Source organism: Dreissena polymorpha, chromosome 4, assembly GCF_020536995.1.
Source record: "Dreissena polymorpha isolate Duluth1 chromosome 4, UMN_Dpol_1.0, whole genome shotgun sequence".
NCBI classification, from domain to species: domain Eukaryota; kingdom Metazoa; phylum Mollusca; class Bivalvia; order Myida; family Dreissenidae; genus Dreissena; species Dreissena polymorpha.
In genome coordinates, this window is record NC_068358.1 from 10,779,960 (window position 1) to 10,852,048 (window position 72,089).

The 72,089-nt window shown below is 34.8% G+C and overlaps 3 protein-coding genes across 6 annotated transcripts; 2 read left to right on the top strand and 1 right to left on the bottom strand.

The window, feature by feature from the left end:
• The first annotated feature begins 2,959 nt into the window (after positions 1–2,959).
• LOC127878132 (A-kinase anchor protein 17A-like) lies at positions 2,960–10,131 on the top strand. Its single transcript, XM_052424565.1, has 5 exons — positions 2,960–3,080; positions 4,473–5,270; positions 7,741–7,889; positions 8,810–9,050; positions 9,632–10,131. Exons 2-5 carry the CDS (start codon positions 4,494–4,496, stop codon positions 9,920–9,922), a joined length of 1,458 nt encoding a protein of 485 aa, XP_052280525.1. The 5' UTR covers positions 2,960–3,080; positions 4,473–4,493; the 3' UTR covers positions 9,923–10,131.
• A 5,396-nt stretch (positions 10,132–15,527) lies between these two features.
• Positions 15,528–25,277, bottom strand: LOC127878137 (F-box only protein 8-like). 3 transcript variants are annotated; one of them, XR_008048746.1, is made up of 7 exons: positions 25,131–25,277; positions 24,587–24,853; positions 23,521–23,650; positions 22,962–23,080; positions 21,589–21,773; positions 16,727–18,686; positions 15,528–16,564 (listed from the first exon to the last, which is right to left on the bottom strand). XR_008048746.1 is itself a non-coding variant. In XM_052424574.1 (6 exons), exons 2-6 carry the CDS (start codon positions 24,808–24,810, stop codon positions 18,493–18,495), a joined length of 852 nt encoding a protein of 283 aa, XP_052280534.1. In that variant the 5' UTR covers positions 24,811–24,853; positions 25,131–25,277; the 3' UTR covers positions 15,528–18,492. The 3 variants fall into 3 exon arrangements, 2 of the variants coding, with proteins under 2 accessions (XP_052280534.1, XP_052280535.1); XM_052424574.1 differs by having other exon boundaries at positions 15,528–18,686; XM_052424575.1 differs by having other exon boundaries at positions 15,528–18,686; positions 25,137–25,233.
• Positions 25,271–52,795, top strand: LOC127878129 (uncharacterized). Of its 2 annotated transcripts, XM_052424551.1 has the most exons (7): positions 25,278–25,352; positions 28,244–28,305; positions 32,951–34,584; positions 34,830–34,956; positions 42,688–42,794; positions 43,930–45,442; positions 46,798–52,795. In XM_052424551.1, exons 2-6 carry the CDS (start codon positions 28,269–28,271, stop codon positions 44,878–44,880), a joined length of 2,856 nt encoding a protein of 951 aa, XP_052280511.1. In that variant the 5' UTR covers positions 25,278–25,352; positions 28,244–28,268; the 3' UTR covers positions 44,881–45,442; positions 46,798–52,795. The 2 variants fall into 2 exon arrangements, with proteins under 2 accessions (XP_052280512.1, XP_052280511.1); XM_052424552.1 differs by lacking the exon at positions 28,244–28,305 and having other exon boundaries at positions 25,271–25,352.
• The last annotated feature ends 19,294 nt before the right edge of the window (positions 52,796–72,089 follow it).

Sequence of the window (72,089 nt, forward strand, 5' to 3'; positions counted from 1 at the left end):
TATTATTTTCTCGGTAATTTCTTTGATGAATTTAATTGGTATTAGCTCTTTAGAGTGGTAATCCTTTTGAGTAACAAGTTATTGCCAGTGCAATTCAACTGCACACTTAATGAATGGCAATAATTTTTTTTGTTTTGATTTGGGTTTTTTTTACAAATCGGGCTAACTACTTTGATGTTCATCCATAGTTTTTAAAATTAAAAGACTCAAAAATGAAGAATTACTTTGCTATATGAAACTAAATCATTTTTTTAAAGCGTGACAACATCGAGGCAGCAACACCCGAATTAAACTACACAAGAAACCTAACGACTCCCTTTGTTGACACTTTTGTGAACGAAATGGACATCCAATTCAATGATTTGCAGACTAAGGCAGCCATGGGATTGAAGTTTATACCTGAACAATGTGCTCCTCTCCTGTCAGTGCTAGTGAACTTAAATGGTTCAATGATGATCTCCCTTCCCCTCAGTCCCTCCCCGCCGAGTTGCACTTTATATGGCAGGCTATGTGGAAAGGTGTACCCAACCCACCTACTTCCCTTCAGGGCTCTCTTGCACATTGTGATTCCCAGCTGAACCCCACCATTTACACTGTTTTGTCCATATCATGTGTGTTCCCTGTCACATCATGCGAGTGTGAAAGGAGTATCAGTGACCAAGGACTTGTTAAGACAAAACTAAGATCATCAATGGGTCAGGACAGGTTGTCCGCTGTGTGCCTGCTTTCCATTCATAGGGACATGGACATAAACATTTTAATGTTGTACCTAAGTTGACCTAGTAGGATATCCAACAAGGTTAAATAGGAGGTCAACCCATCTAACTCCGTTAAAAAAGTTATGGATAAAGATAATGTCTCCCACCACTTTAGTGGTTTGAGAGACATTTGATTTACCCCTGTGTGTCTGTCTGTCCGTGTGTCTGTCACACTTGATGTGTGAACTCAAGTTCTTTTTTGTTTCACATGCACTTTTATCATGCAAAATGCTGATTAGATAGTAGGAAATCGGATCATTTCAAGGTGCCATTTCAAAAAAAAATCGACGACGGAAGGGGACACCCCTCCCGCACCATCCCCTGTTGAGCCCCCCCTCTGAAAATTTTCTGGATACGCCTCTGATTTGTTTTTCTTTGCAATAGAAAATGATACACCATCTATAAACTCGACCATGCGCCTTGCCTAAAAAACCACAGGTGGAAGTAACGTATCCAGGATAGTATTTTTCATATATATATTTTTAGGAGCCCAATATATTCAAATAAATATATAAAATCATGTTTAATGAGAAAAAAATTGACAAAGAGCCATGAAAAAAAAATCCCCACCCTCTGATATTGGAATCATAACAAGGTCATTAACTAGACTTTATTATAGAACTGTCTTCGCGGGCCGCAATAATGTCAAAAGTAGCTTTAATCCAAAGCATCCCTTGATCCATCTATGGGCAATTGGGCAACCTTTCAAAAAAAAGTTCACTTTAAAAAAATCTGTCCAGCCGTTAACTCACAGTCGGTCGAAAACCGAGCAATATTTCGAGTCCGTTTGTCAACCCGAATAAATCTTCTACATACTTTCAAACAATATTTTTGAGTTTTTTACCCCTTAATCGATAGCTAGCGTCCTATTCCTTTGAAACAACGAAGCGTGTCAAATAATGCATGCATATGCAACCACTTACCCATAAAAACTAATTCCAAAAGTTTATATTTTCTTTGCAACAACTGTTTTAAGTCTAAATTTGATTTACTTGAAAACGAAAGTAGCCATCGCTCTTGAACCCGGCTTAGCAGTGAATTACACTGACAGAGCCAGGCACATAAATATCCAATCAACAACAACAACGATGTTTTAATAAATGTAAATAAATGAAAAATACTTATCATTCTGATTGTATTGGAATAAGTTTTGAGGGGTAAGTGGTTGCATATGCATGCATTATTTGACACGCCTCGTTGTTTTAAAGGAATAGGACGCGAGCTATCGATTAAGGGGCAAAAACTCAAAAATATTGTTTGAAAGTCTGTAGAAGATTTATTCGGGTTGACAACGGACTCGAAATATTGCTCGGTTTTCGACCGACTGTGAGTTAACGGCTGGACAGATTTTTTTAAAGTGAACTTTTTTTGAAAGGTTGTCCAATAGCCCATAGGAGGATCAATGGATGCTTTTGATTAAAGCTACTTTTGACATTTTTGCGGCCCGCGAAGACAGGTCTATGATAAATTCTAGTTAATGACCTTGTTATGATTCCAATATCAGAGGGTGGGGATTTTTTTCATGGCTCTTTGTCAATTTTTTTTTCTCATTAAACATGATTTTATATATTTATTTGAATATATTGGGCTCCTAAAAAAATTAATAAAAAACAATACTATCCAGGGTACGTTACTTCCACCTGTGTAAAAAACTAATCTTTATGATTTAACTTAAAAAAAATCTGATGAACTTACCTCTCGCGCGTGGCATTTGTTGTTATCTGGTATCGAAGTGCCATCTGTTATCAAAGCATCCGCATACCCAGCGCGATGACATAACTTTAAAAACACTGATGAACTTAGCTCTCGCGCGTGGCTTTTGTTGTTATCTGGTATCGAAGTGCCATCTGTTATCAAAGTATCCGCATACCCAGCGTGCAAAAGCGGCCGGTCAACTCACTCAGAATCAATAGCAGTTGTCTCAATAGCGAGATGTCCATGGTCTGAGTCCCTGGCTGGCACTGTTTACCATCAAGCGACATGTTTATATCGCTGATCCCGTTGAATAAAAGCCAATCTTTGTCACTTCAAAGCATTCATTCAGAATCAGTAAGTGATCATGATTCAAGGGTAATAAGTTCAAGTTCGCCAGAAGTACAGTTTGTACAGTTTTCACCCCTAATAGGCGCCGGCACAAAATATTCTATTTAGAAAGAGTTCTGTTCCAAAAGGAGAAGAAGGTTTCACATTTCAAACCGCGCCTTTGTGTGCGCCGCATTATACACCTCACATTTCGGATGAAAATCGTCTTCCGAAATTTAAGAAAGCGATTCTTAAGTTAAGCAATAATTCTTCGTTTTTCCGACGTCATGGAGTGAATAGGTAAGAAACAATATTTTCATTTACACGAACTTTAAAGTCCTACGATATAAACGTGCATACACTAAGTCACAATTCGAAGTCTTTATAGATATATATATTTCGGATGAATTACCTCGGATAACATTGGTTTTACATACTGTTGAAGTATAGGGTTTCTTTTCACTCACATCTGCATAACTATAAGCGATATGTGATAACTGTTATTATTTCTTTATACTATTAATTATATAAGCTGATTCTAAGGTACCCACCTAGGTTTTAATTGACCTGAATTTACTGTGATATGTTATCACCCATTTCCACTAATTTGACTAAATAGTCTAGCCTCTACACCTATAAGTTCGTGCACCTTAAACTTCAAAGGCATATATTTCATGAAAAATCATTAGATAGTAACTAAACTTGATATATACTTTATGATGTATCTTTAGTTTAACAAATAACAAGTGAAATTTGTTGGTTTTCAGATAATAATAATGGAGTTACGTACCTTTAAACATTCATGCACATCGTAGTCTGCGTCACACAGAATTACCCTATAAAATCGTGCACCGATTTTGATGACTTCATAGCGAGACCTGGGATGTGTTTATAATAATCAATATATGTTTTTGTGAATATGTGTTTAATTGTATTAAATATGTGTTGTTTTAATTGAATTTCGTGAATAAACTGTATTGAACAGAATGGTTTAAACAAAACTGGTCTTCATAAAAACGAAATATGACCTGTGATAACTGTATTCAGAGGTCTAGATAAAGTGTATTTACTAACGGAAAATAGCTAAATAAAATTCTATTCACAATGGGGGCTTAAAAAGCTGTCACCCCTTCTAATGGCATTTTTTGTGTGACAAAATCCCAAATGGACGCAGTGAGAACATTTATCGCAAAAGGCCCAGGTCACGATCGAAACGCATGGTCTCGTGTCATCGTTTTGGGGGGGGGTAAAATTTTCCATATACACAGCATGCTTTAATTGTATTGTAATGCTAAGTACTCATAACAGAGAGCACAATACAAAATCGAGACGGGCCACCAAGGGAAACTACCCTTACAATAAAGTTTAGGCTATTTTTATGGGAACGAGGTCAGAAAAACGGACAATTTATATCTTTTTTTTTTTCCACATGATTGTTGTCTTATTGGCTGTGGAAATTCTCACGTTACAAAAGTGAAGTGTTCGGGCAAGTGCGTTTGAATGTTGCTTAGAAGTTTACGTCATAAAAAAATACACGATCTTATAGGGCTGCGCGAAGTTATAGGAATAAATGATACTTAAACATTTACCTTATTTATACTAAGAAGTGGATTGGCGGGCACCATACAATTCAACTATCCTTGTGTGCAAAACTGTACAAAAATTACTAGTTTGTCCTCTTATAAATTGTAGCTGTGAATATCCCTGTCAGCCATGGCTACTGCTGGAGCTAGCATCTGCACAGACCATAGCGACTCTGTAGAGCTGTACAAGGCTGGAGGTCTGTACCTGAAACCCATCGCCCGGGTGAATGTATGTGTGCAGTTACCTCCCCTGAAAGAGGCCGGAAAGTCCATCTCAAACTGGGAGGTCATGGAAAGGATTAAAACAATGATAAAGCCACATTCATTTATATCATTAAGAATTATCAAAAGTACTATGGAATTCATACGCTTTGAAGGTGAAACAGAAAACAAAGACTCCATTGGAACAATCATGCAAAGACTGGAAGGGAAATCCATAAAACTAAGTGGCTTTCATGAACAGTTGAAGGTGAAAGCTGGCGAAGCAAAGATAGTGTTTCCAACGCGCCATGACTGGGATTCATATTTCAGGGATGCAAAAAGTATGAACGAAATGAAGCCTGGTGAGCGACCAGACACCATTCATATTCGGGACATTCCTACCAGATGGTTTGCATCTAGTAAAGACAAGAGCAAACCAAGTGAGGAATACTTAAAGAAAGTGTTCACTCAGTTTGGGGAAATTCGTTGTGTCGACATTCCAATGCTTGACCCGTATAGGAAGGAGATGACTGGTTTAGTCAAAGTTGGTTCGATAAATACATTTACTTTTGGACAGGATCTAGTCTTTGATGCCTACATTCAGTTTAAAGAGTACATTGGGTTTGTTAAAGCCATGGATAGTCTCAGAGGGATGAAGCTACTCTACATGGATGAGGAAGAGAAATGTGCTGTGGCAGCTATCAGGGTAAAGTGAAATATTTTGTACAAGAAAATGAACAATACAATTTGGTTTAATTTCATTATTAACAATGAAAGTATGCCAATATTACATGAATAAATTCTTTCACATTTGCTAAGCTACAAAGAAAAACATGTTTTCTAAAAGTTAACACATTTTTAGCTCTGCCTCACCTGATTGCTCAGGTGAGCTTTTATGACCGGTGTTTGTCCGTCGTATGTCCGTCCGTCCGTTAACATTTGCTCGTAAACACTCTAGAGGCCACATTTCTTGTCCCATCTTAATAAAACTTGGTCAGAAGCTTTGTCCTAATGAAATCTCGGTTCAGTTCGAAACTGGGTTGATCCGGGTCAAAAACTAGGTCACTAGGTCAAAATAAAAGAAAAACCTTGTAAACACTGTAGAAGTTACATTTCATGCCCAATCTTCATGTAACTGTGTCAAAATGTTTGTCTTAATGATATCTTTGTTGAGTTCAAAACTGGTTACGATCCGTTGAAAAACATGGCCCCCAGTGGGCGGGGCAGTTTTCCTTATTTGGCTATTGAGAACAATTGTAAACACTCTAGAAGTCACAATTTTTGCCCAATCATCATGAAAGTTGGTCAAAACATTGTTTCAATTGATGTCTCGGACAAGTTCGAAAATGGTCGAGATCGGTGAAAAAACATGGCCGCCAGTGGGCGGGACATTTTTCTCTATATGTATAAAGTGGCAGTTTTCCCTATTTGGCTATAGAGAAACCTTGTTAACACTCTAGAAGTCACAATTTGTGCTCAATCATCATGAAAGTTGGTCAAAACATTGATTTTATTGATATCTCGGACAAGTTTGAAAATGGTCGGGATCGGTGAAAAAACATGGTCGCCAGTGGGCGGGGCATTTTTCTCTATATGTATAAAGTGAAAACATGTGAACACAGTAGAAGTCACATTTTTAGCCCAATTTTCATGAAATTTGCTCAGAACATTTGTTTCCTTGATACGAGAGTTGAGTTCAAAAATGGTTCCGGTCAGTTGAATAACATGGCTGCTGGGAGGGGTGCAGTCTTCTCATTATGCCTCCCCCTTCGAAGAAGAGGAGGTATATTGTTTTGCTCATGTCGGTCCATCCGTCCACCAGATGGTTTCCGGATGATAACTCAAGAGCGCTTATGCCAAGGATCATGAAACTTCATATGCACATTGATCATGACTCGCATAATGACCCCTATTGATTTTCAGGTCACTAGGTCAAAGGTCAAGGTCACGATGACCCGAAATAGTAAAATGGTTTCCGGTTGATAACTCAAGAACGCTTATTCCTAGGATCATGAAACTTTATAGATACATTGATCATGACTAGCAGATGACCCCTATCGATTTTCAGGTCACTAGGTCAAAGGTCAAGGTAAGGATGACCCGAAATAGTAAAATAGTCAAATGGTTTCTGGATGATAACTCAAGAACGCTTAGGCCTAGGATCATGAAACCTCATAGGTAGATTTATCATGACTCGCAGATGACCCCTATTGATTTTCAGGTCAAAATGTCAAAGGTCAAGGTCACGGTAACCCGAAATAGTAAAATGGTTTCCAGATGATAACTCAAGAACGCTTATGCTTAGGATCATGAAACTTCATAGGTACATTGATTGACCCCTATTGATTTTCAGTTCACTAGGTCAAAGGTCAAGGTCACGGTGACCTGAAATAGTAAAATGGTTTCTGGATGATAACTCAAGAATGCTTATGCCTAGGTTTATGAAACTTCATAGGTATATTGATCATGACTCGCAGATGACTCCTATTGATTATCAGGTCACTAGGTCAAAGATTAAGGTCACAGTGCCAAGAAACGTATTCACACAATGGCTGTCAAGGTCACGGTGACTCAACTTAGAAAAATGGTTTCCAGACGATATCTCAAGAATGCTTACGCCTAGGATCATGAAACTTCATAGGTACATTGATCATGACTCGCAGATGAAATAATGATGAAACTTGACCAGGACGTTTGGTAAAGATTGAATGAACCGACGACTTGTTAGTGATATATTGAGGTTTATTGTTATGAATGCTAGTATTATTCATTTAACAGCGCTCCAGCTAGTATTTGAAAAGGGCAGGGTGCTCTTTTGTCAATGGGGCCTTTTAGCACTCCTGGTTTTATTTTCCTTTGGCATATAATATGATATTATAAAAAATATATAACATGTGATATATATTTCATTTACGTCATGTATTTTCATTTTAAATATTTTTTTTATGAATAAAAAAAGTTGCACAACTTACACTTTGTAAATAAAGATAAGATTTATTGGAATTACACTTTAAATTTTCTGTACAATAATGTGATCAGCTACAAAAAGGGCATAACATAATTAAAGGGGGTCAGAATTGGACCTTGGGGCAACAGGGTGCTGCGCCATTCCATGTAGGCCTAGCTGGAGCACTGTTTACAATTTTCGAAATTCAATCATATCTATTATTCCACAGGTGGACTTTGATAAGACCAAGCATCTCACAGACAAATCAATCCGCCGCCGCCGGTTGGATCGAGAACGACTGGAGGAATTGGAGCATGAACGTGAAGAAAGGGTCAGAAAGGAAAGAGAGGAACAGGAGCGGAAGTTAGCAGAAGAGGCGTACGTTGAACTAGCTGCTTTGTGCTGCCACTAGGCCTTTTGCTCAAAATGTTTATTAAGCTTACAGTTTGTTTATAATTTTAATTTTAAGAAAAGCAACAAATAGCTTGCTTGACATAAAGTTTGATTTACATTAGTGTACAAAATTTAACAGTTGTTAGCTTAATCAGCTGTTTTCAGTGTATGGACCTGTTGCTTTTTTTTCCTTTTGGATAGTGCATTTACGAACAGTTTGCATATCAGGGAAATAAAAAACTCCGGTCTAAGGTCATTTTTAAGGGAAAATACATGATTTTCAATAATGTATCTTTTGGTTTGATGTCTAACAAATGATGATACTACCGGTATATTAAAGAAAAATCTCGAGTCATAGGTCTAAAGTAGTAGTTGACCCCGTCCCCCCATGGGGAATTTTTGTATAACTTTGAATTATTCTTCTCCATGTCCAAATGTACAATGTCTATGCTCTTAGTATAAGGTCAAGGTAACAATTCAAAGTCAAAGGTCATTAATGCCTTGGAGAATTTAAATTAATTGTATTATAATTTCCAATTACCAGATGATGTATTGTGTACAACTCTTATGCTCTACAGCAAAAGATTAATAGAAGTCATGTACTATTATTTTCGCTCAGAAACCTTTTAAATGCCTATACAAACCTTGACAAATATAGGCAGAAATAATCAAGTATTACTGCATTAGTGAAATCTTTCTCAATTTGTTATAATGTAATTTATATCATTTATTTAACTGTAACTGCTATAATTCAATTTCTATAATTTATTTAACCAGATTTTCTTGCCTGATTTCAGTATGAGAAAAACTATAAAAATAACTGATATTGTATAGGAAATGGGTCATTTAAATGAATTATTTTATGTAATGAAAAACAATCACAAATCCATGGTATTTTCATTCAGGAGGTTAAAGACCGAAGAAGAGGAGGAGAGAGACAGGAAACGGCAGGAAAAGCTGCAGAGACGTGAAGAAAGACAAAAAGAGAGAGAGGAGAAAAGGAAGCAGAAGCAACAGGAGAAGAAAAGACTGGAGGAAGAGGAAAGAATTCAGCACAAAATTGCCCTAGAGGAAAGGAAGTTTCTGCTGGCTCAGAGGAGGCTCGAGTCTTTGAGACTTATGAAAGAACTTTTTGAAAGAGTCAAGGTAGGTTGATTTTCTTTTATTGTAAGTTTTTTGTACAGCAACCGGAAATGCTGCATACATTTTACTGGTACATTTGGTAATTAAATTGAAACTCTGTAGTCTTAAGAGTTTACCGTATTAAATACAATGATTGAGCTTAGGAAGAGTTCCAAAAATGCATTGTTATACCTCACAGGAAGCAGGTATATGGGGTCAGGTAAGCTTGTTTGCACAAGCTTTTGGAGCAAAAGTATCCCACATTTCTTAACAGATTAAATTGAAACTAAAAATATGTCTTTAACTTGTTTTGATTTGTGAAACATTTTTCATCCTTAGTCTACACATTCCTAAGTTATTTGCCTTTGAAAATAGCTGTCAAAGCTGCAGGGAATCATTAGTTTGTAACAAAGTTTTAGTTTGCATTTTCTTTCAAATATGCATGATCTACATTACAGGTTTTAAGGGCAAGAAATGTGTTCATGTTTTTGTTGTAAAAATTACCCGTTAAAGTGATAGTGGTCTACAGAGGCAGTCAATTTAAACTGTATAATTTAAATTGTTTAACGGTTTTCCAACCAAAAGATGCACTATTCATCCAACAGGTTATTAAAATGAGGGAAGATGTTGAACGGCGAGAAAAGGAATTGGAAGAGCAAAGACAGAGGGAGGTGGAGGAGGAAAGGAAGCGGCAAGAGGAGGCAGAGAGGCAGAGAAGAGAGCAGCTGAAAAGGAAGAAGGAAATACTTGTGAGACAGGAGCATGAACTACGAGAGAAAATACTCAAGAATTTTAAATCAATGGAGGAACACAAACAGGAGGAAATGCGTGAAACGTTGAGAAAGAAATTGTCTGGAAGGACAAAGCTGAAGTCAGCAGTGGTGATGAAGAGATGACTACAGGAAGTTGTGGCAGAACGGCCGGCTGAACCTGACATAACCAGTGAGCTTCCGTATGTGATAGACACCAAGTTGGTGAGGAAACTCTCAGAATGTGAACGCCTTGAAGAGGATTCCAATTGACTGGAGGTCATATTTCAGTGAGAGGTTTCACTCATGTGTCTTAGCAATGGCTCGGATAGACAGGGACTTGTTCTCAGAAGTTTTATTTTTTTTTTGCAAAATCTTTGGTGCAAATTTTTATGTCCCCCACTATAGTAGTGGGGGATACATTGTTTTTGCCCTGTCTGTTGGTCTGTTGGTTGGTCTGTTGGTTTGCGCCAACTTTAACATTTGCAATAACTTTTGCAATATTGAAGATAGCAACTTGATATTTGGCATGCATATGTATCTCATGGAGCTGCACATTTTGAGTGGTGAAAGGTCAAGGTCATCCTTCAAGGTCAATGGTCAAATATATGGGTCAAAATCGCTCATTTAATGTACACTTTTGCAATATTTCAATATTCAAGATAGCAACTTGATATTTGGCATGCATGTGTATCTTATGGAGCTGCACATTTTGAGTGGTGAAAGGTCAAGGTCATCCTTCAAGGTCAGAGGTCAAATATATGTGGCCAAAATTGCTCATTTGATGAGTACTTTTGCAATATTGAAGATAGCAACTTGATATTTGGCATGCATGTGTATCTCATGGAGCTGCACATTTTGAGTGGTGAAAGGTCAAGGTCATCCTTCAAGGTCAAATATATGGGTCAAAATTACTAATGTAATGTCACTTCTGCAATATTGAAGCTAGCAATTTTATGTTTGACATGCATGTGTATCTCATAGAGCTGCACATTTTGAGTGGTGAAGGGTCAAGGTCATCCTTCAAGGTCAAACGTCATATACGGGGACATAGTGTTTCACAAACACATCTTGTTTACTTAGTAACAATTTTAAACAAATATTGTATACAGAAAAATTAGACAAATGCCTTCGTAAGCCTTATTCGAACCTTTGTGATAAAAAAATCGTATGCGTTAAACACTTTTAACTACTCAGCAAAATTGTATGCATCAGATTTAAAAATAGAACAAAAACTTTATAACTAAATTTATTTTGATGGATGATTATCCATTTTTATTTTTCTAAATGTGATTGTTGTCCCCTACTGGTTTCACCGGAGGTGAATTATGGTTTTCGCTCTGTGTGTCTGTCTGTGTAACTGTCTGTCTGTCTGTGAGTCTGTCACACTTTTTTGGATCCTGCGATAACTTTGAAAGTTCTTCATATTTTTTCATGAAACTTGAAACATGGATAGATGGCAATATGGAAATTATGCATGTCATTTCATTTTGTTTTTACGTCAAAAATTCTGGTTGCCATGGCAACAAACAAAAAATTCTGACAGTGGTGGAATTTCTGACAATGGTGGAGTCGGTAGGGGACATATATTGCTTGGCAATAGTCTTGTTATTGAAGGTTTTTTGATCAGTTTTTAATCATGTATTTTATACATTTATTTTGGAATTTGTGACTTCCATTTTGAAAATTGACCAATTTATGAACAAGTGTTGTTAAAAGTATTAATTGGCTATTTGCGCAGACTAGTCAGGAGCTACCCTATCCGCTAATAAGATCAGGAAACCTTTTGTGACTTATTGGGAACTGTAGCTTCTGACCAGACTACACAGTTGAACAGTTTGAACTGGAGCCACGCTCCGCTAATGAGGTCAGGAAACCTTTTTTGACTTAGTGGGAACTGTAGCTTCTGACCAGACTGCACGGTTGAACTGTTTGAACTTGAGCCACACTGGCTGCATATTGCAGAAGACCCAGTTGTTCATCATGCGGGCTGATATGATAAACTTGCTTAACATGTAGTTCTGCCATCCCCATGTTATGACACACTAACATATGAACCTCCTATAGGTATTTAAAAGGCATTTTGGTGTAATGTATATTGTTGAAAAACAATTTTAATTCAAAGCACAATCATTTTTACAAGTTTGTGCTTTTCTTCAAGCACACAAATTCCCTAAGTCAGAACCGATACTTAACATTCTCAACTTTCAAAACATCAATGCTTAATTATAAAAGCATTTTCTTCTAAAGTATTTTCCGTATTTAAATACTTGTATGACCAAGGTTATACCTTGTATTACCATAGTCATGGATATATATTATACAGCATTGAATTGATCATTTTAAAAGGCACAATGTTCAGTGTAAATGTTGCAGTTATATTTCTACCACTGTTGATTTGATAAGTAAAAAGTCAATTAAGTTTCATTAAATGTGTGAACAGTAAGATTTCATTGGGAAAATTTTTTGCTTTTGTTTGTCATATTTTATGATCATTGATAACCTGATCTCAATTTTATAATGCCAGGATGATTGTTTTATTTTTAAATGAAGCATTTAAATAAAATGTGAGCACTCAATGTATTCCAGGTATGTTTTCCTAAGTCAGGTCAAGGTCATTGTTTCCTTAATATAGGAGAATAGTTAATGTTTAGATTGAGATAATGCACAGAAATTTTGTTGGTATGTATCTTACGTTAAAGCCTAGTTTTAGATCGTTTTATGGGTCATTTGGGTCGTGGGTCAAGTAAGTGCAAATAGAAGTAAAGACATCAAACTAGTGATTTCAGGTATAAAATAGCGTACGTTTTCATTGACCAGTCTTGATGAAACTTGGATATTTTATGCTTGTGCCGAGACCTAGAATGTGGTTGTATTTTGGATTTGTGGTGGACATGTCAATGTCAAAGGTACTAAAAAATAGAAGAAAAAAAACTAAGTTAACCCTCATTAACTTAAGTTTGAATATACCTGGTAAGTATTTCACTGAAACTAAGTGAAGATAGCATACATGTAGACCTAGCTATTAATGGCATTTTGGATCAGTGAGGTCAAGGTCACAATAAGCACAAATGGATAATTAATTTCTGGTGTATAGGTCGAGTTTTATAGGTATGAACCTGATTTTTTTTCTGTGTAGGTTCATATACATTTGCTTGCAGACCTAGCATTTATAATAACTTTTAGTCTGATTGAGATGTCTTGCTGAAATTTTGTATGTTGGTGGATTAAATGCAATTCTTGCTTGGGATGGCACTCTTAAAATAAAGAAATATAGTATTGAAAAACCTGGTTTCATGGTTTTGCCATGTTTCTTGTTTAAAAAGTATTATTTCAATACTTAAGATGCATATCTAACAGGAGTGCCAAATTGTTACAAAATACACCTAATTACATTGGTCATTATAAGATTATAACTATTTGAGATCAAGAGGGGACAACAATTATTTGTTAGATTTCAGATTATTCAAGGGCCATGATTCAGAAGTGATTTGGCAATATGGTCGCAGTGCTTTCCACAGGCCATTTAGCGGTCCCTTACTGGGACGCTTAAATTTCAAAATCAGAGTCAGCAAGGCGCTTGAAATTTACTGATTAGTGTAATTTACTGATTAGTGTATTATCCTGCACCCCTTCTTAAGATCAAAGCGATATCGACTTCGCCGAATATTTTAAGAGTTTCCCAACTAAAGCCCACCTAAAGGCGAAGCATCCATGTATAGGAAAATTGATATTGGCCAATGAGAGTGAACCCTTTGCATGAGCTACAGCACTCGTAGGCAGTCAATACCAACAGATTGGGGGGGCGTCTGAAAAAGATCCTGTTGAAAGCACAGGGCTGGTTGTTGTTCTTGGAAGAGATTTTATGCCCATAAACTTTTTGACCAAGTTTGATGATGAAACTATTTAACATAGTTGAGTAAAAGGTAGGATAAGGTAAATATGGCGAACTTTTGAAAGTCCATAACTCCGATGCACGTCATATTGCTTGTTATTGAACTTGAATGTTATCAATTATGCCCACATTGATAATCACAAGCAATGCCATATTAAACTTGTCTGATAATCTAATGGAAAGTGTGAATTGGAGAGAAGACAAGTTTACTATGGCTTTTTTTATTCAAAGACCATAATTCTGTGGTGTTAACGAGCAGAAATCAGCAGCATGCATACAAAAAGCAATCATTATTATAATGCTAATGAAACTAGTGCTTTCAAATTCAGCAATGAATATTTCCAGAAATTGCTCTGACAATGACCTACCACCTTGACAATCAATGCTGCCTGTAGAGATGTGGTGCTCTGCATCAAAAACAGCGCAGTCTTGTAAACTAAAGATTTATGCAATATTATTATAATATCATTTAAGCAAAGTTAAGTTAAAGAGTGACATAGCATTATTTCTTAACAAAATGTTCAACAGTGACCTTTGACTACTCCTGAGTATGATCATAATTAGGAGCGTGGCCCCATGGTTGCTGTGCAAGGCAAACTGGCTAGTACAGTTTTGACAAGATATTTAAATATGTTCAAGCACCAAGCTATTCTACAAGCCTTTAATTCATGGGAAAGTTACTGTGTTGACAGTCAGGACTGACTGACTCCAACACTGCACAGTTGGTCCTAAGGTAAAAAAATTAGGTAGTTGGTAAGGATATAGCCACGGATAGTTAATTGGTCAAAAGATCAATATGTTGGACATAATATTTAATGTATGTATATCTTTCTTCCAGAAATACTTAATATGTAGATCAAGGTCAACCCCTATACACTGAAATAAAATTATAGAGATAGAGATTAAGGTGACAAGATATCTTTGTACAACAGGTCTGCCACTCGACCTACAGCTTAGCATTGACCTATGTTTTCTGAATTTAAACAATTGTCCACAGCTGTTGTAGGGATACAGTAGAGCAAATATGTGCATTAGCAAAATAAGGGTTGGAATGAAAAATGTGCTTCACAGCTAAAATATGAGCCATGCTTTGTGACTATCAAGCTTAATGTATGTGGGGTAATTATTGTCCCAATTAAACTTAGGGACATCACTTTCCGCCATGACAAGATTTTTGTTCAAAAGAGACTTCCTTCATAATTAAAAATCCATTAAAAGCAGAAATGACTCTCGAAGCTAACATGGACAATATTTTACACACATGCATAAAGCCCATTTTTCCTAATGTGTAGCTCAATTGTGTATATTTTCACTAGTATCCACACTGGTCTGTGATTAATAGTAAATAGTTCATTCTTAAACATGCATGTCATTTTTCGAATCCTGTATCTGAAGATGGACTATTTTATTAAAAAATATCCTTTTTTAAATGTTTGCATTTAATTGCTTGTTTATAAGGATATTTTGCCGTTTGCAACATTATTTCAGTCATATCATGGCAACCATTTAACACTTTGCATGCTGGGTAATTTGTCTTCTGCTAAAATGTCGTCTGCTGAATTTCTAAAATTAGCATTTCCTTCGATTTTTTTCAAAGAATATAATCCGAATAGCAAACAGTTTGGATCCTGATGAGACGCCACAGAACGTGGTGTCTCATCAGGATCCAAACTGTTTGCAAAGGCCTTTAAAATCCGGTTCCCGCACTGAAAGGGTAAACCTACTCACACTTTTCCTTTGTAACCTGGTTTATCAATACTAAGTGGGAATACTTCAGCCAGTAACTGACAACCACCAATTTGGTACTTCAGTGAACCAATGCCTCAGATCACATGTAATGATACTAAACTTTAAACGCTGGTTTACTTTGTTTACTTCAAAATACAAAAACAACCTTGTAAAACAGCACTTAATAAATTATATCAAAACAAGATTAATAAAAGTAACATATATCTAATTATAAACATAACATAAAAACACACAAAGTAAATGTTAATGAGTGTGTTGCATCAACAACACAAAAAAGTGAACAATAGCTTCTCAAAATACTGTTAGAATTAAAGGTTCTCAACAAAAAAAAATTATAAATGAGCTGCATCATACAAAAAGGGTTTTATGCTCAATGTAGCCAGCTTGGTTCCAGACTAGCTGTGCATTTGCAGTCACGTCAGGAGCTGTACTTTCCACTATACATTCACTTACGGTTTTGTGGTTTTATAAACAGACAGCGTAACTGTAGAACTTATTTTCTTGAAATAAGGTACTTAATGAATTTACAAACAAGGGACAAAATTGTCACAAAACCAGGTTTTCATTGTGAAAAAAAATCTGATAAAGGGAGACAACTCAAACTGAACTTTTGAAATGAACAAAGAAAATTAACCCCCTTTGTAAGTTTGTTTTAAAATAAATCTATTTTGAGTCGTGGCGACCTTGACATTGGAGATATGCACATGAATTTTTTTTTTTTTGACCTTTGACCATGAAGGATGACCTTGACCTTTCACCACTAAAAATGTGCAGCTTCATAAGATACACATGCATGGCAAATATCAAGTTGCTATCTTCAATATTGCAAAAGTTATGAGCAACGTTAGTTTTCGGACAGACACACGGACGGACGGACAGACGGTCAAAATTTGTGTGCGTATGAAAAGGCGTTGTCCATATACACATGCATACCAAATATGAAGGTTATATCTCAAGCGACATAGAAGTTAAGAGCATTTTTCGAAACCTAAACGCAGATTTTGAAACCTAAACGCAGACCCCTACTTCAAGGTCAAGGTCACAGGGGTCAAAATTGTTGTGCGTATGGAAAGGCCTTGTCCATATACACATGCATACCAAATATGAAGGTTATATCTCAAGGGACATTTATGGCCATTTTTGACCTTTGAACTCAAAGTGTGACCTTGACCTTGGAGATATCGACGTAATTATTTCGCGCGAGACACCGTCCAATGATGGTGAACAAATGTGCCAAATGATTTTAAAATCTGACAATGAACGACATAGTTATGGCTCGGACAAGCTCATTTATGGCCATTTTTGACCTTTGAACTCAAAGTGTGACCTTGACCTTGGAGATATCGACGAAATTATTTCGCGCGACACACCGTCCAATGATGGTGAACAAATGTGCCAAATTATTTTAAAATCTGACAATGAACGACATAGTAATGGCCCAGACAAGCTTGTTCCGCCCGCCAGCCAGCCCGCCAGCCAGCCAGCCAGCCCGCCCGCATTCGCCAATCTAATAACCAGTTTTTTCCTTCGGAAAACCGGGTTAAAAATAAAGCAACAAATTCTGAAATTATCAGTTGAAATTGAAAGTTTACTAAAATGTCTATTTTTTTATGAATTTGTCACTTCCTATATTGTTCAGTAAGAACATTATACAAATCATTTTAAGTATACTTATTTTTAGTAGTCTGCTTTTGACCATCTAAAGAGAAAAAACAAAGGGAAACAAATAAATGGTTACGGTCTCAATTTAGGAGTTTGGTACATTCAATTTAACAAGACTGGGTACAGCTGATGTGTACTGATACACAAGGGATGGATTGATTTCATTAGTATGTTTTTGCAGAAGACCTGCAAAAAAAAAGTCTATTTACACCATCAGAACAATTAGGATAAAAACAAATCAATGCTATCACTAAATAAAATAATTTCACAAAACTTATAGAGCCCATAGTTTCATGGACATTTGCAAACAATTTAGTGTCAAAATAAGCTTTTTAAAGTTTAAAAAAATAACCCTGATTTAAACATTATTTTTTAAATATAACTTCAGTCCGACAAGTTATTAGATTTTGTCAGACCAAATAGATTGCTTAAGCTTTTTGTAAGACTACATAAACAGGCAGAGCAAAACTGAATATACATCTAATGTGGATTTGTGATAAAGGAATGATAATGAAGTATCAAAATAACACAGGTAAGCAGCTTATTATTTTTCGAGTATTTTTTCAAATTTAAACACGGGAGTCTCAGGTACATTATATTGAAAACATCTCTACATTTTGATACCTTTGATTTGATATGTTTATCTTAAAACATTCTTTACCATCACAAACTTGCTTATACAGCCTTTTGTTCTGTGCAATATATCAAGTAACAGAATAAGAAGGATGTAATTGACTCGGTTGAATAGGTTTTCAGACACTTGGTATTTAGAATTTTGATTTTTTTTCACATACAAAAGACAAAAAATATCTGCCTTATCACATGGCACAAGTTATATGACCAAAATCTCTACAATGACATATTTTAGCTGTCACATTACTGATTACTGTCCATTGTAACAAAGCAGCTGTCATATAGTTAAAATTTAGTTCTCAAGGCAGCTGCCTCATAACTTGCTTCGCTAAATTGGCAATGGCAGGTGCCACATTGTTAAAATAGTGACTTTCCTATCGTTAACATATAAAATATCACATCGCAGACTTGACATGGATTTTAATAACAAACATCGTATGACAGCTGCATTATAAGTTATATATCTTGTGTAACATTGTGAAGATACTAGCCTTGTTCTGGGCAGACTGGGATAAATGAATGTGCGTAGTGTCCTCCCAGTTTAGCCTGTCCAGTCTGCACTGGCTAATCAGGGACAGCAATTTTTTATTTTATGACATTTTTACATAAAGAAAGTATCTCCTAAAAAAAATCCATTCTAAGAGAAAATTGTCATTCCTGATTTGCCTATGATGACTGCACAGGCTAATCTGGGACTACACTTTATGCAAATACTTTAAGTCCAGTTTTCCCAGACCGGGGCTCATATCTACTTTCAAGCTATGATATATATCCACTGTCACATGGCAGCTGCCACATGGCCCACCAGATAGACATTGTCATATAAGTCCCCTACGAGGTCCTCATTCACACCAGTAGCTGCACGTTTTGTGTTCTTGATGAACTCTCGCTTAGACATCTTGTTTCTCACGTGTGGACTTGACAGATCCACTGACAGCATGATGAGAGAAAAACACAACACGTACACCGCGTCTACAAGGAAAAGAAAACATTTGGTTAATCAATGTAAACAAAAAACTCTTAAACTACATGTTTTTCGTTACTTGCAATAATAAGATGTTTTCTAGCTACTTTTGCCAAGAATTTCCACCTGTGTAATGATGCATTGCCATTTTTTCACCCAGGGGTATGATTTGCAAAATATTTATAGATGACAACAATCTGATGTCAAAAACCATATATAAATGCAATTAAAATAAATATAAACAATTCCACCCCTCCTTTACTTGACTACAGGGGCATGTCCAGTTTGATCCCTGGGGCATGATTTGAAAAACAAGAGCTGTCTCCATAGGATGACAAATGCCCCAAATAAACGCTTTGATACAAGTTATTGAAATGCACTAAGCGACCCCGTGACCTAGTTTTTGACCCGGCATGACCCATATTCGAACTTGACCTAGATATTGTCTAGATACAACTTCTGACCAAGTTTGGTAAAGATCGGATGAAAACTATTTGAATTAGAGAGCAGACACGAAAAGTGTGACAGACTGACCAACGGACAGTGCGAAAACTATATACCCCCTTTTCTTCGAAAGGGGGCATAAAAACTGATAAGAGGAAAACGAGTTGATGCTACACACTAAATATTGAGTTATTATACCACATAAGCCTGTATAAATCATGTGACCCTTAAGGCATGACCAGTTTTGACCCCAGGGGCATGGTTTGAACTCACTTCGTAGAGGACATCTATACAACATTTCACTATGAATATTAAACCTCTGACCCTTGGAGTTTCAGAACAGATTTTTTTAGTTGTTTACTATATAAGTCTATACAAAATATCATGTGTCTACAGAAGAATGGCCAGTATAAAACCAGGTTCATGATTTGAACAAACTAAGTAAAGCACCAATACACAATTTTACACACCAACTATTTAATCTCTGAGCCTTGCTGTTGAGAATTTGAAGAATTTAAGTTATTTACTATACAAGTATATATAAATCAGGTGACCCCTGGCGCATGGCAAGTTTTGACCCCAATATAAGATTTGAACAAGCATCTGGGTTTAAGAGAACAAGAGTTTTAAAGTTTTAAATTTCAAAATAAATTTTTAGCTCTGTGACCAACATATGTAGTAACATAATGTACAGTTTACGGTATCTATATTTCTATTGAATTGTTCAAGCTTTTGTTTGAATGCCTTCAGCATGATAACTAATCAACAGTATTAACTATTATTTCTTCAATTCTGTGCGGAGATTTAACAAGAGATGGGCTGTCAGAAACACAATGCCCTCTACTGCGCTGCTTTTATTAAAAAAAAATTTTTTTTATCATATCCCTTTGGATTATATCATTTGGCAGGTACAGATCATTTTCACAAGGGAAGTAATATTTATATTACTTCCCTTGTGAAAATGAGCTAAATGATAAATATAAATTATCTCCCTTTAAAGCTTGTTACTTCCCTTGGATTTGTTATTTTGACCTTTGACCTTGAAGGATTACCTTGACCTTGATACACATGCATGCCAAATATCAAGTTGCTATGTTCAATATTGCAAAAGTTATGGCCGATGTTAAAGTTTTTTGACGGACATACAGACTGACTGACAGACAGACAGACGGACTGACAGTTTAACTGCTATATGCCACCCTACCGGGGGCAAAACAAGAGCTGTCAGAGGACAGCGCGCTCGACTATTCGAGTGCTTGGCAGTATAACGAAAACCATCATGGGGAAATTGTTAATATTCAATAAGGTCAAGGTAATATAGTCATATTCTAAGTGGAAGAGGACCATAATTAAAACATTGATCGTTTATGTCTTAAAGAAGTTGTACTTTATAGACAATTCTGAGTTCATGTATATTTTCCACAATCTATTGAACATTTGTAAAGACATAAAACAAACTAATAAGATTTTATTTCAAGTTTGATATCAATAGCTTGGGTGGGATGGTTGGACTGTCCCTCAAAAATAAAATAAATAAGTATTTGTGTTGTTTTTTTACCATGTTTCAAAAAAAATCTTTTTGGGTGGGGGTGCGGTGGGGGGAGGGGGGGAGTAAAATGTGGGTGTGGTCATTTATTAGATGCTCTTTCAAAAAGAAGAGAAAAAAAAAATGTTTTTTTGTTGTTAATTTTTTTTTGGGGGGGGGATTCTGGGGTGGGGTGTGGGGGGATGGTTTGGGTGGAGTCCATTGTGGCATGTCAGGAAAGTGTTGTTTTGTCAAAGCATGAATCAAATCTGATCATAAATAAAGAAGTTATGGCAATTTAAAGGTGGTGCGCAAACTTTAACATAGATTTATCAATTATATGCATATTCTAAGTGAAAAAAGGGCCATAATTATTACAAAATGCTTGATACAGTTGTCTGCTCTTCTTTATAGGTTGGGGTCATGTTGGTAAAGAAGTATGCAAAATATAAAAGCAATATGTCAAGGGACATAGAAAATATTGGAGGTGGTACGCAAACTTTGACATAGATTTATCGATAATATGCATATTCTAAGTGAAAAAAGGGCCATAATTCTTACAAAATGCTTGATACAGTTGTGTGCTCTTGTTTATAGGTTGGGATCATGTTGGTTAAGAAGTTGTAAAATATAAAAGCAATTTGTCAAGGGACATAGAAAATATTGGAGGTGGTATGCAAACGTTGACATTCCAACGGTCAAGCCGACGCCGGGGTGAGTAGGATAGCTCCACTATATATATTTCATATATAATAGTCGAGCTAAAAATGCCAAAAGTAGCATCTCATCTAGACAATCATCTGACTAATAAATAAAAGTACACATGTACATACTAACAGACTCAACAAAACTTAAAGTCTACAGAACAACATAAGCCCATTATTTAAACAAATCAAAAGCATACAAATACATATTATACAAAATAATATACATTCCATTACCTTTTTCTAATCCAAGCTTAGGGTTACAGCTGCAAAACCGTTCTGCAAACCGATCAATGATGTGTTCTAGGTAGCTGCCTCTCTCCCTTGGAGCTGATATATGCCGGAACAGTTTACGCATTGCATTCGGCAGGAACTGATTCTCATAATTCTGTAGCTGCATTACACAGTCAAGGACGTCACGTCTGTCAAAGCAATGATAGGTATCAATTGTCAATGAGATTGAAATATTGCAATAAAAACCATCACTGAACATTTTTTCCACAAATAAGATAATCAGCAATTTTCACAGAGAAATATGTATTAGCAATAATTAGGGATTATCTGAATGAATAACCAGTATAACGTCGCTGTCGTTCTCAAACCTCGTAGCTCCCAAAATTTCCAAAATATTTTTTTCGTCTTTTCCGAATATATGAAGTCTGGTGCGTGTTTTGTGCTATATCTCGTAGCTCTACGCCAATCAGAGCCCTTGAAAAAGCCACGTGACGAAATGTTGTAGAATGATTGTTGGCTTTTTCCCCGGCAAAAAGTCGTAGCGACGCCATTTCACCTATAGGTACGTCGTTTCGTTTGGACAAATTTGAAAAAAACGTTTTTCTAAAAAAATTTATTTGCAACTACGAGGTTTCCTATCAGGACGAATTGTCGTACCTCATAAAAATGACAAAACTGTGGTGACAAAATATCGTAGCCACCATGTCTGACTGTCAGTATGACTTATCAGTATGACTTACGCGTCTACGGCTTATACCGTATTTTGCAGCTTCATTTGTTTGGTATTTTTACAGAATTTCAATTTCTAAAACATCGTTATAAAAAAAAATGAGACGTTTTTTTCTCTCTCCTGAAAAGTTGGCATTTTGTAGCTACGAGGTTTGAGAACGACAGCGACGATAAGCTTTCTCTTGTGGGGTTACTTTGTAGAAACAGTCTTATTGTCTTTCAATTTTTGAACAAAGAAAAACATGAAGCATCAAAACAGCTTCCTTTATCATAATTATAACTGAGACCATCATAGTGGACTGAGATTAAAACATTATACAAAAAACACAACTTTCATAGAATTTGAAACTTTCTTTAAATATAATAACCAACAATTTTTAAGAGAAATGTGGATTAGCATTAATTAGGTATTATATGCATTGCTAAACTGCCATCTATGGTTTTCTCTCGTTTGGCTAGAAACGGTCAAATTTTCCCCCATTTTAACTTTTCGTACAAAGTAAATTGAAATTTCATAACAAATTTCTTGATCTTAATCGAAACAAAATTAAATAATGTCATAACAAATTCGTCTGTAAAAAAAGGAAACAGATATATAGAATGAATACATATATTCAGACATTTTGGTAAAATGTTTCACAAGTTACCTTTTTTCTAAGAAGCGCCGTTTCGGTTCAGATTTGATTTTTTTAGTTGTTTGGATGAATTTTGCTATTTCCATTGGACAGTTGTCTACAAGGCCTCTTTTGATGAGGTAGTCTTCACCCTTCAAACGCAAGCATACGTACAAAAATTACATCATTTTCAACTAATGATATCATAGTAAAATAGTGAGCATAGAATAATCAGTTGTAAAAATATTTTGTAAGCATGTGCATCAGTTAGAAGATGATATCCGATATTGTTCACAGTTTGACAGGTTATAAAATTATTCATACTTTCAAAAACAAATTTATGTATTATACCGGTCATCAAACAAGAAAAACAACCCTTTTTACTAGGAAAAATGTTAAAAACAAGTAAGTTTATACATAATAATCAAGTGAAATCTAGAAAACAATTAAGTGTTTGTAACACATTTCATAATGAATAAAAAAAATATTGCCATCTAGAACTTATGCATCAAGTGATTTTAAAAATAAAATTGAATGAAATTATTTTATTTAATGAGATTATCACCACAAGTATTATCAGTCAAAACCTTACACCAAATGGGTCTGCATTGAAAGTAAGAGTTGCTTCATCCAGTACCAGGTACAGCTTGCGATATGAGAAGTCTCCATGTTTCCGAGCAACGTGATATATGCTGACACAGCCCCAAGATGTCTTGCACAAGCTGAAATTGTGCATGAGGTAATAATTAAATAATTCAAATGCTTATTTAAGGACTGCTGATATAGAAATTTAATGTGCAGTGGTATGATATTTTCTTTGATTTTTGTCAATGCATTTTAGGCTTCTCCATAACATTACCGGTAAGTGTTGTTTTTTATTGCTAGGACTCATAATTGTGGAGTACCGGTAAATAGAATTGAATTTAATGTATTTAATTAAGATAAGTTTATATACATTAATAAGCAGGGATCAACGGTATCTTTTTACAGACAAGCAAATATCTTAACTACTTTGGCTGCCTGCAAAAAGAATAAGGAGCCCAGAACCAAGTACACTTCATAATATCTTAAAATAACTTTTAGGAAAACAAAATCAGACAACAACACAACATGACTGATATGACTCAATGCATTATGCCTCTTTATGAACCTCAAGCTTAATTCTTAATAAAATAAACTTAAGGGAAAATTTGTCAAGCTTTAAAGTTTTCTTCAAGCTTTTAGCCCAGTCAGAATACCAATTTATAAAATTGACCTGCCCTTTCATCAACTGTGGGCGAACCAGCAACCAATAATTTATATCCCTACTAATAAGTAAACCACTCCCAGTAATTTAAGTTTTCTAAGCATCATTAAGTTATCTATCTTTATGTAACAATTACATAGCATCCTCTGTTTTAGACATAAGGTTCTGCTTAAGTATTATGTTTTAAACATAGGAGTAACAAAAATCAAGTTATGCTATGGAAGAATGCTGCACTGGGGCAAAACTAGCTTTTCTTAAATTTATACATTTATTTAATTTAGCTCTTAAGTCTTTTAGGGAGATCGAAAGAACACAATTACAGGGGGGAGCGAACCTGTAATCTCCTATGCAGAGGCCATATCCACTAAACCATGGCAACATGAAAAAGAAATCACTTCAACCAGTTGCTAACCTTTGCCAAAGCACTTCATCATTGCCAAGTTCATTCCACACACAGGCTGCCAAACAGAGGTCAGTGGCGTCAAGGTGGGACAAAACATGGAGGCTGATTTCTGGTGGGAGGAATGACAGGTCAGGGAACTTCATCGGGGCCGTGATGTGGCTGTTCCTGCCATCGCTCTGGTACTGATATGCTGCCAGTCCACTTTCCTGCAATCGCTGCAACAACTGACCCATACTGTCACTGTGTGTCAGTTAATTCATCACGCCTAGCCACTACCTGTATATGCAAAATATTTGGTACACAACTTAGAATGTTTTGTTAATTTCCATTTATCAAAACACAGCTGGAAATTAAAAAAAATCAATGATTAAACTGGTTAACTGACTTCAAAACACTTTTCCTAAATTAATTAAATATAACGTCCGAAATACACTTCAATATCCGAAACATATGATATTGTCCTAATTGAATACAGTGCTTTAATTTTAATTGCAAACTTCTTAACAGGAGTGACCATTATCGTATGATATAGTTTTCTATAAATAATATTTACTTTGACCTGTTTGCATCACACACAGGTGCAAAAACTCAAATAGTGTTGTGTTGTAAAAATTGACGTGGAAGCAGCCATTTTTCCGGAAATTCGGGCCGCCCGGAAATTCCAATCTAAAGCGAAACTAGGAAATCCCCGGGTTTTTTAAACAGGTAATACAGCACGGTGTGTACACAATGTTTGATACTTTACTGAGAGAGCTTTTGTAGTTTGCTTCAACAGGTCAGGTAAGTTATTTAGTAATATTTTATTCACTACTTTGATGCATTTAATCTATTTAAAATAATATTTTCAACACCGATTCACTTCACATTGATATTGAACTTCTCTTATGACAATACAGTCAATCTCAACTATGCAATGGCCCCCATTACCAACCCTGGGGCGCCCCGCCCACATAGACCACACCCCACCCAAAATTGCCTTTTACTATAATTTCTCATTTCTACACCGATTCACTTCAATTGATACTGAACCTCTCTATGACAATACGTCAATCTCAACTATGCATGGCCCCAGTACCACCCTGGGGCCCCGCCCACATAGACCACACCCGCCCCAAAATTGCCTTTTACTATAATTTCTCATTTCTACACCGATTCACTTGCAAATTGATTACTGAAACTTCTCTTATGACAATACGGTCAATCTCAACTATGGCACAATTACCAACCCTGGGGCGCCCTGCCCACATATGTCCACCCACCCAAATTGCCTTTTACTATAACTCTCTTCATTTTCTTACACCAATTCACTTCTAATTGATGATGAACTTCTCTTATGACAATACGGTCAATCTCAGCTATGCATGGCCCCATTACCAACCCTGGGGCACACCTAGGTCAAAACATTCGGCGTTTATATCTATATTTACTTTAACAACGTATTGTGTGGACTACAATAATGTAGATAATGATTAATGTTAATTATGTGAATAGTCGCAATTGTTTATATTTAGCAATTGCATCATCTGCGTTATATTGTGAAATCGCAAATGTCATGTGAATAGACTTAAATTAAAATGTACCACGATAATATTTGTGAATGATAATTTACTAAGTGAAGTGCAAACCCGTTTATTTTATGTAAAATAATTGATAACCATTAATGAGCCTTTTCACAGATTTTGACATGGATTGAAGTTTGTTATTAAATGATAAATATATTGATAAATGTAAACATTGGATCTAAAAAGCTCCAGTAAAAAGAAAAAGAATACAATTATAAAAATATTTTTAATAAGTAACCCTCAACCTAGTCCATATAAACGTACTCCCAGAGCCTTTGATAATTTTTGCTATGGCGGCAACCGTTTGGGTTATAAAGCTGTGAGTTCAATTATTGCAACTACCCTCAACTGGGCTCGAACCACTGACCCTTGGAGTCCTGGAGTAAAAGCCTACAGCTTAATAGACCACTCTGCGATCTATAACATTTTATAACATTAAATTTTGTTAATTTGTTGGGTTCTTGTTTAATCTACAAGTATAATTGAATGGGAAAACCAAATCTTTGTCTCTATATATGTTAGTTACAAATGATTCATAATTCATTAAAAAGTGTGTGCAATATTTGGAGATTTGCAAAAGACCATCATGCATGCATACAGTATGTTATTGAATTGAATGATGATAGGACATTTTAAAAGCAGACAGAGTAAGCTCAAAATTCCTGCTCCAAGAAAAAATATTGAGAGAACGTGTGTTTTCCTGTTCCAGGCAAGACAATGTAATGCCAAAGTGGGCAATATTTTGTATGCTACTGGGCAATACATTTTCCATCAGCTTATTGTCCCTTACCAATGAAACAAGACTTATGGTTTGCGCTCTGTGTGTGAGTCTGTGAGTCTGTCACACTTTTCTGGATCCTGCGAGAACTTTAAAAGTTCTTCATATGATTTTTTTTGAAACTTGCAACATGGACAGATGGCAATATGGAGATTATGCACGTCATTTCATTTTGTTCCTACGTAAAGAATTCTGGTTGCTATGGCAACAAATAGACTAGAAATATTGCTGAAAATGGTGGATCCTGCGAGAACTTTAAAAGTTCTTCATATTTTTTCATGAAACTTGAAACATGAATAGATGGCAATAAGGAGATTATGCACGTCATTTCATTTTGTTCATATGTCAATAATACTAGTTGCTTTGGCAACAAATAGACTAGAAATATTGCTGAAAATGGTGGAGTTTCACCGGTAGGGGATCATATTGCTTGACAATAGTCTTGTTTGAATTTGTTATTGTTTGTAAATGCTATGATAACTTATATCATTAAAACAATTTCTGTTATGCAAACATATTGCTTTTATTTTCCATGAAAAAAATTCTATCATAATTGCTCAGCTTTATAAGTCAGATATTAGATAATTAAGAATAAGTATGTACAGGTTGGGAATTTCATAATTGTATGCAAAAAATGCAAGGCATTTAAAGGCATTAGGTTTTTAAATCCTGGGAAAACATTGAACATACGGTAAGCTAACTGAATGGACAGGCAGTTTAAACTGAATAATTGAATTTTACCCTCTAATAAATTTGATTCAAAATCCATTTCATATGTAGAAATGATCTTAAATCTACATATTGCAAAGTATTGGATTTTTATATAGAAAATCAGCAATCCCATGCTTAACTCAATTTAGCTTGTCACAACAATATGGAAAACTCTGTCTTATTAACTTAATTTGTCTGTGATAGAGCATGCTTTGCCCCATATCCCCTTTTCATTCATTGGTATTTCCCTGTATTGCCCAGTTAACCCAGTATGACTTCTTTTTTCCAAATACATGTATATTACCCACTAGGGCAGGGCAAGACTATAAAACCTGCAGGTTTAATGCCAAACCCGAAAGCCATTAGGTAATGAACCATTTAAATCCCCATATCTCTTATTCAAGTGTGACAGTTGTCAGTTTAATACTGTTAGTATGTTAACGGGCTGTCACGATATGACTGGCTTATCAAAAATGTTCATAATGATAAAAAAACATCACATATAGAGTTCTATTACAATTTTGTTTCATGTAAAACTTATAAACAAGATGTTTCAACATAAAATCATCTATAAACTTCTTTCCATATCAATATTCTAGCTATTATATCTTGTAGTAAAAACATCATAGGAAGCAAAGAAATGGCTGGAACAACAGAGTTCTCCAGAGCAAGATATGGTAAGGTCTATAATAAAATTCATGTCTACAGTAAACACTTACAATATATAAGCTGCATTTTCATACTGTCAGACTGCACGCATATACTTACTGCACACTTACAGATTTAGCACTTATAATGTCACAGCCTCAACACACTTGCTCTCTCTGTATACCCTTACAGCTATTACTCCTAATTTGTTTGCATATATATTTTTACATTTTTTTGTCTAAAAATAAAGATGCAATTTTTGTTTGCAAATTATGTGTATTCAAATTTTATAGACAAAGTATTATTGAAACATACACAGTATGACATTGTTTCAGACTGATGTTGATTAATGATGGTGCTAGTTTGTCAGATGCCAGAGATTTCAGCATTATTAAATTTTAAACAGGTTTGAAATCATTTCATATGTTTCAATGTGTCTTACAGAAATTTACCTTGGGACTGTTTTTGTTCACTGTATTTAAAATATAGCTATATGAATTGTGTGAATCTGAAATTAATTCAATAAAATATGCAAGCTACGATATAATAGTTTATTTTTAATATATTCGTGAACCAGCAAACATACATTCAACATGTGGTATTTTAATACCCCCATTACTGGTAATGGGGGCTATATAGGAGTCACTTTGTCGGTCTGTCGGTCCCGAAAATTTTATCTGATCTTCACCAAACTTGGTCAGAAGTGGTATCTAGATGATGTGTAGGTCAAGTTTGAATATGAGTCATGTCGGGTTAAAAACTAGGTCACGGGGTCACTTGGTGCGTTTTAAACAGAAAGTTTGTCCGGACCATATCTATGTCATTTATTGTTAGATTTTAAAATGACTTGATACATTTGTTCACCATCATGGGACGGTGCGTCACGCGAAAGAATTACTTCGATATCTCCAAGGTCAAGGTCACACTTGGAGTTCAAAGGTAAAATGCTTGTCTGGGCCATATCTATGTCGTTCAATGAGAGATTTTAAAATCATTTGGGTCATTTATTCACCATCATTGGACGGTGTGTCGCGCAAAAGAATTATGTTGATATCTCCAAGGTCAAGGTCACACTTGGAGTTCAAAAGTTAACAATGGCCATAAATGAGCTTGTCCGGGCCATAACTACATCGTTCATTGTGAGATTTTAAAATCATTTGTTCACCATCATTTGACTGTGTGTTGCACGAAAGAATTACGTCGATTTCTCCAAGGTCAAGGTCACACTTTGAGTTCAAAGGTCAAAAATGGCCTTAAATGATCTTGTCCGAGCAATAACTATGTAGTTCATTGTGAGATTTTCAAATGACTCTGTAAATTAATTTTGTTCACAGTCATTGGATTGTGTGTCATGCGAAAGAATTCAAAAGTTTGAAGGTCAAAATGGCCATAAATGATAATGCCATACATGTAATAATTCTTAAAAATTGCATAAATTAGCTTCTCTTCTTTTGTGAAGACAGCATGCAAAATAGTCTGTGTCAATGCAGCATGTGGGGGTATACGTCACGTCTGTGACAAAGCTCTAGTTTGTCATGCTTTTTGTTTTGAGCAGGATTGTTGTAGAAACAAAACAATCTTATGATTTACGCTAATGTGAATCATTAACCACTACATTTCTAAAGCAACCAGCTAATCCTATTCGTTAGGATTATCATAACTGGCTCTAATCGACATGATGTTATTCAATGTATCACATAACTGTTTGCAATTGTGTGAAACCTTTGATTTATGTAAATGTATTTTACTTGATAACACTTATCGGTTGCACAATTAAATTTTCACCAATGTAAGTGAGTCTACATAGACTTTCACAGACTGCACAATTACATTCTCAGCACTTAAACCAAGTCAACAAAACATGCACTCATTGCTCATGTTCATTCAGCACTGTATGTGAGTCAAGTAAACGGTGCACAGACTGCACACTTACATATTCAGCGCTGTAACTAAGTAAACTAGAAATGGCGCGGCAGAGGCCGACGCGTATCCCCACGCCGAATGTTTGACCTAGGTGTGCCCCAGGGTTGGTAATGGGGCCATGCATAGCTGAGATTGACCGTATTGTCATAAGAGAAGTTCATCATCAATTAGAAGTGAATTGGTGTAGAAATGAAGAAGTTATAGTAAAAGGCAATTTTGGGTGGGTGTGACATATGTGGGCAGGGCGCCCCAGGGTTGGTAATTGTGCCATGCATAGTTGAGATTGACCGTATTGTCATAAGAGAAGTTCAGTATCAATTTGAAGTGAATCGGTGTAGAAATGAAGAAATTATAGTAAAAGGCAATTTTGGGCGGGTGTGGTCTATGTGGGCGGGGCCCCAGGGTTGGTAATGGGGCCATGCATAGTTGAGATTGACCGTATTGTCATAAGAGAGGTTCAGTATCAATTTGAAGTGAATCGGTGTAGAAATGAAGAAATTATAGTAAAAGGCAATTTTGGGTGGGTGTGGTCTATGTGGGCGGGGTGCCCCAGGGTTGGTAATGGGGCCATGCATAGTTGAGATTGACTGTATTGTCATAAGAGAAGTTCAATATCAATTTGAAGTGAATCGGTGTAGAAATGAAGAAATTATAGTAAAGGTAATTTTGGGTGGGTGTGGTCTATGTGGGCGGGGCCCCAGGGTTGGTTATGGGGCCATGCATAGTTGAGATTGACCCTAATGTCATAAGAGAAGTTCAGTATCAATTTGAAGTGAATCCGTGTAGAAATGAAAAAATTATAGTAAATGGAATTTTTTGGTGGGTGTGGCCTATGTGGGCGGGCGCCCCAGGGTTGGGATTGGGGCCATGCATAGTTGAGATTGACCCTAATGTCATAACAAAAGTTCAGTATCAATTTGAAGTGAATCCGTGTAGAAATGAAAAAATTATAGTAAATGGAAATTTTTGGTGGGTGTGGCCTATGTGGGCGGGGCGCCGCAGGGTTGGGAATGGGGCCATGCATGGTTGAGATTGACCGTATTGTCATAAGAGAGGTCCAGTATCAATTTGAAGTGAATCGGTGTAGAAATAAAGAAGTAAATGTAAAATAACCTAAAAAAATGAGTGATAATTTCTGACGCGGCCCCACCCCAACCGCTATAACTTTTGACCCAGGGGTCAGATCAAAATTCCAAATAGTGCAGGGTCGCACATATGCTCATAGCTACCATGTGTGTAAGTTTCAAGGTTCTAGTGCTTTTAGTGTAGGAGGAGATAGTGGCCAGGACGGACGGACAGACAGACGGACGGACGGCGGAGATAACCACAATATCCCCACCTTTTTTTCAAAAAGCGTGGGGATAACAAATCTTGCACTTACTGCACATGTACCATAACAGCACTGTAACTGAGTCAACAAACACCTGCACTTACTGTACACAAAAAATACAACAGAATGCCCAATGTGCTTGCAGGTGTATCAAAATGTATCCATATTGTTTAGCATGCATATATTATCAAATAACTTTGCTGACATGACAAGCATTACTGCTATTAGAGTAGTGTGGCACACACACAAAAAACAGGTCTCTAGGTCTATGGAAGTTCAAGGTCACAATTAACAGTTTTAAGGTCAAATATATGATATTCATCAAAAACACTTCTGCTTATTTAACAGCATATTATCCAGCATGGATACATTTGAAATAATATAGCAGAAATGGTAAGCATGATGGGTCAGAGTGTCATCTGAAAGAGTTAGGTTCATACAATAAAGACCAAGGTCACATTTAATTCAAGGTCAAATGTCAAGTGTTAGAAATATGTCCTGAGCACGTTGACTCTAGCATAACTTTCTCAGGCATTTGGGCATTGGTATATCAAATCACTTTAGTTCCAAGCTCAATGTCACAACTCAAGGTCAAATCTTATCTCTTAAAAGAGCTAGACTTAAATGGATTGATTTACAAATTGACCAGGCAGAAGTTACATGTATGTTACAATTGACATTTATATACATACCAGGCCCTAAATACAAGGTCAAGGTCATATTACATGGTAAAATAGAACTTTTCAAAATCAAGCCCTAAAACAGCAAGGATGATTTTAAAAATAACTTTGCATAAGTGTAAATAAATTTGTTATGAAAAATGCTTTTCATGAACCATCTGCCAACATCAACTCTTTTAACTTGGTTTTAAGAATAATTTTATTTACCATTGGTGGATGTTTAAATAACTAAACACAAGTGACAAGCTTTGTTTGTTTGTATGTCACACATATAAAGGAACTTAGGTCCATAAGACCAAGGTCACTCTATAAGCTTCTATGTTTGATACACTGGCAAATTAGTTCGCTGTTGTTTTATTCTAAGCCCTTATAGAAAATCAGGCAGTGACCTGTTATTCTCCATATATCTTTCAATTATTTCCTTATTCAGATAAGCATTTTACGTATTATAAACAGAAATGTAAATCTTAACTTATGTTGGTGTGGGAGTGGTATACTGGTAAATTTCATAAATTAATTATAACTGCATAATGTTAAGGGCATATTTTGAACCTGGGAAACAAGAAATTTGAAACAAATTAATAAAAATATAAATCTTTATACATGTATTTATCAGTTTCTATTGATTTGTTAGACATGTATGGTGTATTCAGAATGGTGAAGGACGCTCAAACATCCTTAAAAGTATGCATAGAAATATGACACATTTTGAAAATGGGAATTTAATATGTTCCATTTTAGATTCTAGTACAGACGGTGATGACGAAACCTCGATATTTACACAAAGAAGCATTTATCAATCAAATCCTGAAAAGGAATATATTGAAAGAAACCCAGAAGAACTTCTGCATTGCATGAGACAGATGAATGAACATGCTTTAGAAGCTACAGGCTTTTTTTGTGGGTCTCCTTATCTTCCTCAGTATCAGTTACCGTATGTACTGTCAAGTACTTTTGTATGTCAGTATCAAGTTTTTGATATGAGGAAGTCGCAGACTTTCACAGAGTCACAAAGAGATCAAAGACTGTTAGCTAAGACTGGCTTAACAGACCAGGCATTAAAGAAATGTGTTTGTGAACAATTTTCTACAACTGCTGAGCAAGTGCAGATAGTTCATTTTGATATGAAAACAGAGGGATCAGCATTGAAAACTACTGTTGTCATTTTGCCCGAAATTGTACAAAACATGCCCTTCAACAAACTCCTGATTGAGACATACACAGACGAACATAGGTTATCAAGAATCATATGTGGTTTGTGGAAGGCTGACATTAAAGTAGATGAGTTTAAACAAATGCTGATGGAATTTCTAGGTTGGAAGTCTATAGCATTGTGTAAAGACGGTAGAATTATTTATAATGCAGTTGAAGATCAACTGAGGGAAAATCAAGACCTGACAAGAGTGCAGGCCTTTCAGTTTGGTCATATGAAGGTAACATTAGTCTACAGCATAAATGCTGACAGTGAATATCGATTCATATGTACTTTAAATGGGGCCAAATCTGTGTTGGAAGCAAAAGAGAAAATCCTTACAAAATTTTCAAGAGAATTTGAAGCCATAAATGAAACAAAAGGCCAAATTCTACACCTTTGTATCAGAGACCAAATTATTCAAGATGACATTTGTTTAGGTGTGGCTATGCAAAGTATAACTCGTAGGGATGACACTCCTATCAGTCTTCACTTTGCTTCCCAGGATGCAATCACCGTTACTTTAGTCAGTAATGAATTGAAAATGAGACAAAAGTTGCTAATTGTTCCACAGCAGTGTTCTACTGCTTATCTGCGCGAAAGGATAGGAAAGCTAGCGGCATGTGACGCAAATTCCATTAAACTTGTTTTCAACGAAAAACTTATCGATGAGTTAGATGATCTTTCGCAAACCTATGGTAACAATTGCAAAAGCGGATGCACTTTGAATGTTGGTTTGAAGAAACAAAAAACGTTAAAAATCAAGAACCCAATTAACAATGAAGAAAAGGCCTTTAAAATGTATATGCTTGAGCCAGTTCAAAAGTTGGTGGAACGCATAAGTGAACATTGGAATTTAGATGTGTTGACAATGTGCCTTTTTTGTCGTGATGTTCCGATGAAATGTAACAGTTTGCTTCAGCACTATGCAATAAAAAACAACATGCAGCTAGAGTTGAAGTTGTTCCCAAACAGAATAGCAATACAAGTGAGAATTGTATTCAAGAAGAGGACATTGAACTTGGTTGTAGCAGACAGTGCAGTTACTACAGTAGAAGACTTGTTGACATACTGCGCGGTTAAGATGCAGTATCCCAGGACATGTTCAAGAGCTATTCTTCGGAATAAATGCTTGAAAACAGAAGTATCTCTGAAGGATGAAGGTTTCTCCACAAATGAAAAGGTAAAGTAAAAGTTCAGTTCTTATGTTTGAAAATCATTTTGACATAATCTTTGTTTAGGGAGTGAGAATGAGTTTCTTAACTAGTTATGTCAGAAGAATGGCATTCTATAAATGTTTCTTACTTTTCACAAATTGAAATCGCCCAAAGAAAATCTATTATGTTTATATTGACTCGTGATATTTCACTGCAACAATAGTGTCAAAGACAAAACTTGATTAAAGTATTTTGTTCAATTGTATTTTAGGTGTCTATAGTGTTCTTTGATGAACCACTGAGTGGTAACAGTGAACTCATATCAGTGTTTGATGCGGACATTGATGGGCACACAACCCGACGGTATGGGAAAGTGGTTGAAGGACTATTACTTTTAGGTATGTAACAATCATATGGTTTATAAGGTTGTAAATTGCAAACAAAAAAGCATAATTTTTCTGTTTTGTTCATCAGATTTTTATTGTAAACATGTCATGTGGAATTACAATCTTTATTAAATTTGATTCATAACTGTTTTATTTATAGACCTCCAAAAAGCTTTTGAAAGCATTTGTTTTAGTGACATGAAAAGTTAATTTACTCATTATAATGTAAATGAATTGTAATAAAATGTGTTTATCTGCAAAATTAATCTCATTTCAAAACAGTTAAAACACTTGATTTGCTATAAGGTTGGCTGGTTTGTTTTTGTGATTTTAAGTTTGGGTTCAGACAAGGAATCTAGTGTTCCCCTACCTATATATTATTTAAAAATGTGAAATGTATGAAATAAGACAAAATTTATTTTGAAAGCTCATTTCATTCTCTCTATTTCATATATGTTTTTTTATGAACACCTAGTTTTCTTACAATAAACAAGCTTGATTTTATAAAAGCTTACTAAATAAAAGTCAGTTTATGGCTCTGTCTCATTTGGAATGTCACTGTTAATTGAATAAAATGTACCGGTATGTAACCTAATCATTTTTCATAATTTCAAAGCTGACTGTCCTTACTGTAGGCAGGTATATTACAAGTTTACGACAAAAAGTTAAGCTAAACGCCTGTTAACTTGAAGGTTAAATACAATACTTATTATAAAAAACATTAAACGTTTGGTGATGATAATATTAATTTAAAATTTTAAAAATTTCTTAGTTGAAATATTAACTTAACATTATGTACTCGTGACAAAAGTTAGTTGCTGTTTGCTTAACTTACTGTTAATGTTTTGAGTAATCAAAACAAATAAATATCCAGATTCATATTAGAAGCAGACATGTTCTGTATTTTGTTGACGTGTTAAAGAACTCTTCCATGCAATGATACACTGTGATACAGCAGTAGTGTCATTCTCACTGGCAAACGGTGATGTTTTTATTTGTAAGTACAAAACAAATTAATTATCTTTCTTTCTATTACCAATTCATTGTCGAGATTCAAAATTCAATTATTTATTTAATTGTTATAATATTTCAGCAGTGTTGGTAATCAGCACCAGCATGTAAGCTTTGCTCTTGGTAATGTGAGACAGGCTTTGAATTCCTGCTTGATTGTCAAACTTTGTTCCCTGTGGCTGTCTAACCCATATTTTGACCTGCAATAATAACGAATGTGAATGTTTGAGAAATTGACCAGTCGCCAAGTATCGATCGCTCCGCCCACAGTTTTCGATCAGCCAATCAGATATCGATTTTTCACACACCCCTCAGCAACGCTTATCTGGCCGCCATTTTGTCCGACAAACAAAGCGTGTAGTACATATGGAATGGACGTAATTTTTAAGAGTTTACACAGATTTTATATCAAATGCATGACCATTACTGTTCGATCATTATTCAAAATTGTAGGTGCTATACATTTATAAAAGGTTATTATTTTATCTTTATTTTTTGAACAAAGGTTATTATTTTATTTCTTGAACATATGAACGAGTAATGAGAAAACAAACACAATAAATAGTTTAATCACAACAGTTGTGTGTTCTATAAAACGTGTTAAACCGTTTGATGCACAATATTATTAAGCAGTTTTGGCAACATATTAATTGCCACACGTGCTTATTAATCTCAGCGTAATTGTCATTGATTAATAAATGACAGTATGTTGCGTGGATCTCAGAATGAAGGAACATTAAGGCATTGTTAGGTACTGTGCACAATAGAAAAGAAAACTATTTAATTACTTAAATGATTTCCAATTAAATAATAATTATTTATTTTCTGTGGATCATAAACAAGGGAAATCATTATAAATTGTTAACTTAAATATTGTTTTAACTAAAGTAAAAACAACAAAAAGGTGATTTCAACGCGGCTTAGCCAGCTTATTTAACCCTTTCCCACTCAGAAGCAAAGTGAAAATGGCTTTTGCAACCAGCATAAAACCAGAACAGCCTGCGAGTAACTCGCAGTCTGTTCAGGTTTTATGCTGTTTGCTGCTCATCAGTATCAGAGGGTTGAAAATGAAGCTTTTAAAACTTGAATCTAGTAAGAATGGTCTTAAATTCAATTTAACTTTCTAAGGGACTACACATACGTCAAAATACGTATCTAAGTGGTAAAGGGTTAAAGCGACTTCAAGTGTAAAATGTACGGCTTATAATACAACAACAATTTCAAATACAACATATATTGATACGGGAAGAAATGTGAAAATTGCAATTAACATATAAGGGACATCTTGTTATAAATAAACAAATGCATAATATGCTAAATGTATTCAATTCGAATGTTCGTTAACAGCACCGTAATACCAACATTTCATTTTTCGATAGTGAAATGTAACAGGTTCGCATTAAAAATAAATGAAATAAAATGCATATTAGACTATCTGTTAATGAAACCACGAAATTAGGCCTGTATTAAATTATGATTATAATCAAAATTTAATTTATATCTAAATAAAAAAATCGGTGTCTTTTTAAAAATAACACAATAAAACAAAGATCTAAACATTTTTACTAAACAAAAAAAACATCATGATATGGATGTGTCATTTGCATTTAATAAAAATATTTCAAAATTATATATGAATAGCCACCGGATTCACTGTCAGACGGTTTAAAACAAGTTCAACATTAATATGAAATAAATGCTCATTTTAACAACGGATTTTTCATCAACTCCCGATAATATGTATAAGAAACGTTTCTGATAGTCAGTCTGCCGTTAACTCATTTATTTTTATTACGCTATTTCTCTCTAAAGCATTTATGATTATATTTAATTTTGACAAAGCAGTTAAGTTTAGTGTGCGGCTTTAATAATTTATATTATAGAAAAGAGCATGATACATCGTTACAAATATAGTATTTCACTGACGTAATCCGCTATAATTGCGATCTGCTTGTCGGAGTTTTCTAATCACTAGACCACGTGACTATGTGGGCGGAGCGATCGATAGTTTGGCGACTGGTCAATTTCTTGCCAGTTGACCGGTTTCATTAATTCTTCAGGTATTCGTAAATTGGAGAGTATTGAAACAAAAAATTGGTAACATCTTTTAAGAGACAAATAGAGAAGCAGTTGTAAATCAGACCTATCTCTTGCCATTGTTTACCGTCTTTGACTACTTTATTTTCAAGATTTATTTTGCAAGGGTAAAATTGATTGAAGGAAGTTATTTTTTATTGAATGAAGTTGTTTATCTTCATTTATCATTTTCCGTTCACTTCTAAATGCATGCCAGTTTTATTAATATTGTGCTATAAATGTCTGGAATCTTGGATGTTTGTCTAGATGTTTGTATGCTGGAGTGGTGAAAATGTTGAATCCCGGACAATCGCGCCTACGGACAATCGCTCCTATGCTAAATTTGACAGGGCGGACAGTTGCTCCTACGATGTTTTGACAGGGCGGACAGTCGCTCCTACAATGTTTTGACAGGGCGGACGGTCGCTCCTATGATGTTTTGACAGGGCGGACAGTCGCTCCTACATTATTTTGCCAACCCGGACAATCATTCCTACAATCTTTTGTCAACCCGGACAGTCGCTCCTACATAATTTTGACTCCACGGCAAAACATAGTATAGGCCGATCGAAGGCTAACACCTATAATTAACAAACAAAAGTTGTCAACTTGTTAACAGTAAGCCGATTCAACATGGGACATTCGTTCCTACATTACATTTATTGGAATAAGTGCCATTTTGCGAATGGAATAAACATAAAAACTGCATAGATGAAATGTTGTTCTTTATTTTATTTGTATTTATGATATGACATTTATATTACATTTATAAACATATATACACACAAAATACGCAAACGAAAGCGCATACAAACGAAAGGAAACACATATGTACATTTATAAACACAGCTCGATTTATATCACATATTTACATTTATAAACATATATACACACAAAAAACGCAAACGAAAGCACATACAAACGAAACGAAACACATAATTAAGTACATTTATACACACACTCGATTTTTACAAGTCAGTTATCTTTATGCGTAACACATCCTAGTGGCCAATACGAATTAGGTGCCCAACACTCTGCAGGAACTCCACCATTGACATGGTTCCAGCCACATACTGTTCGCTCAAGGTCTTCAGTGCATGTCGGTGGCTCACCGTCTTCTTTCTTACACGTTTCTCCACCGATTCGCCCTTGCTCAGTCGGAAGACATCCGTTTCAACCATCGCGTTGTCTTTCTGAAGACAACCAATCAAAACCCCAGCGACGGATCAAAATAATGTAGAAGCGACTGTCCGGGTTGACAAAATAATATAGGAACGACTGTCCGCCCTGTCAAAACATTGTAGGAGCGACTGTCCGCCCTGTCAAAACATCGTAGGAGCGACTGTCCGCCCTGTCAAATTTAGCCAAGGAGCGATTGTCCGTTACTAAGGAGCCATTGTCCGGATACCAAAAATTTTGTCAGTAACCCTGATTGGATTTACTCAGCCTGTAAAGTCATGTTCTGAAACAATTTTTGGTGTTTTAGTTAAATATACTAATGTGTTTAAATGTCTTAAAGGGACTGTACAACAGTCAAAAGCGGCGTTCGACGCGAATAGATTTTTTGGCGAACTACGAGGATCGCTTATGTAGCTTAAAAATACCTCCGCATGTGACGTGAGCGTGAATGGTCGAGTGGTAAAGTCGGGAGACATTTTGCTAAAAAACTCCATGACTCTAGGGGTCAGTGGTTCGAGCCCTGTGGAGGTTAACGTTTTTTCTTCTTTTTTTAAATTGTATTCTTATTTTTTACTGGAGATTTTTAGTTCCAATGTTTAAATTTATCAATATAAAGCATTTAAAGCAGTTAATGAAAAGCTTTAATACATGCCAAAATCTGTTGGACAGTCCCTTTAACTATGTTGACATTTTATATAAGGCAAACAAACATCTTTTTTTTGCTAGGACATCACCAGAAACATTGGTTGATAGCATGATTTGAGCATTTGTTAAATCAAGTTGCCTTAACATCTGGGAACTGGGTTGGAAGTTATCATCAAATGTTTAATTTATTTAAGCTAATAAATAGTATTGACACACATATATAAATATTTACAACATTAATTATCATAGAATGATATTACCCTTGATTAAATGTTAGCCTAAACAGATCGTGCACATAATTTTTTAATGAAAAAAGGCTTCACGACTGACATCGTATTGATCACATTACAACGTTTTAGCATTATGCTTGTAACATTTGTTTTCTTTTTTGTACCAATTGTTATCTCATTAAAAATAATTATTGAGTTTGTGCTTTAATCATTCAATGACAAATAAATAAATAAATGTTTAAACAAATGTTTTTTGTGATCTTGTCAGATTTTTAAAGTAGCTGTGTCAGTTTATAAATCACGAATTAAGTGATTGTTAATATTTGGAAACAAACTGGCAGGCTTTTAGTTTCTCAACATGTTGCGCAAAAGTATTCCCTTATCAAAACTGTTCTAATAATCAAAAACAAAAACAACTATCATAATTACTCTACGTTTTCGGACACTGTAAGTTTTCCGACATCCTCTTTTTAGCAAAAATAATTATTTGTCGTGACTCGTAATTTTCTTACATACAGGTTTTCGTCCATAATTAATGTCTCTTAATTTTCGAACAGTATATTTTACAGCGCTATTCTACTTACCGGTACCCCCTGTTTTCGCTTATCTTGTGACACTTCTATCATGTCTTTTTACAACCGGATTAAGGTCTTAAAACCTGGTAGATGCATGCTTATGGGCAATTGACCATTACATTTGCGTAACTGGGTAAATAACCATGCATACCGGTAGAAAACAATGAATTCACCCAACAGCATTTGAAACTATTCTATAAAAGTAACAGAAAGTTATATGTTTTTACTGTTTTGTTCTATATCATTTCAGGCAAGACTTAGCAAAGCTGCGAAGTTGTATTTATTTTTTTTAAGCAGAAAAAGAAGAGTAAATCACAATAAAATTATTGTACATTGATTAATTGCTTTTATTTCAATATACCTGTAATTATAATTTTCGGGCACATTAATGTTTGTCTCTAAATTTTCGGACACCTGTAATTTTTAATATGTTTTGTACCTTAATTTTCGTACACCAAAAAAGTAATTATTTTTAAGTGTCCAAAAACTTATAGTAATTACAGTATCGTAGATGACAGGATTTTTTTTTTACAGCAAATGCATCAACCAACAACCAGAGTAATATGGTTGAAAAAAACCATGCTATATTATTTTTTTAAAGCTGGAATTAAATTCTCAAACAGAGTTAGGATTAGTCTGATTTCTTGTTGCCTAAATTACTTGCATGAAATAAATGATGACATCGAAAAAGAAATACTTATCTTTACATATACTATCAAAGCACTGATGGCATCTAAGTTATTCGCTATTGTGTAAACAGAGGATATTGTAGAACTGCATTTTGGTGTAAACCCAACTTTGGTTGTAAAAATCAAAGATTGATCACAGTGCTTTAAAAAGGTTGTGCCTGGTATATCCTCATTTCGTTGTGCCATCATAATCGCCGTAATCATGAGCATCGTCGTTGTCGTAATTCAACATCATCATCAAAGTCACCATCATCATTATTATAATCATCATCAAATTCATCATCCTCATATCTTCGCCGTAATCATCATCACCATCTTAATTAACATCAGCATGGTTCAAGTCATAGAGCTGCATAGGGAAACTAACTAAATGTTGCATTTTATTCATATAAAAAATGATTAATTTTTTTTACAAACCTTCAATTTGGATTTTTTTACAGCAATTTGGAAATTTGTTTTTTTTTCTCATTGGAAATTGCTATTTTAGGTATTTTATAAAGGAGGAAAAAAATCACTGTGATTGTGATAAAAGAACATGATGGTGGGGGTGTTGTTTCTATTGTTTATGAAGATGGTGATGTTCTGTAGCTGATTATGGTAATAAGATAAGAATAAGGATACATAAAGGAAGATGAAGAATATGATAAGGTAATCAAAAGTCTGTTGACACTTGTTTAATGTATCTATAATATGCATTCAAGTTTACATATAGAATATTATGTTGCTTGTAATATTGTCTTTTTAAACTTGAGAACATAAGGGGGAGCATTGAACAAATATCTGAAAAATGTCATTGTCAATTATGTCAAAAATGTCAATTATATCAGTTTCACGTTCAAATTTCATCTGTTCTTACATAATTTGAAAAATTTGAACAATTATTTTAATAAATGTATGTTTTGTCAGCTAATATTATTTAAGAACATGAACACGATAGTTTCTCGTACAGTTTTGCCAATAAGTGATTTTTTATGTCACACCAGTTGTTTTTAGCTCCCCTGATTGCTCAGGTGAGCTTTAAGGATCGGTCTTTGTCTTTCGTCCATCTGTCCTTCCATCAGTCGTCCGTCCGTGATCCGTACACATTTGGTTTGTAAACACTCTAGAGGCCACATTTCTTGTCAAATCTTCATAAAACTTGGTCAGAAGATCTATCCTAATGATACCTCGATCGAGTTTGAAACTGGGTCATGCTGGGTCAAAAACTAGGAAACTAGTAAAAAAAAAACAACCTTGTAAACACTTTAGAACTCACATTTCATGCCCAATCTTCATGTTACTTTGTCAAAATGTTTGTCTTAATGATATGTTGGTTGAGTTCAAAAGTAGTTCTTGTAGCTCCAGAATCCCAGCGTCTCCCGCCACCGATGAGAGGTAGTGATAGGGACCATCTCCCCAGTGGCATTGACCTGTATGAAGAGGCATTGGATGCAAACAAATCTAAAGTAAGACTGTAAGCAGATAGCAGAACGCTGCTGAACCTTTGTTCATCAAGCATGCTGAAAGAGACTTATTTTAACAGTTTTGCAAAAATTATAATTTTCAACAAAATTGTCTTAGATTAAAAACAAATGTATGAAATGTAATTCAACAAGCAAATACAATTCCTTACTGTTATTTGTATGCCCCCGGATCAAATGATTGGGGGTATATTGTTTTTGGCCTGTCTGTCTGTCTGTCATTCTGTAGCAAAACGTTAACCTTTGTTAAAGTTTTGCAATAACATTTGGAATATTGAAGATAGCAACTTGATTTTTTGGCATGCATGTGTATTTCATGGAGCTGCACATTTTGAGTGGTGAAAGGTCAAGGTCATCCTTCAAGGTCAAATGTCAAATATAGGGCTTCAAAGCGGCGCAGAAGGGGGCATTCTGTTTCTGACAAACACATCTCTTGTTTCATTAAAGTCTAAGTCATAGAAAATATTACATCATTCCAAATATAATTACCTTTCTTTGCATTATTTGAAATTGATAGTCTCACAATTTTTATTTGAATTTACAAAGTATTGTATTATGATTTAAGTAGTTTCATAAAGAGATTAACATTTAACATTTGTGTTTTGGTGTTGATGTGATTGTGCTTTTATCTGGGATCTTTTTTAGTCTAAGTCCATGTTTTCAAACATCGTAGTTTTCAATCATCAGTATTTGTGTTGCATTTCCTAAATTTTAGTAACAGTTTCTAGGTAACTGAGCATACATGATTACATGATTGGGACTTTATTTTAAAAATTGTAAAACATTTTCTTCTCCTTTTTATTATACCTCCACTTTCAAAAAAGTGGTTATGGTTTTATACTTCTGTCTTTTTGTCTCCTTGTCAGTATGTCTTGCTGAGGTTATGTGTTTTGGCAGAGAATAACACCATTTAAGATATAAGCAAACTTCATACATAGGTAGATTTATGTTCTGTGCAGTTCAATGCACAATATTATAGCTACATTATTAACAAAGTTTTTTTCCCATTGGTTAATTGTCAATGTTGCGAAACTTTCTGAAAACCTTAGGAGATTATATTTCCCTTTTAAATTATTTTCCCATTTAATCTTACACTTATATAAAAATCATTTATTTTCAGATGGTACCACACCCTGAACCTGAAAAGTGCACCACCAAACAAACAAAGCCATCTGGTGTGGTCATGAAGAAAATAAAGAAAACGTTCATGAAAAGATCTGCAAGTGTAAAAGATCAACTACAAAGAAAGTTAAGTGAGCAGAGAAATGGTTTGTCAGCAGCAGACACAGGATTCGAATCATGGCATGAAAATAGCAGTATATCCACAACAGACACTGGACAAAAATCATTGCATGAAAGTAGCAGAAAGTCGACAGTTAAGACTGGGCACAGATCATCGCATGCAGATAGCAGCATGTCAACAACAGACACTGAACAGAATGCAGATAGCAGCATTACCAGCTTGTCTGAACAGCAAAATGAAAATGATTTAGGCCAGAATGCGCAATTTGAGTCTCTAGTGGATGAACATCAGAGTTGCTGTTCAACTGCTAGGGCAACTAACAAAATGTTCTACTTGCCTTCTTCAGACCCGGAAATATCATCTGAAGTGCAAGAAAATGATGAATTATCTGTATGCAATTTAAAGTCCAACCCGACTAGTACCTTGCATGTTTCAGATGCAGTCATGCAGGATAATACACCTACCGGTACATGGCCAAATGACAATAGCATTATAGAAAATGACGGAGAAGAGAAAGATGGCAGTAACAGTATTGTAAAGATTTGTAATTGCAAATGCTGTACACACGCTATAAACACAGATGAATCAAATGGTTTCCATCGTGAACAGAGCGCAGGAGCTCGTGACGCTTCATGTGATCATTTAAAAAACAGATTTACTTGTATAAGAAATTGTATGAAAGAGATTGAAGAATCAATTGTAAATAAAGACTTTAATAACAGTGCACTTGACTTAGAAGAAATGTCCTCATATTCATCAGATGAAGGGCAGAATGCAGTCAAAAATCAAAAGACATTAATGATGGTGTCACTCTTTCATCAACAATAAAAAAGAGTCAATTGAACCCAAACAATCACTGCAGTAATCAAGAAACACAAGGAAATAAAAAAACACCAGCAGCGTTATCAGAACCAGAGAATGCCCCAACTGAAGATGATTCAACTTTACTAAAGAGACCTATGTCAAATATACCTCCCCCAAAATCTGCTTCTATCACTTACTGTACACCTGCTGAAGATCAGTTTGTACCATGCAGTACTGAGCATGCCCAAGCAAGCTCTAGTACAGATTTAGATAGGAGCATTGCACCATATCATCATAGTTCTCATGCTCATCATACAATTTTAACGAACCAGTTTTGTCAATTCTGTTTTCATCCTTTGGAACCTAGGGTGTTAGAATCTGAGCCATATTTGCCTTTGTGCCCTTATTTATGTACAATGTTTTCGCAGTCATCAAGCAGCTGCTAGACAACGAAGACGCCAACATTTTATTTCTGAAGGTGATTCAAATCACCAAGCGTATCAAGTTGAAAGTATCCATAATTCACCAACTTACCCAGTCCTGCCGGGGGAGTACGATTGGATCAGTGATGATCTTAACAGTTCAGGTAATATTTATTTTAATCTGATTTTACTTGTCCGAAATAGAATGAGATCTTTCCCTAAAGACGCCAAGTACTGGGTCTACCCTCATCAGACAGAAGATTGTTTTAATAAGATGTTTTTAATGCAATCCAGCTAAAATAAATTGGTTTAAACTATAACATTTATAGCATGATAAGCGGATGTCATACCCAATAACAATGTTCAATACTGTGTCCAAGGTCAAAATCAAACTGAAAATATGAAAGTGGTCCTGTATGAAACATGATATCCACCACGTTTAAAACATTCAATCCCTTTAAAAACATGGCCGCCAGGAGGTGCATCAGTTTTCCTTACATGGCTACAGAGAAACCTTTCTCCGCTTTAGAAGTCTTATTTATTTTCCAATCTTCATGAAACTCGCTCAAAACATTTGTAACAATTTTATCTAGGTCGAGTTAAAAACTGGTTAAAATGAAAATCAAATTATAGGTCACTAGATCACATTTCTTAAAAGTCTTGTGAACACTTAAGAGGCCACAGGTAGTGTCCAATCTTTATGAAACATGGTCCAATATTTGTCCCAATAATCTATTAGTTGACTTAAAAACTAGGGTCAAAAACTAGGTTTAATAAAAGAAAATTATTGTGACATATAAATCTTCATGAAGCTTGGTCAGAAAGTTTGTCACAATGATATTCAGCAGTTTGAAACTGGGTAAAGTGATGTTCAAACCTAGGTTTCTGGGTCTAATAAGAGAAAAGGCTAATAATCATAATAGGGGCCGTATTTGTTGCCAAATCTAGTTAAAACTTGGTCAGAACTTTTTGGCCCTATAGTATTTGATCAGAGTTTTAAACCAGATTATGCCAATATTGAGTTACGTTCTTTCTTTAATTCAATAATGTTTGCCTGCATTGTAAGTACAAAGTTATAATCTCCTACATGAAGTAAAGGATGTAGGGAGGAATGCTGGTAGAGCCATGGACGTCTGTCCATTGACACAAACTTGTCCTTGGAAACTCTATTTCTTTGTTCAATAAACAACTGTACGCTTTCTTGGATTGTTCATACAATATCTATTTTTGGTATGCACAAAAAGTCATGTTACATTTTAATTGTGGTCTTTTACAAACATTTCAAAATATTGCTTTTGGGGTCATGTTTGGCCTCATCTCTGGGTCAACTTTTTAATTTTTAAACTACCCCGGTCGGTTACATATTTTTACATGCAGAGTGGGGAGAGGGTTTTAGTTTATTACTATATCTGTAGAAATTTCAAAATTCCAACTGTTGCTTTTGGCTTTTGCATAAATTTATAAATATTCAGAACATTCACAACTTGTGCGCAATTCTTTAATACTTAATCTTTTACAGGCATTACAAGACCCCTTCTACTCCGTGTAAGCAGCTTGGTAGGTAAAGATTGGAGGAGAATGTTACGAGAATTACGCATTGAAGAAGCTTTAATTGATGAGCTGGAGAGAGGCAAAACTCTTCAGGAGAGTGCCTATCAAGGGCTTGTGAAGTGGAAACGACGGTTCGGTAGAGAAGCCACGTTAAAACAGTTGGACGACTGTCTAAGGAAAATTGGACTAACAAGTGTTGCTGAACAGATCAACGGTTATTCCACGATATGATTGGAGTAGGTCATTCGAGAAATACATTTTATGTTGTTAAGTGACAGGTCATTTTATTGTTCACGTGTATTTTGCGTTACGTTAAATGAGAGTTGACAATAGTTGAACTGTTCCATAAATAATGCAATTTGCATTGTAAGTGTTGGACTTGGTTTTCTCTTGAGCAACATGATGTTACTTTATACCAAAAAAAGGTGATGTCATTAAAAAATCTTGATATTTTTTTCAATGAATATCTTATCAATCAGCATTAGTATAAGAAACTACATTACTATGTTGAAGTATCTGAACACCAGGTCAGATTTGATTGTTTTCTTTTTTTAATTTACTGTTATGATTCTATGTGAAAGAAAGGATAAAAAAATTGCCCCTTTGTCTGTCCGGACTCAAATTTTGATGAAATTGAGTTTGTGCGGATCTCCAACAAATGTTCCCATAAATATTATCTTTTTCTACTTGATTTCCATTCTTTTGTATTTACTTCCGCCCTTTAAACTTTTGTGTCTGTTCAAGATCTCAAACAGTAAAGATCGGAAGTGACGGTACTAGATGATACTCAAATTGCAGCATCCTTTAATGGTGTATGCAAAATGTCAATATATCCGTACTCACGTCCTAGACCTGAATGATGCAGATTTGTTAGCAGGCAAGCCTGTGCAGCATGGCAGTTTGTTTTGCGGATAAAAGAATTAAAAGAAATGCTTGATTGGATTGATAACTATCATTGTGATATGGTATAATGATTTTAAATGTAAACATTCAATTCATGTATATCCAAATTTTAAGAACAAATGAACGAGGAGAAAAACAAGAAAACAGTAGTCCACTATGTACATGATGAAGACATGTAAAGCAAGTTAGACCTTTTAATCAGAAGTTTACATAACGACTTTTTATAAAATCATTTAGCTATAGGATATAACACAAATGAAATAACTTATCATCTCAAACAGATGAAACTTTATATTCAGCATTCCTAAAAGGTGGAGATGGGCATCGTTGTCAGGTTGGTCTGGTCTGGTGATTTTTCATGGAGTTATTACCCTTCGATTATTTATATGTCATTTCCTAAAGGATGTTTTATTTCCTATGACATCTCAGGAATCAATGATCTGAGTTTTATGGCACTTTTTACTTTTTATGTTGAATTCAGATGTTGTCATGTTGTTCATCTTCAGGGAGTTATTTCCTCTTGAACAAGTTTTTGTTTCCACACAACTTAACCAAAATATCTACAGAGGGTATGGTCAGAAGCATTCATCGGATATATTCTTGTATCACACATAATTATACTTACCTTGGTTTTCTTAATTTTTGATGTCCCATTTACAAGATAATGAGATTAAACAACATTTTTTGCTGATTATGCATTACTGTCTTTTGACCTATTGTGTTTTGTCACAGAAAACACTTTAACCCTCACGTGTAGTCGTTCATCTGGCACACGTTTTTGAGATTGCCCCGCTCCTTTTTCAGAATATTGCATTGAGTAAGTATGGGAAATCCAATTTCTGGCGTTAACATTTATCCGACAGCCAAAACAAGTGCAGTTGTAAATCTAGCTCATAGATTTTTCTTTTGCCATTGCATCAAATACGTTTGCCAGCATGTAAATTTAAATCCTGGTTTCAGTTTTAGTAAAGATCAGATTGATTTCTGTCTTTACTGACCCGTTTTTTTTATAGCATTTGCTATTTAAATTAATTTCCCTTAATAAGCTTTTCTGTGTTGAAAAAAAAGAGAAATTGCTCCAAAATCATTATTCATCTGCGGTAATTGTTTTTTGTTCATTTACCTTATCAGCAACAGCTGCCACATGCTGTTATAACACATATTGTTTTTGTTATGCATTGTAAAACAATGCCAATTTTGAGGCTTTGTTGTTTTTGTATTTTATATATATGACTTATTATGCCCCCCTTCGAATAAGAGGGGGTATATTGCTTTGCTCATGTCGGTCGGTCTGTCTGTCCGTCTGTCGGTCTGTCCACCAGGTGGTTGTCAGACGATAACTCAAGAAAGCTTGGGCCTAGGATCATGAAACTTCATAGGTACATTGATCATGACTCGCAGTTGACCCCTATTGATTTTGAGGTCACTAGGTCAAAGGTCAAGGTCACGGTGACCCGAAATAGTAAAATGTTTTTTGAATGATAACTCAAGAACGCATACGCCTAGGATCATGAAACTTCATGGGTAGATTGATCATGACTCGCAGATGACCCCTATTGATTTTTAGGTTACTAGGTCAAAAGTCAAGGTCACAGTGACCCGAAATAGTAAAATAGTTTGCGGATGATAACTCAAGAATGCATGCGCCTAGGATCATGAAACTTCATGGGTAGATTGATCATGACTCGCAGATGACCCCTATTGATTTTGAGGTCACTAGGTCAAAGGTCAAGGTCAGGGTGACCCGAAATAGTAAAATGGTTTTCGGATGATAACTCAAGAACGCATATGCCTAGGAATAGGGCTGCAACGGGTACCCGAAATATCCGATGATATCGGATCCTACTCCAGATTCGCGGGTACGGATCCACCCCTGGACATTTCGGTTCCGAATATTTATTTTTATAGTTGAATGTAACCTAGCGCTGTTTTCACGAGTATTGTTTTAATACAGACTGGTTTCATTTATGAGATAAAAGAAACGTATAATAGTCGATATATGATGACGTGAAACAGTCAAATAGCAGATCATTCGAGATCCTTCGGCTTTTATTGTATAAAAGTGTCATTTGCAACAAAGCAGATCTAATTCGAAATCGTGGAGGATTTACACATTACAAATGCAATTCATAATGGCAATAAGTAAGTTTTCAATCCTTATTGTCTTTCTGAGTTGTATTAAAAACAACGGTAGTGGATCCAGTGTGTCTGGAATGTTATTCAGGTAAATTTTGCATAATTTCGCGACCTGTCCAATTGAGTTCCTGCATCATGTAAATTGTAATGTTTTGAAAGCATCATCTACTAAGTTTAAATGCTATCTTGTGATGCAAGGAACCGTAGTGCCCAGTGAGAGAATCTTTTGCACAGCAGGAGATCTCGCCAGTGCTCAAAGGGCTTGCCTGGGCCCAGACAATGTTGAAATGCAAATTTTTGTGAAATCAAAAATTAAACTGTATGAACACTGAACAGTGAAAAGCATATGTTAACAAACAAACTATTAAGTGAATAATTGTAAAGGTTTCGTTTTATTTTGACATTGCTACAATGTTAAAAGAGAACTGTGTTATGTTGTTTTTTTTGTAAACAAATGTTTAATGTTTTTCAGTCAAATTATACTTCTAAAACCATTGATTTCTTTAATTTAGACAGAAACTTCAAATTTTCTCTTGTATGAGGGATCCGGATCCGAAAAAAAGTAAGAAACCATATTTGGATTCGGATTTGGATCCGAACAAATTTTTTGGATTCGTTGCAGCCCTACCTAGGATCATGAAACTTCACAGGTAGATTGATCATGACTCGCAGATGACCCCTATTGATTTTGAGGTCACAAGGTCAAGGTCACGGTGACCCGAAATAGTAAAATGATTTTCGGATGATAACTCAAGAAGGCTTTTGCCTAGGATCATGACACTTCATAGGTACATTGATCGTGACTAGCAGATGACCCCTATTGATTTTCAGGTCACTAGTTTTAGCTGAAATCTTAAGATGAATGTCCCATTGACTTTTTAGGTCTTTTTTTTACTTTTTAATATGTGATTTACATATTTCTTATTGTGAATGTTCTCCTTGAGGAATTGTTTGTTAATGTTTAAGTTTAGTTTATATCTATTTACTTTAGCTCATTAGCATGAAAAGCCAAAGGCTTATTGAAACACACAATACTATTAGCAAAGACCTATTGAATACATTATGTATTGTATAGGTCTTTGCTATATGAGAGATCTAAAGAATACTCCGACTAGGCGGACAAAATATCCATTACATCTACACCATGGGGGTTTATTTTTAATGTTTTGTAAAGACACATTGTTATGTAATATATTGAGTGTAAAGTGATTTCCTTCAGAAATACTGTCCATGACTTTTGTTATGTGTTAATGAAATATCTTATTGTATTTACTGACGATTGCATACATTTATAAATTAATCTTTAAAAAAAGCAACATAAAAAGTTCTTACAATGATTTCTTCTATCCATATTGGTTAAAAGTATGACGAATCGACAGAACTATCAGAGTGAAAGTATTTAAATATTACATGATGGGATAATTATTTACACAAATGAAAAGCATTATTTTTGCTTCATTTTCTCTATTAATTGTTTCAGAAAAAGCATATTTATTATTGCAATCAAAGCACATAATATATAGTTTAAACACATTTACCATGTCATTACAATGAACTAGATCATAATTACACTTTTCTACAATTGAATGCTCATTGTGCAGTGCTTACTTTTATGTGCAAAATATGTCAGCCATAATATCAGCAGCGTCATTTGAAAATGGGTCTTATACCATACACAGCCAGTATAGTTCCACCCCAGCCTTTTGAATTGCCTAGTCTGGTTAGGAGCAATGTGGTCTCTTTAGCACACAAGGCAGCTCCTGATCAGCTTGCTTGAATGCACAGGCTGATGTTGAGATACGCTTACTGCATATGGCACAAGTCCTTATTTCACATGATGTGGCTCATACTAGTATGTTATGCAAAACATTCAATGTTATACTCAACAATTAGTTTATTTGGGTATAGCTTTTTTACCAACACATATTTTGCAAATTTGTTTTGTATTGTTCTATTGTTATTTATTGTAATCATCATTTACGGTTGATTTGTATAAGAATTTTGTATCCATTAATTATGTTTTTATGCCCCCGGATCAAATGTTCGGGGGTATCTTGTTTTTGGCTTGTCTGTCTGTCTGTCATTGTATGTGTCTGTCTGTCATTGTGTGTGTCTGTCCAAAACTTTAATCTTGGTCATAACTTTTGCAATATTGAAGATAGCAACTTGATATTTGGCATGCATGTGTATCTCATTGAGCTGCATATTTTGAGTGGTGAAAGGTCAAGGTCATCCTTCAAGGTCAAAGGTCAAATATATGGCTTCAAAGCGGCGCAGTAGGGTCATTGTGTTTCACAAACACAACTCTTGTTTGTTTAAGAATTGCTTACATCATATAGATCTAAAACATTAATATGTATTTTATCAATACTACACATCATTGAATTCTATCTGTTTTGTTTTCAGCATTTGTGTTTATTCAACTAACCTATATTTTGGACGCTGCTGAAAGTCATAAACCACCTTATAGTGGTTACATGGTTCAGTGGTAACACACAAGTGCAAGATTTAAGTTGTCTCAGGTTTGATCCACCGTTAGAAAGCTTGTTCTTTTAACTTGTTCCTTTTGTTACTCAAAAAGTGTTGCTGTTTAACAGAGGAAACTTTACAAACACATTGAATACTTGCTCACCTACATCTTTTGGGTGCATTTTTTCCATGTTGGTTAGATATGAGATATAAGTTTATGTGGGATGAACGCGTTCCGAAAGGGCACATGTTTAGTTTTTTTGTATTAATTTTTTATTATATGTGTGTTATTTGTATTCATACTAAATATACTACAATTATTTGAGTCTCTTTTCTGTGAAATTAACAAATGTAAGTTTGATTAGATAAATTACTGGTGTTTCTATATAATATTAATTAAATAGTTCTTATTATTAAACCACATTTCACAAAGTTAAACTGTTCTGTACAGTTTATTAATTAGTATTATCTTTTCCTCTCACATGAGCACATAGTGCTCACGTGGAGCTTATAGGATATCATAAGTATTGGGTGCATCTGTACATTTTATTACTTCTCCTGCTAAACTACTGGGCAGAATTAACAGGAATTATCCTTGAATGACTCTCTTTTAAATCGTTATGGACTGTTGCATATGTAGGTCGAAGGAGCATACATATATATTTAAAAATAAAACAAGAGATGTGTTTGTCAGAAACTCATTGCCCCATATTGCGCGGCTTTGAAATAAAATTGCAATATATCATTTGGCAGGTTTAGAAATTATCTCCCTTTTAAAGCTTATTACTTCCCTTGGATTGTATATTTTTTTACTTTTGACCTTGAAGGATGATCTTGACCTTGACCTTTCAACTTTCAAAATGTGCAGCTCCATGACATACACATGCATGCCAAATATTAAGTTTCTATCGTCAATATTGCAAAAGTTATGGCCAATGTTAAAGTTTTCGGACGGACGGACTGACGGACGGACAGACAATTCAAATGCTATATGCCACCCTACCGGGGGCATAATAACTTTCAACTTCTTATTCTCTGAAACCACAAGGGTCAGGGGTTTAATATTTGGTGGTTGACTTCAATCTAGTGGGATGAAAGCTGGAAATTGTCTTGGGGTCACATGATTTATATAAACTCACATAGAAAATATATTTTACAAATCTTCTTTAATCCGGCTAGCTACCTGAATCCAAAGATAATCATGAACATTTTGCGATGGGTGGATGTTTGGCATCTGACAGGCTGTGGTGTCTGTTGTAAAAAATTTGCATTAAACAATATCTTTTTTTATTTCATTGAAAACTTAATATCTTCTCAACTGAAACCGCAAGACTGGTATATGGTTTAGAAAATTGTTTATTGTTGTTTTTTTTGCAAGTTTTTTTTCAAATTATGCTCTTGAGATTAAAACTTATATTTAATGTAGACTGCAATCATTTGTACTCGAAGATCTGAAATCCTATGATAAATGGTGATCTCATCTCCCAGACAATTAAATTTCACTCCAATACCAGACTCTAGGCAACTTTCTTCATGGTACTTCAAAAACAAACAAAAAGCAAACCAAAAGCAATGAACTTCAGTAAAAACTAAATACTGGAAATTGCAGCTATAAATAAATAAGTTCCAACTTGTGTGAGTCTAGTTAGTTAATGAGGTTTGCATTGCTGGGACACCCACTTGGCCTTCATATAATGTAGCTGCAGGCATTTAGTAAGAAACACTAACAAAACAAATAACATTGGTTTATTGGCAGCTAATGGTTCCTACTTCAGGGTTCTTTTTAACTTTAACATTTAGTCATCCTTATTTTGCTGTCTTGAACTTTACTTTTAAACTGCATTATTCTGTGTAACACCATCATTTGTAATTGGTGATATACATGTATTATATAAATTTCACTTTGTTTAACAAAAACTATCATACATATAGTGCAATGCTACAAGCCAATGCATGCTTTATTGGCCTATTCATGTATTTTATTTTTCATTTTATGTGACTTGGTAATTGTAAATAATCATTTTTGTTAGCTCACCTGTGCACAACATGCCCATGTTAAGCTTTTGTAGTCGCCCATATTCCGTTGTTGGTTGTGAGAGTTGCTGGTTCGGTCCATTGAATAACATGCCAATTTTCGTTTTACGGCTATTCTGCCATGTTATCTCTCTAGGAGTCATATTTTATGTCAAATCTTCATGAAACTTCTGCAGAATTTTTTTCGGCGTAAGCTGTATTAAGCCAGCTTTTCACCCTGACTTTACCTTTGTAAGTGTCCAATAATATTCAAATAAAATTTCCCGCGGCTAGGTACGAATGAATACACTTCATTTATTCCATTGGCTGATTTGAGTATAACACCAGAACATTGGAAACATATCCGCGTCTTTGTAACACTGTTTTACTGCATGAAACAATTTTATCTCTAATGTAAAGGCTCAATAGATAGAACAATTTTACAATCAATTTTTGACATAAATACAGTTTGTGCGTTCACCTTTTATTTTCAGAGAATTACCAGCGCAAAAGCGTTTATACTAAAGGCTATATTCTCATATTTAGTACTTACTTGCATTGCATTTCAACCCGCGAGGTTTCGGGTCAATTCGCGGCCAGTGTGTGAAAGTCAGAGTTTACATACAGTTCATCACCGGAGTTGGCAGAAGGGGTTGCAATCTTTTCATTGAAGGAAATAATTGGAATCTATGCTATTTTTGTCTGATGGAGTAAATAGTTCGTTTAGTCGCTTTGTTGATATATCAATATTTTAGGCACAGCTGTTGCCTTGGTCGTGTACAGTTGGCGTAAACAAGCCGTCGTTTCAGCAGCAGAATTGTTACCTAACTTTAATGCGTTGCATTCCAATCCGCAAGGTATCAAGGTCAGTTTGCGGTCAGTTGCAGAAATCTTTATATAAACGCCGTCTCGTAAACTTTGTGCACTTGAAGTCTGTTTTGATCAGAAAGATACTAAATAAAGATATTCGGCGATATTATTGTGGTATGTCAATCATCGATTTTTAATATGTTTTCAACATTTGCATGATAAGGACCAATTTTGATAAAATTAATTAGAAATATTTATCCATTTAGACCAGTTTATTAAGCATGAGCACAATAATTCACTATACTATAATTATGCAATTAAATAAGATTCAAGTATTGCCGGCTGACCTATATGCACTCGTTTATTTTCATGTTTCTTGTGTTTTTTCTATTCTGTAAATATAGATATCTGAGTAATAATATCACATAAAGCAAAATAAGCCACGAAATCTGGCGCAACACCCCGTAATTGATTTGCTTGTGATGGAGCTAAGAACTGCGCAGAAAAACGGCATCCGCTGCTTTTTATCTTATAGAGATAACTTTTGATCGTTCATAAACATCGACCACAATCAACGCCGTATATCTTTTTTGAAGATATTTCTTGTTAATGATAACTTTGCCAAGATCAAAAATGGTTCCAGTGCATTGTGCATTGAAATACATGGATGCTTGGGTGCAGTTAGTTTTCCTTTTGTGACTGTATTGAAACCTTCTGAAGAATCTACAGGTCAAACTTATTGTCTAATCTTCACAATACAAATTATCAGTAGATTTGACCAAATGATTTCTATAGTTACGACGGAGTCATGTGAGTTAAAAAAAACTAGAGACCCAAGTCAACGTTTTTAAAAAGCTTGTAAAAAGACAGCACATTTATCATGAAACTTAGTAACAACATTTCGTTTTAATGAAAGGTATCTTGGCAGAGTTTGAAGATGGTTCTGGCCCCGTGATCACAAAACGATTTTGCAATCGAAAATTGATTTTAACTGACATTGATTTTCATTTGTGCCTATCAACTACAATGGAAATCCATTTTCAATGACAAGCAAAATCGATTTTTCGATTGCAAAAAAGCTCTGTGAATACGGGGCCCATTCTCCTAGCAGAGTTGTAGTTCTAGCCTCAACATACATGTGAATGTAATGAACCGCGCATTGTAAGAGAGTGCAAGGGGCCTGGTCTGCTAATGAAATGTGGCCACCAGGGAGGAGGCAGTTTACCTTAAATAGCATTAGTGAAACCGTGTTAATACTTCAAGGTATTATAAGAGCTTTTACTAGTTTGAATTTGACGTCATAAAATTTAAATGTCAGTGTAACAAAAGCTTCTTCTTCGTCTAAAATTTGACGTCATAATATTTTTTAATGTCAGTGTATTAATAGCTTTGTCTTCTTTGAATTTTGACGTCATAATATGTCCAATGTTAGTGTAATTAGAGCTTTCCCTTGTTTTTATTTTTGACGTCATAATATGTTCAATGTCAGTGTAATTAGAGCTTTCTCTTGTTTTGAATTTTTGACGTCATAACTATTTTGTTAATGTCAGTGTAATTAGAGCTTTCTCTTGTTTTTGAATTTTGACGTCATAATATGTCCACTGTAAGTGTAATTAGAGATTTCCCTTGTTTTTATTTTTGACGTCATAATATGTTCAATGTCAGTGTAATTAGTGATTTTTTTTCTCCGTAACAGGTAGAGTGGCTTGGTTTAAAAAGACGCCACTATTATTCTTGCTTATGTAAAATCCTGGTACTTGCCTACCAAACCTTCTTTCTTATGTTAGAATTTTTTCTTTTTCAATCCATATTACTTCCGTTCTGTACTAAAGTTTGTTATTGTTTTTATAGTAGTATTGCAAACAATGAATTTTTGTCTTTTTTTACCAAATATACTAACAACCAACTGGACTTGCGCGCAAAAACTTACCATTACCTTACTATCATCTGGTATGAATATTAACATATGTACTCTAAATGTAAAAGGGCTTAATAGCAAGGACAAACGCACTAAAATGTTCAAATGGTTAGACGAAAAAATATAACATATGTCTTTTACAGGAAAGTCACCTAACAATTACCTTAGCACAAACCTTGAAAAATGAATGGGACAGAGATATCTATCTTAGTGGACAACATACAAATAAACAAGGAATTGCTTTTCTGATCAAAAGCAATACAGGAATAACAGTGGATAACTTTAACGAAATAATAATTGGCAGACTAGCAAGTATAGATATAAAAATACACGAAACCCAATTAACATTAATAAACGTTTACGGCCCTAACATAGATGAATCTAAATTTAACGAAACGCTTCAATCCTATATAATAAGTAACCAAGATAAAAACATTATAATCGGAGGCGATTTCAATATTGTTCTTAACCCGTTATTAGATTTTAAAAAAAACGGAAACCTTTATACTCACTCAAAAAATAGAAACATTTTGAATAACATAATTGAAAACTACAATTTAATAGATATCTGGCGTACAGTTAATCCGAATGAGAGAAAATTCACCAGGCACTCAAACACAAAACCAACAATATTTTGTAGATTAGACCACTTTTTAATATCTGAATCACTTTGCAATATTATTGACACATGCAACATAAAACCAGGATTTATGACCGACCACTCGCTAGTTGAACTAAAACTGCATAAAATACAACCTGAAAGAGGCACAGGGTACTTTAAACTTAATAATAGCATCTTATTAGATACACAATATCAAACACAAATAAAACAAGAAATAATCAATACGGTTCAAAATAACAGAGATGCAAACCCAAACACATTATGGGAAATAATTAAAGGTAATATACGTAACACAACAATAAGATACACATCATTTAAACAAAAAGAAACACACAAACTTGAAAAAGAAACCATTAAAGTCATTGAAACACTTGAAAAACAGTTGCACGAAACAACCACAAATGATTCCACCGCCATTAAAAATGAAATTGCTTCAAAAAAACTAATATTAGAAGGAATCTATCATACACACCTCAATGGCATAATACTTCGAGCGCGGGCACAACATGTTGAACACAATGAAAAAAATACTTTGCAAACATTGAAAAACGTAGAAGCGAACAAAAAACTATACACAAATTAGTAGTCGATGGCAAAGACATAACAAACAGAAATGAAATACTAGAAGAACAACGTCTTTTTTTCGAAACCCTTTATAAACGAAAGAATGTCGAAAATAACACCCTTTTTAGAAATACGCATCATGCTTTAAATGAAGCGGAACAAGAATTATGTGACAGATTACTAACCGAATATGAATGTGGATTAGCTCTTAAAGAAATGCAAAACAATAAAAGTCCGGGATCTGATGGCATCACTATCGAGTTTTGTAAAATATTTTGGAACGATATTAAAACGCATTTAACTAATTCACTAAATTATTCATTTAACAACGGAAGTTAAACCACACTTCAATAAAAGCTGCGCCATGAGCGCATGATACGCCCGTCGTTCGCCAATGAAGTAGTAAGGTAATAAATAACCCTTTGAATCATTTTTTTACTTCAGTTTATTTGTATTTGAATACATGGTTTATTTTATAAGTACATGAGCATGGAAATCACGAAATTTTGACGAACAAAGTCCCATAACTCTGGAACGACAATTCAGAATTCCGTCAAAAACGAAAGGGGATCAGGGTTTATCAATATTAAGATTGTGTTGAAATTTGAAAAAAATCCATCGAAGGATATTTGAGCTACAGTAGGACATTCAATGAAATCACGAAATTTTGACGAACAAAGTCCCATAACTCTGGAACGACAATTCAGAATTCCGTCAAAAACGAAAGGGGATCAGGGTTTATCAATATTAAGATTGTGTTAAAATTTGAAGAAAATCTGTCAAAGGATATTTGACGTAGCGTACGACATTAACAGACGGACGGACGGACGGACGGACGGACGGACAGACGGACGCGGGGTATACCATAATACGTCCCGTCATAGACGGGCGTATAAAAAATCCATCGGGGGATATTTGAGCTACGGTAGGATACATGAACAACAATAACATTTAAGGTCACAGTGACCTTGACCTTAAAATGAATGACCTTGAAATGACCAGTGGTCATCTAAAGTGTGCTTGCAAACCTTCATGTCAAGTTTGAAGACTCTATGTCCAAGCATACCAAAGTTATAACAATTTTAACATTTTAACATTTAAGGTCACAGTGACCTTGTGTGACCTTGACCTTAGAATGAATGACCTTGAAATGACCAGTGGTCATCTAAGTGTGCTTGCAAACCTTCATGTCAAGTTTGAAGACTCTATGTCCAAGCATACCAAAGTTATAACAATTTTAACATTTTAACATTTAAGGTCACAGTGACCTTGACCTTCAAATGAATGACATTGAAATGACCAGTGGTCATCTTCTAGTACTGGCCAATCTTTATTTCAAGTTTGAAGACTCTAGGTACAAGCATACCAAAGTTATAACATGAAATAAGAACTTTAACATTTTTACATTCAAGGTCACAGTGACCTTGACCTTCAAATGAATGACCTTGAAATGTCCAGGGGTTACTTACTAGTTCTGGCCAACCTTCATGTCAAGTTTCAAGACTCTAGGTCCAAGCATACCAAAGTTATAACAACTTTAACATTTTTACATTCAAGGTCACAGTGACCTTGACCTTCAAATGAATGACCTTGAAATGTCCAGTGGTTACTTACTAGTTCTGGCCAACCTTCATGTCAAGTTTCAAGACTCTAGGTCCAAGCATACCAAAGTTATAACAACTTTAACATTTTTATATAGCTACAGTAGGACATTCAATGAAATCACGAAATTTTGACGAACAAAGTCCCATAACTCTGGAACGACAATTCAGAATTCCGTCAAAAACGAAAGGGGATCAGGGTTTATCAATATTAAGATTGTGTTAAAATTTGAAGAAAATCTGTCAAAGGATATTTGACGTAGCGTACGACATTAACAGACATACGGACGGACAGACGGACGGACGGACAGACGGACGCGGGGTATACCATAATACGTCCCGTCATAGACGGGCGTATAAAAACAAAGTATAATATCACTCATTCCAAAACCTGGAAAAAACTTAGAATCCTTGTCAAACTGGCACCCGATTAGTCTGCTAAACAATGATTATAAAATAGCAACAAAAAGTTAAGCAAACAGAATTAAAAAAGTATTACCATCAATCATTTCCAGATCTCAATCCGGCTTCATAAAAGGACGTTACATTGGTGAAAACGTCCGTCTTATACAAGAATGCATAAACTATTTCAATAATTCAAATAAATCTGGGCTAATATTCTTTGCAGACTTTGAAATGGCATTTGATTCACTTGATCATTCGTTTATGTTCGCCTGCTTAGAAAATATAAACTTTGGTGAAAGTCTCATCAAATGGGTTAAACTGTTCTATACCGACATAAATAGTATAATTACTAACAATGGCTTCTTCTCTAACAGCTTTAACATTGAACGAGGAGTTCCACAAGGGTGTCCACTCTCATCATCACTATTTATTATATGCATCGAGTATCTATCACATCACATCCAATCAAATACACACATAAATGGCATATCACTAGAAAATAACGAAGAAATCAAACAGACCCTATTTGCTGATGATGCAACTTATTTCTTAAATGACAATTACGAGTCTTTCCATAACCTAATAGAGTCGTTAACCCTTTTCGGAATAACATCAGGTCTTTAACTAAACAAAAGTAAATGTACTGTGCTAAGAGTAGGTAAATTAAAACAAAGCCATGTCCATTATAAAAAAGAAATGAAATTTAATTGGACATCAGATGAAGCTACCACGTTAGGAATTACATTTACAAATAATAAAAATGATACAATTCTAAAAAACAAACTACCTAAATAACAGAATTTTAAAAACTGCTTAAAACAATGGCAACACCGAAAACTTTCAATAATCGGAAAAAATGCAGTATTAAAAACGTTTGCACTTCCTAAATTAATCTATGTACTAACAGTTCTCCCAAATCCACCAAATGATATTATTAACGATATAAAATTGACAATATTTGATTTCATATGGGACGGTAAACAAGATAAAATTAAACGAACTCAGTTAATTCAATCCATAGAAAATGGAGGTATCCAATTAACGAACATTGACGCATTCTTGAATGCAATAAAATGCAGCTGGGTAAAAAGATACTTAGATAATACCAATACGAGTAAATGGAAACTATTCTACCAGAAAATTTAAAAAAAAATATGGTGATTCCTTAATTTTTTAATGTAACATCAGCAATAATATCTTACATGAAATTGAAAACTAAAACATTTTTCTATCTAATGTTCTATCAGCATGGAGTAATGTTACTCATAATCTAGAAATCCAAACCAATAATAAAATAATTTTATGGAACAATAAAGACATAACTTCAAACAATAAGACTTTTTTCTATAAAAATTGGTTTGAACAAAACATTAAATATGTCGACCAATTATACGATTACAGAATTAAAGACTTCTGTTCTTTTGATTATATATGCTACATATACGGAATACCTTCAAGTAATTTCCTGATGCACTACACATTAATCAAAAACATACCAATGCATATTAAATCTATAACAAATACGAATAACACACCATGCTCTCAAACAACATTCGTAGAAAACATACTTACAAGAAAAAACAAAACAAACAAAATATTTTACATGTTACAAATTAATAAACCTGTAGAAATCTCCAAAACTCAAAATAAATGGCAAAGCCTTTTTCGAGAACATGAACTTAAGTGGAAAGACATATTTATCATGCCATATAAAGCAACTATCGATAGCACACTGAGAAATTTTCAATATAAATACATCCATAGAATAATAGCAACAAATAAATATTTTTTTAAGCGCAACCTATCCAACACAAATTTATGTGATATATGCTGCGAACACATTGAAACAATAGAACACTTTCTGGGAGTGTAAACATATTCAAACTCTATGGAACCAACTGGCAACATTTCTTGAGAAACAACAAATAAAAGTCAAGCTGTCACTCTTAAATATTAGTTTCGGTGTAAATACCTTCACAATACCAGAAATTAATAACACTGTGAACTACATTATTATACTAATGAAATTTTTCATATTCAGCATGAAAAACAAAAAACAAATGCCCACTTTTAACTGTTTTATAAACTATTTAAAGCTAAAGATCCAAATCGAAAAAGAAATAGCCCTCAACAACGATACACTTAATATTTTTGAACAAAAATGGAAACACATTAAAATCTCATAACCCAGTTTAGTTGTCTTCTATCCCACCTTACGCAACTCATCTATTATTCTTATTACTATATTAAAAAAACATATATCCCTAAAATTTAAAAAAAAAGCACTGTTAATACTAGCATATCATGTATTATATGTTTGATATTACTACTGTTGTATAATATAACTTTGTTCTTGACCATGCACATATATACATTGTATGTTTTACATTAAATAAAAAAAATACTTCAAGGTAATGAAACTTAGTGAGAACTTTTAATTATGATCTACTGATATCTCCGCCCTGCTAGAAAAAGGTTTTAATTTGATATAAAAAACATTGCCAGGAAGAGTGTCACAACTTACCTTATATGGCTATTTTGAAGCCTTGTTAACACTTGCTACCCTATTCTTCATGAAACTTGGTCAGAACATTTTGTGCAAATTATATCTCGTTCCAGTTAAAACATGGTTAACGTTCATTGAAAAACATGGTAACTAGGGAGCTTGCCAGTTTTCCTTATGTGGGTACATTGAAGCCTTATTAAAACTGTAAAAGTCTCATTGTTGGTCCAACCTTCATGAACCTTGGTTAGAACATTTCTATAATAGCGTGTCCCAGTTCCAAAAAAGGTTATGGTTCATAACGTCATTGAAAAACATGGCCAACAATGGGGGAGCAGTTTTCCGTATATGGTTTTTTAGCTCACCTGATTGCTCAGGTGAGCTTTTGTGACCGGTCTTTGTGCCTCGTCCGTCCGTCCGTCATCCGTCCGTCCACATTTGTTCGTAAACCTTCGGCCACATTTATTGTCTGATCTTCATGAAACTTGGTCAGAAGCTTTGCCCCAATGAAATCTCGGTCGAGTTCGAAACTGGGTCGTGCCGGTTCAAAAACTAGGTCACTAGGTAAAAAAAGAAAAAACATTTAAACACTGTAGAAGTCACATTTCATGTCCAATCTTCATGTAACTTTGTCAAAATGTTTGTCTTAATAATATGTTGGTCGAGTTCAAAAGTAGTTCCAGTCCGTTGAAAAACATGGCCGCCAGTGGGCGGGGCAGTTTTCCTTATTTGGCTTTAGAGAAACCTTGTTAACACTCTAGAAGTCACAATTTTTGCCCAATCATTATGAAAGTTGGTCAAAACATTGGTTTTATTTATTTATCGGAAGAGTTCGAAAATGGTCCCGATCGGTAAAAAAACATGGCCGCCAGTGGGCGGGGCATTTTTCTCTATTTGTATATAGTGAAAACATGTGAACACTCTAGAAGTCACATTTTTGGCCCACTTTTCAGAAAATTTGGTCAGAACATTTGTTTCCTTGATATGAGAGTTGAGTTTGAAAATGGTTCCGGTCAGTTGAATATTATGGCTGCTGGGGGGCAGTTTTCTCATATTTATATAGTAAAAAAAAGCTTGTGAACACTCTAGAAGTCACCTTTTTTGCCCAATCATCATGAAACTTGGTGAAAAGATTGGTTTTATATATATCACATAATTAATGCCATAATTATTGCCTTTAGATTGTCCAAATTTTCATTATATTATACAAAATCTTTGTAAACACTCTAGATGTCACAATTTTGTTTCAGATTTTATGAACTTGGTCATAATATTTATTTTTGTAAGCAAAGTTTGATGTTTGGTCAACTCAAATTATAGGTCACCAGTTCAAATCGTACAAAAACCAAATCACTCCATATGCCAGAGTTTTGGTTCAATAATGATTAAACTTGACCAGGATGTTTGTCTGGACAATATCTAGGTAAAGTTTGATGTTTGGTAAAGATTGAATGAACCGACTCCTCTCAGGTGAGCGAACTAGAGCCATCTTGGCCCTCTTGTTGTTATATTGTTAACACTGAAGAAGTAACATTTTTGGTCTTTACTTTTAAGAAATTACCTACAATCAGAGTAATATTCAGTGTTTGAATGCAGTCATCTGAATATTCATTATGCCTATAAAATATAGAGTAATGTGGCAAAAAAATATTGATTTTGTTTGTTTCTGAAAATAGCTATATTGACCAGCATAATTACTTCTCGCTTGCTGAAATTGTGAAAGTTCAATTATGAAGATTCTAGTGACTTTTATATAAAAAGGGTATAAATGAAGGGAGTTGGATTTCCATTTTTGCTGAATTCGCTTCTAAGATTCGTAAACAAGTAGGTATATTTAAGATGGATTTAAATTTTTGGTTTAAAAAGGTTAAACATAATTTGCGGCTTTTCAGTTTTTACATATACAGTGACATGTTACATGTAAACGAATTATAAAAAGCTTCTGGGTAAAATGCTGGGTCTGAAGCCACATTTACAACACAAACATCACAAAAGATGCTCAAAACAGTTCAGTTTCTCTAGGTCTCAAGTGAGCGATCTAGGCCATAGGCCCTATTATGTTGAATGTCTTTTCTGTTGAGCCAGGTCAAATCGTATGAGATTATTTACTACACTTCCATTTGTAGGTGTTGGCAAAATGATTTGATAAGGTTTGCCTGTAACTACTTAAAATATCTGTGTTCCAACCACCTGTTTTCAGTTGGGACTTGAAATGTGTGTTTTTGGTAATTCTAAAAGGTCACTTACCAAGGCCCATAACTCAGACTTGAATTTTTGCAGAAGTATGTCCTTTTTGTGCTTAGAAATTTCACATAAAATGTTAGCCTGCAACTACTTAATGTCTACTGCAGATGAAAGAAAACTTTACATATGTGTTCCGGGTCTTTAAAATAAGTCACAGACCAACACCTACAACTGTAAACAGTGTTTAGCAAATTATGCCCCCCCTTTGAAACAAACACTTGACACTGAGGTTAGCATGCATGATGGAATTAACAATAAGGTTTGCTAACAATAAGTACATATCTCTGTAAATTCTACATTCAATTAAAACTTTGATACCATGATCATGACAAGAAATTTTAGCCATATTTAAGACTGTTATCATGTTTACCATTTGTTAGTATCATTATGTATACCATCATTTTGGTAGAAAATATATTTATTGAAAAAAAGCTTTTGTTGACTCCTTTCTTTCCTCCGTGTTAAAATACAAGAAAGTTGTTGTAGAATTTATATTGTTTTAAGAAAACAATTCATGAAGTACTTATGTTCAGTACTTGTGAGGCTTGATTAAAATGTATTTCCCATTTACACACAAATATTATTATTTTAGCTTTACCAGATGAGTTGACAATATTTTATGATAATTGATTGCCATTTCAATTACCCTTCTTCTTAAAAAGATATTGTAAAGCATCATAAAAGAATAAGAAAAACAAAACACAAATCTTAGGACCAAAATTCATGTTTGGACTTAAAATTTGGCTTCTACAGTATTAACGAGGTAGAAAATTTACTTATTGAAGTTAATATTAAATAAATACCAAAGGTTAAAGTACTGTTGTGTTATTGTTTTAATTGAAAGTCTCATAATCCACCGCATGAAATCTTTGTCATGCAGTACATGTATACTAAACCTCATAATAGTGTTTGTAGATGCAAATTTTACTATGTGTAGTAACATCATGTGTGTCCTCACATGATTTATTATAAATTTATTTGTAATAAATTAGTTCTCAGGCTTGGTCTGCGCACCTGCACAGTCTGGTCAGGGGCTATTCTATCCGATATACACACACAAGGTTTCGTGGTATCTCCTGAGTATCATCATCAGCATGCATATCCTGATAAAACATCGCTGATGCACAGGCTTTACGGGAGCTACGATGGCAGCACATTGCAAAAGTCTCATTTCCATATGATGGGGGTCTTAAAAAAAACTTATTGCACATCAAATCACCATGCTTTCTGTTACAAAATGAAGTTTCACTATGTTATTGATAGCAAACTGGCAAATGTCAACAGGGCCTATTCTGGCTTGCATGGAAAAAAATTCAAACAGACTGACCGCATATGAAATTGTGTGGCTACTGGCTAGATAATTAAACAATTTCCATTGGAAACATAGAAATTACATGTATACAGTTTTTACTATTCCAGTAGCTTTGTTTCACAATGCAAGACAAAAGGCATATACTAGTAGTTTCTTATTAATTTCTTTCCCTAAAATTTTTGTCATTTGATATCTTGAAAGCAATACTGTGTTATCAACATATGGCGTTTATAAATAATAAATTCCGTTTTATCCTGACATTTTACTTTCCCCAACACTGACCTTGAAAGTCTTAGGGATGGAATTATCCGGTAATGCAAAATTATACCCCCATTGCCATTGGTAATAGGGGCTATATAGGAGTCAATTTGTCGGTCGGTCTGTCTCAAAAATTTCATCCGATCTTCACCAAACTTGGTCAGAAGTTGTATCTAGATGATGTCTAGGTCAAGTTTGAATATGGGTCATGCCGGATCAAAAACTGGGTCAGGGGGTCACTTAGTGCGTTTTAAACCGAAAGTTTGTCCAAACCATAACTATGTCATTTATTGTTAGATTTTAAAATGACTTGGTACATTTGTTCACCATCATTGGACGGTGTGTTGTACGAAAGAAGTACGTTGATATCTCCAAGGTCAAGGTCACACTTGGAGTTGCCCATAAATGAGCTTGTCCGGGCCATAACTTTGCCATTTATTGTGAGACTTTAAAATAATTTGGCACCTTTGTTCACCATCATTGGACGGTGTGTCATGCGACAGAATTACTTCAATATCTCCAAGGTCAAGGTCACACTTTGATGTTAATGATCAACAATGGCAATAAATGAGCTTGTCCCGGACATAACTATGTCATTCATTGTGAGATTTTAAAATCATTTGGCACATTTATTCACCATCAATGGACGGTGTGTCATGCCAAAGAATTACTTTGATATCTCCAAGGTCACACTTTGAGTTCAAAGGTCAAAAATGGCCATAAATTATCTTGTCCGGGCCATAACTATGTCATTCATTGTGAGATTTAAAAGTTACTCGGTACATTTGTTCACAATCATTGGACAGTGTGTCATGCAAAAGAATTACGTCGCTATCTCTAAGGTCAAGGTCACGCTTGGAGTTCAAAAGTAAAAAATGGCTATAAATGAGTTTGTCCGGGCCATAACTATGTCATTCATTGTGAGATTTTAAAATGACTGTACATTAATTTTGTTCAGTCATTGGACGGCGTGTCATGCGAAAGAATTCAAGAGTTCAAAGGTCAAAATGGCCATAAATTATAATGACATACTAATTCTTAAAAATCGCCATAAATTAGCTTCTCTTGTTTTGTGAAGACAGCATGCAAAATATTCTGTGTCAATGCAACATGTGGGGGTATACATCACGTCTATGACAATGCTGTAGTTGTAACTGGGCAAAAATGAACATGTAGAGAGAAGTCCACATTTCTCTACACTGATAAGTGTTACATCCTATACAACAAAGACACAGTGATGTTGCCAATGTTCACAGGAAATATGCTCAAGACAGCCAACAGAATAAAGTGGAGAGTAAATATTAGGGTCTGCTGGCATTATGTAAAGGTCATTTAAAATGAAAAGCTGGTTTGAAATAAGCCAAAAAACTATAGTACCATGACAACATTTTTAAAAGCTTGTTAAACCTCTAGAAGCCGCCTTTTTGATCCACTCATCACACATCTTAGTAAGATAGGCATCTTGGCACTGTTTGAAGATGAATCTAGTGTGCTGAAAAACATTGCCACCAGGAGTCGAGGCAGTTTTCCTTACATGGCTGTAGTGAAACCTAATTAATACTTTTGTAGGGACATTTTTGGTCCAATCTGCATGAAACTTGGTCAGAACATTTGTATTATGTTCAACTGATATCTCCGCCCAGCTAGAAAAAGGTTTTGAAAACATGGCCATCAAGAGTGGCATGGCCATCAAGAGTGGCACAGTTTACCTTATATGGCTATTGTGAAACCTTTTTAGCATTTGTTGCTCCTATCTTCATTAAACTTGATCAGAACATTTTGTTTTAGTTATATCTCTGTCCAGTTAAAACATGGTTAAAGTTCAGTGAAAATTATAGTTACTAAGAAGCGGGGCAGTTAACCTGACATGGGTAAATTGAACCCTTAGTAACACTTAACAAATCTCATTGTTTTTCCAATCTTCACGAACCTTGGTCGGATCATTTTTTCCAATGAAAGCTTGTCCCAGTTAAAAATGGTTGTGGTTCCTTGAAAAACATGGCCACCAATGGGCGAAGCAGATACCATTATATGGCTTTATTGACTTTTGTTAACATTACAAAAGTTATATTTTTATATCCCTCACCACTATAGTGGGGGGACATATTGTTTTTGCTCTGTCTGTTGGTTGGTTGGTTGGTTGGTTTGTGTGTTTGTTTGCTTCAACTTTAACATTTTTAACATTTTGCCATAACTTTTGCAATATTTCAGATAGCAACTTAATATTTGGCATGCATGTGTATCTCATGAGGCTGCACATTTTGAGTGGTGAAAGGTCATGGTTAAGGTCATCCTTCAAGGTCAAAGGTCAAATATATAGCTTCAAAGCGGCGCAACACATATGACAAACACATATCTTGTTTATCTTTACTTGTAAGAAATAACATATAAACCATCTAAATGAAATTATTTCATACTATGAAATTTAAGGGACCTTTTCACGTTTTGGTAAATTGACGATACAAGAGGGCCTGAAAGGTCCAAAGTCGCTCACCTGAGATTCAAAGGAACTGACCTGTTCTGTGCAGCCCAAGATGTCATAAGAACAAAATGTTCTTACCAACTTTCATGACTAGTGAACACCTTGGCAGCCATGTTTTTCTACAGACCAGAAACATTTTCATACACATCCAATTTATCATTTGAACAGATATTCTGACAAACTTTCATGAAGATTCATGAAGCCGTACAAGAAAAAATGCCCAGTCCCCTGGATGCCATATTTTTCAAGCAACTGGAACCACTTTCGAACTTGTCCAAGATATCATTGAGACAAATCTTCTGACAATTTTTCATGATGATCGGGCAATAATTATGGCTTCTAGAGTGTTAACAAGGTTTTACTATAGCTATATAAGGAAAAATGGCACGCCCCCTTGGCGGCCATGTTTTTCTACCAACCAGAACCATTTTTGAAATCATCCTAGATATCATTGGGACAAATCGTCTGACCAAGTTTCATGATCATATTTTATATTCAATATGAAATGCAGAAAGCAACTACCTTCAATGAGCTGCTTCATCAATTATTTAAAACTGAAGATTAAAATTGAAAAAGAAATAGCCCTAAACAATGATACTCTTTATATATATGAACAAAAATGGAAACACTTTAAACTTTCATAAACAAGTCCAGTATACTTTCTACCCACTTTATGCAACTCATCCGTATTCATATCTATTCTGTTCGATTTGGAATTTTCTCCTTTTTTTCTAAAAAACATCTATCAAAAGCAACCAAAAAATTCATATTAACCTTTTTTTTTTGCTTAAGGAAACCACAAGGTCAAAAAATATATATATAAGCATATCTTGTATAACATGTCTGAAAATTATTGTTGCTACATGGTTTCACTTTATTTCATGATCATATACATGTATACTTTGTATATCTTGTATTGATTAAAAAAAAGTTTCATGATAATCGGACAAACAATGTGGCCTCTAGACTGTGAATAAGGTTTTACTAAAGCAATATATATAGCCATCTTATGAAAAATGCCCCCCCTCCCCCCCTGGTGGCCATGTTTTTTTAAACAACCAAAACCATTTTCGAACTCATCCAAGATAACATTGGGACAAATCTTCTGACCAAGTTTCTTGAAGATTGGAAAATAAATGTGGCTTTTAGAGTGTTAACAAGGTTTTACTATAGCCATATAAGGAAAATTGCCCAGCCCCATGGCGGCCATGTTTTTTCAACCAACCGGCATCATTTTTGAATTCGTCTAAGATATTATTGGGATGAATCTTCTGACCAATTTTTATGAAGATCGGACAATAAATGTGGCCTCTAGAGTGTTAAATGGGCCTTTTCACAGATTTTGGCATGTTTTGAAGTTTGTAATTAAATGCTTTATATTGATAAATGTAAACATAAAATTTTAAAAGCTCAAGTAAAAATCAAAAATAAAATTTAAAAAAAGGAAAAAAAAGTAGCCCGCAGCAGGGCTCGAACCAGTGACCCCCGGAATCCTGAAGCAAAAAAGCATTAGCCAACTGAGCTATCCTGCCAAGCATACATAAGATGCAAATTTAATCAACAACAGAACTCTCCAAATTATTCAATCGTTTCGCGTTGCAAAGCTTTATAATTTTTAGGTTTTTCAATCGTCAAAAGATGCATAAAATGGCTATATTAGACCATGGCAAATGTTTAGTAATACTGTTTCCTCACAAATATCATAACTAAACCGAAAAGTTGCGAATCTGAAACAATTTTTTTTCAATTTTGTCAATTTACCAAACCGTGAAAAGATCCCTTTAACAAGATTTTACTATTGCCATATATAGCCATATAAGAAAAAATGCCCCGCCCCTTGGCAGCCATGTTTTTCAAGCAAGTTTCATGAAGATCGGAAAATAAATGTGACCTCTAGAGAGTTAACAGGGTTTTACTATAGCCATATAAAGAAAATGCCACCCCCCCCCCCCCCTGGCGGCCATGTTTTTCAACCAACCTGAATCATTTTTTAACTCGTCCAACATATTACTGAGATGAATCTTCTGACCAGGTATCATCAAGATGGGACAATAAATGTGGCCTCTAGAGTGTTAACAAGATTTAACTATACCCATATATAGCCATATAAGAAAAATGCCCCGCCCATTGGCAGCCATGTTTTTCAAGCAAACATAACAATTTTCAAACTCATCCAAGATATTATTGAGACCAATCTTCTGACCAAATTTCACGAAGATTGGAAATAAATGTGGCCTCTAGAGTGTTAACAAGGCAAATGTTGACACCGCACAAAGGACGACTGACTCTCCGGGACAAAATGTGATCACAAAAGCTCACCATGAGCACATTGTGCTCAGGTGAGCTAATAAAAAAATGTTTCATATTCCCAAATTTTCCTTGTAGTCATAATATTTGTGAGGAAACAGTAATACTGAACATTTACCATGCTCTAAAATATCCATTATACATGCATCTTTTGACGATTTAAAACCTTAAAATTATAGAGCGTTGAAACCCGAAATGCATAATGATTGAATAATTTGGAGAGTTCTGTTGTTGTCGTTATTTTCTGTGAGACTACAAGGATTGCTTATATAAAGTATAAAATACATCACGCACATGGTATGAGCATGGATGGCCGAGTATTAGACTTTTAATTACTCCTGGGGTCAGTGGTTAGAGCCCAGTTGAGGGTTACTTTTTTTCTTTACTTAATTGTAATTCTTGTTTTTACTGTAGCTTGTAAGATCCAATATTTACATTTATCAATATAATGCATTTAATGACAAACTTCAATATCTGCCAAAATCTTTGTAAAGATCCCTTTATTTGTCTGAATGCAGTCGTCTTAATGGTAATATGCTTACATACCAAAAAGAGTAACATTGAAAAAAATGCAGATTGTTTTTGTTTATGAAAAGAGCATTACTCACCAGCATAATTACTACTTGCTTGCTGCAATGATGATTGTTCAAGTCTGAAGATTCTAGTGCATATTATATGAAAAATGTATCATAAAGCCACTAGCTATTTATTTA

Bases quoted from the DNA above. Each gene is read 5' to 3' on its own strand.
- LOC127878129 (XM_052424551.1), top strand. From the start codon at position 28,269: ATGGCTGGAACAACAGAGTTCTCCAGAGCAAGATATG. The intron at 28,306-32,950 runs GTAAGGTCTATA...GTTCCATTTTAG, and splicing joins GTTCTCCAGAGCAAGATATG to ATTCTAGTACAGACGGTGAT. The intron at 42,795-43,929 runs GTAAGACTGTAA...ATTTATTTTCAG, and splicing joins TGGATGCAAACAAATCTAAA to ATGGTACCACACCCTGAACC.
- LOC127878132 (XM_052424565.1), top strand. From the start codon at position 4,494: ATGGCTACTGCTGGAGCTAGCATCTGCACAGACCATAGCGACTCTGTA. The intron at 7,890-8,809 runs GTACGTTGAACT...ATTTTCATTCAG, and splicing joins CGGAAGTTAGCAGAAGAGGC to GAGGTTAAAGACCGAAGAAG. The intron at 9,051-9,631 runs GTAGGTTGATTT...TTCATCCAACAG, and splicing joins AACTTTTTGAAAGAGTCAAG to GTTATTAAAATGAGGGAAGA.
- LOC127878137 (XM_052424574.1), bottom strand. From the start codon at position 24,810: ATGGGTCAGTTGTTGCAGCGATTGCAGGAAAGTGGACTGGCAGCATAT. The intron at 23,651-24,586 runs GTTAGCAACTGG...GCACAATTTCAG, and splicing joins GATGAAGTGCTTTGGCAAAG to CTTGTGCAAGACATCTTGGG. The intron at 23,081-23,520 runs GTAAGGTTTTGA...TTGCGTTTGAAG, and splicing joins TCAATGCAGACCCATTTGGT to GGTGAAGACTACCTCATCAA.